The 72,089-nt window shown below is 41.5% G+C and overlaps 3 protein-coding genes and 1 long non-coding RNA gene across 4 annotated transcripts; 2 read left to right on the top strand and 2 right to left on the bottom strand.

Annotated features, from left to right (window-relative positions):
• The first annotated feature begins 8,281 nt into the window (after positions 1 to 8,281).
• LOC118937274 lies at positions 8,282 to 9,750 on the top strand. Its single transcript, XR_005034525.1, has 3 exons — positions 8,282 to 8,543; positions 8,617 to 9,366; positions 9,579 to 9,750. It is a non-coding gene; the product is annotated as an uncharacterized LOC118937274 (long non-coding RNA).
• Positions 9,751 to 11,861: 2,111 nt separating this feature from the next.
• plscr3a (phospholipid scramblase 3a) lies at positions 11,862 to 14,704 on the top strand. Its single transcript, XM_021564378.2, has 7 exons — positions 11,862 to 11,987; positions 12,407 to 12,486; positions 12,652 to 12,694; positions 12,796 to 13,016; positions 13,437 to 13,598; positions 13,816 to 13,977; positions 14,465 to 14,704. Exons 2-7 carry the CDS (start codon positions 12,430 to 12,432, stop codon positions 14,522 to 14,524), a joined length of 705 nt encoding a protein of 234 aa, XP_021420053.2. The 5' UTR covers positions 11,862 to 11,987; positions 12,407 to 12,429; the 3' UTR covers positions 14,525 to 14,704.
• A 23,936-nt stretch (positions 14,705 to 38,640) lies between these two features.
• Positions 38,641 to 40,878, bottom strand: LOC110491026 (transcription factor Sox-19a-like). The gene is made up of 2 exons (XM_021564376.2): positions 39,906 to 40,878; positions 38,641 to 39,617 (listed from the first exon to the last, which is right to left on the bottom strand). Exons 1-2 carry the CDS (start codon positions 40,559 to 40,561, stop codon positions 39,338 to 39,340), a joined length of 936 nt encoding a protein of 311 aa, XP_021420051.1. The 5' UTR covers positions 40,562 to 40,878; the 3' UTR covers positions 38,641 to 39,337.
• Positions 40,879 to 45,954: 5,076 nt separating this feature from the next.
• On the bottom strand, positions 45,955 to 71,056 carry LOC110491010 (eukaryotic initiation factor 4A-I). Its single transcript, XM_036949980.1, has 11 exons — positions 70,887 to 71,056; positions 69,501 to 69,558; positions 69,108 to 69,240; positions 68,492 to 68,631; positions 63,591 to 63,759; positions 63,331 to 63,440; positions 54,307 to 54,450; positions 53,254 to 53,391; positions 47,779 to 47,868; positions 47,309 to 47,388; positions 45,955 to 47,008 (listed from the first exon to the last, which is right to left on the bottom strand). Exons 1-11 carry the CDS (start codon positions 70,907 to 70,909, stop codon positions 46,864 to 46,866), a joined length of 1,230 nt encoding a protein of 409 aa, XP_036805875.1. The 5' UTR covers positions 70,910 to 71,056; the 3' UTR covers positions 45,955 to 46,863.
• Positions 71,057 to 72,089: the final 1,033 nt, after the last annotated feature.

Raw genomic sequence — 72,089 nt, 5'->3', positions numbered from 1 at the left:
ATAACAAGTAATCTAACCAACAATTCCAAAACTACTGTCTTGTACACAGTGTAAGGGGATAAAGAATATGTACATAAGGATATATGAATGAGTGATGGTACAGAGCAGCATAGGCAAGATACAGTAGATGGTATCGAGTACAGTATATACATATGAGATGAGTATGTAAACAAAGTGGCATAGTTAAAGTGGCTAGTGATACATGTATTACATAAGGATACAGTCGATGATATAGAGTACAGTATATACGTATGCATATGAGATGAATAATGTAGGGAAAGTAACATTATATAAGGTAGCATTGTTTAAAGTGGCTAGTGATATATTTACATAATTTCCCATCAATTCCCATTATTAAAGTGGCTGGAGTTGAGTCAGTGTCAGTGTGTTGGCAGCAGCCACTCAATGTTAGTGGTGGCTGTTTAACAGTCTGATGGCCTTGAGATAGAAGCTGTTTTTCAGTCTCTCGGTCCCAGCTTTGATGCACCTGTACTGACCTCGCCTTCTGGATGATAGCGGGGTGAACAGGCAGTGGCTCGGGTGGTTGATGTCCTTGATGATCTTTATGGCCTTCCTGTGACATTGGGTGGTATAGGTGTCCTGGAGGGCAGGTAGTTTGCCCCCGGTGATGCGTTGTACAGACCTCACTACCCTCTGGAGAGCCTTACGGTTGAGGGCGGAGCAGTTGCCGTACCAGGCGGTGATACAGCCCGCCAGGATGCTCTCGATTGTGCATCTGTAGAAGTTTGTGAGTGCTTTTGGTGACAAGCCGAATTTCTTCAGCCTCCTGAGGTTGAAGAGGCGCTGCTGCGCCTTCTTCACAATGCTGTCTGTGTGAGTGGACCAATTCAGTTTGTCTGTGATGTGTATGCCGAGGAACGTAAAACTTGCTACCCCCTCCACTACTGTTCCATCGATGTGGATAGGGGGGTGTTCCCTCTGCTGTTTCCTGAAGTCCACAATCATCTCCTTAGTTTTGTTGACGTTGAGTGTGAGGTTATTTTCCTGACACCACACTCCGAGGGCCCTCACCTCCTCCCTGTAGGCCGTCTCGTCGTTGTTGGTAATCAAGCCTACCACTGTTGTGTCGTCCGCAAACTTGATGATTGAGTTGGAGGCGTGCGTGGCCACGCAGTCGTGGGTGAACAGGGAGTACAGGAGAGGGCTCAGAACGTACCCTTGTGGGGCCCCAGTGTTGAGGATCAGCGGGGAGGAGATGTTGTTGCCTACCCTCACCACCTGGGGGCGGCCCGTCAGGAAGTCCAGTACCCAGTTGCACAGGGCGGGGTCGAGACCCAGGGTCTCGAGCTTGATGACGAGCTTGGAGGGTACTATGGTGTTGAATGCCGAGCTGTAGTCGATGAACAGCATTCTCACATAGGTATTCCTCTTGTAGACATCAAAACTATGAAATAAAAATAATACACATGGAATCATGTAGTAACCCAAAAAGTGTTAAACAAATCAAAATATATTTTATATTTGAGTTTCTTCAAAGTAACAACCCTTTGCCTTGACAGCTTTGCTGAGCATGGATATAGGAAGCACTGAATGGAGTGATGTGTGTTATCATTTGTGTAAATACACAGTGAAATCACCAGTGTTAAATTCACTGTTAAAAGCGATCGACTCCCATAGTTGTTTTAGCAACAGGCAGTGCCAAATGACCCCTAGCATCAGTGCTGATAACTGGTGCTAATTGCTAAGGTATACAATTTTACTCTATTAGTGTAGATCTTTACTCAGTAAATGTAAACCTCATCACAACCCCGCCCCATACATTCAGTTTCCGCATGAAAATGTCCTCTTTTCTCGACGCCATTGTTGAATAAACAAAATCCTAATTTGTTCCACGCAAAGGTGAGTTTTAAACAATTATTTTGCTGATATTATTTAGCTATTTTAATTTAAATACTTGACACTTTCAGTGTTTCAGTGTAACATAAAAAGCAACAGTTTTTATTGTGTTGAGTTGTCTATTTAGCCAAATTATAACTACATTTTTGACTTTAGGGTGATGCTTATAGATACATATTGTGACCATTGCATCGGCAGCTAGCTAGTCTAGCTAACTTCGTTTCCCACTCACGTTATCACCAGTTGATTTTGGCGGGCTTGTAAGACTGCTCCTAGAGCATGACAATATAATAGCTGCTCCAGCTGGAATTACGAGTGTATTTTACTGGCCTAATTAGGCTGTCCATATTTCAGGACAGTGAATATGAATTGAATAGTCTGTTTGTTGTAGTTTGGGACCTGCTTCAAGTAATATCAGTTGTGGTCATGAATATTAAGTTGTGGTCATGATCCAATATTTTCAGAATATACATTGAAATTAGCTTTGCTAAGTAAAGGGTTATTGGTGAAAACGTTTGTAGTCGTCCTGATATAATGTCATGATTGAAATACAAATGTAATGCCTTTTCATCCATTTTGGTCTTATCTCGTACCATTAACTGCTTTCAGACCTAGTCATGCTGATCAGGGTGAAATTCAATGGTGAACAAAAATATGTCAAGATCATTGACCTGATACTTGAAAACCTTTTGATTGGAGGTAAACTTTTCATTTGTGATTGGAAATAAATGTATTGTGGTCATACATTTACAAGTCAGTCTGATTACTCTTACCATTACGATTGTAATTGTAGGTTGTTTTAATGTTTTGTCATTTGAGATCCCACTTACTAGTTTATCAGAGGCAAAGCTATATGATGGGTCCAGAACTGAAGTTGATGGGGATGTTTGAGGAGGTGGTGAAATGGCCAGATCTTGGTGTTCTCAAGCTCACACTGAACAATGATGCTAAAGGTATGTATTGGTTACTTGTGGCATCACTTTCAATATAACCATACACGTGAAATGCCTGTAATGTCATCTTTGTGTATTTCAGAATCTTCCCTGATGAGACATGTCTCTGCCATTTCTGTGATGGGTGGTTCAGACCATTGCATCGGAATCCTACCGCAAGCTCTGAACCTTTTCACCAGATCATCGCAGCTAGCTAGCTGTAATCCGAGTGGCTACTCCCGGCTAACGTCCCGGTCCCAAAGCAAGCACCAGTTAGCCTGGAGCTAGGCCCATCTCCCGGCTAGCCAAAGAGGTACACCAGCCAATTCTTGGGCTACAATACCTCTTTTGCCAATTGGCCTGGACCATTTACTGCCGACCCGGAGCCCCTCCGATCCATCACTACTTGTCTGCCAACGTAACCGTCTGAGGGGGTTTCAACAGGCTCTTCCATTGCGATATTGCCGGAGGCCCATCTGCTTGCCCCGGCCCGTTAGCTGTCTGAATCGCTGTGTCTCCAGCTCGCCTAGCTTATTAGCGACTACTCAATCAGGTCTATTGCTACTCATTGGACCCTATGATCACTCGGCTACACATGCTGCTCCACAATGTCAATATGCCTTGTCTATTGCTTTTCTGGTTAGTGATTTTTTTCTTATTTCACTGTAGAGCCCCCAGCCCTGCCCAATATGCCTTAGATAGGCCTTTTTTTCCACCCTCCACACATGCGGTGACCTCACCTGGCTTAACTGGTGCCTCTAGAGACATAACCCCTCTCATCATCAATCAATGCCTAGGTTTACCTCCACTTTACTCACATTCTACCATACCCTTGTCTATACATTATGCCTTGAATCTATTCTTCCACGCCCAGAAATCTGTGCTCCTCTTACTCTCTGTTCCGAACGCACTAGACAACCAGTTCTTATAGCCTTTAGCTGTACCCTTATCCTACTCCTCCTCTGTTCCACTGGTGATGTAGAGGTTAACCCAGGCCCTGCAGCCCCAGCACCACTCCCATTCCCCAGACGCTCTCATTTGTTGACTTCTGTAACTGCAAAAACCTTGGTTTCATGCATGTTAACATTAGAAGCCTCCTCGCTAAGTTCGTCTGAATCCTGGCTTAGGAAGGCCACCAAAAATCCTGACATTTCCATCCCAACTACAACATGCAGAGTTCTGCAGAGTTCTGTCATTACTATCCAGGTCTGCCCAAACAGTTCGAGCTTCTACTTTTAAAAATGCACCTTCCCAGAAACAAGTCTCTCACCATTGCCGCTTGTTATAGACCCCCCTCAGCCCCCAGCTGTGCCATGGACACCATATGTGAACTGATTGCCCCCCATCTATCTTCAGAGTTCGTACTGTTAGGTGACCTAAACTTTGATATGCTTAAACCTAAACTCCGGACATCCTACAATCTAAGCTAGATGCCCTCAATCTCACAAATTATCAAGGAACCTACCAGGTACAACCCTAAATCCGTAACCATGGGCACCCTCTTAGATATCAAACTGACCAACTTCCCCTCTAAATACACCTCTGCTGTCTTCAACTAGGATCTCAGTAATCACTGCCTCATTGCCTGCGTCCGTAATGGGTGCGCGGTCAAACGACCACCCCTCATCACTGTCAAATGCTCCCTAAAACATTTCAGCCAGCAGGCCTTTCTAATCGACCTGGCCTGGGTGTCCTGGAAGGATATTGACATCATCCTGTCATTAGAGGATGCCTGGTTGCTCTTTAAACACGCTTTCCTCACCATCTTAAATAAGCATGCCCCATTCAAAAAACGTAGAACTAAGAACAGCCTTTGGTGCACTGTATTAGCATGGAATAGCCCCGCGATATGCAACTTTCAGTGAAGTCAGGAACCAACATACACAGTCAGTTAGGAAAGCTAAGGCTAGCTTTTTCAAACAGAAATTTGCATCCTGTAGCACTAATTCCAAAGGTTTTGGGACACTGTAAAGTCCATGGAGAATAAGAGCACCTCCTCCCAGCTGCCCAATGCACTGAGGATAGGAAACACTGTCACCACCAATAATTCTGCCATAATCGATCATTTCAAGAACCGTTTTTCTACGGCTGGCCATGCTTAGCACCTGTCTACCCCTACCCCGGCCAACAGCTCTGCACCCCCTGCAAAAACTTGCCCAAGCCCCCATCTCCCCGCTTCTCCTTCACCCAAATCCAGACAGCTGATGTTCTGAAAGAGCTGCAAAATCTGGATCCCTACAAATCAGCTGGGCTAGACAACCTGGCCCCTCTCTTTCTAAAATTATCCACCAAAATTGTTGCAACATGTATTGCCAGCCTGTTCAACCTCTCTTTCGTATCATCTGAGATCCACAAAGATTGGAAAGCTGCCGCGGTCATCCCCCTGTTCAAAGGGGGAGAAACTCTAGACCCAAACTGTTATAGACCTACAGTGCCTTGCGAAAGTATTCGGCCCCCTTGAACTTTGCGACCTTTTGCCACATTTCAGGCTTCAAACATAAAGATATAAAACTGTATCTTTTTGTGAAGAATCAACAACAAGTGGGACACAATCATGATGTGGAACGACATTTATTGGATATTTCAAACTTTTTTAACAAATCAAAAACGGAAAAATTGGGCGTGCAAAATTATTCAGCCCCCTTAAGTTAATACTTTGTAGCGCCACCTTTTGCTGCGATTACAGCTGTAAGTCGCTTGGGGTATGTCTCTATCAGTTTTGCACATCGAGAGACTGACATTTTTTCCCATTCCTCCTTGCAAAACAGCTCGAGCTCAGTGAGGTTGGATGGAGAGCATTTGTGAACAGCAGTTTTCAGTTCTTTCCACAGATTCTCGATTGGATTCAGGTCTGGACTTTGACTTGGCCATTCTAACACCTGGATATGTTTATTTTTGAAACATTCCATTGTAGATTTTGCTTTATGTTTTGGATCATTGTCTTGTTGGAAGACAAATCTCCGTCCCAGTCTCAGGTCTTTTGCAGACTCCATCAGGTTTCCTTCCAGAATGGTCCTGTATTTGGCTCCATCCATCTTCCCATCAATTTTAACCATCTTCCCTGTCCCTGCTGAAGAAAAGCAGGCCCAAACCATGATGCTGCCACCACCATGTTTGACAGTGGGGATGGTGTGTTCAGCTGTGTTGCTTTTACGCCAAACATAGCGTTTTGCATTGTTGCCAAAAAGTTCAATTTTGGTTTCATCTGACCAGAACACCTTCTTCCACATGTTTGGTGTGTCTCCCAGGTGGCTTGTGGCAAACTTTAAACAACACTTTTTATGGATATCTTTAAGAAATGGCTTTCTTCTTGCCACTCTTCCATAAAGGCCAGATTTGTGCAATATACAACTGATTGTTGTCCTATGGACAGAGTCTCCCACCTCAGCTGTAGATCTCTGCAGTTCATCCAGAGTGATCATGGGCCTCTTGGCTGCATCTCTGATCAGTCTTCTCCTTGTATGAGCTGAAAGTTTAGAAGGACGGCCAGGTCTTGGTAGATTTGCAGTGGTCTGATACTCCTTCCATTTCAATATTATCGCTTGCACAGTGCTCCTTGGGATGTTTAAAGCTTGGGAAATCTTTTTGTATCCAAATCCGGCTTTAAACTTCTTCACAACAGTATCTCGGACCTGCCTGGTGTGTTCCTTGTTCTTCATGATGCTCTCTGCGCTTTTAACGGACCTCTGAGACTATCACAGTGCAGGTGCATTTATACGGAGACTTGATTACACACAGGTGGATTGTATTCATCATCATTAGTCATTTAGGTCAACATTGGATCATTCAGAGATCCTCACTGAACTTCTGGAGAGAGTTTGCTGCACTGAAGGTAAAGGGGCTGAATAATTTTGCACGCCCAATTTTTCAGTTTTTGATTTGTTAAAAAAGTTTGAAATATCCAATAAATGTTGTTCCACTTCATGATTGTGTCCCACTTGTTGTTGATTCTTCACAAAAAAATACAGTTTTATATATTTATGTTTGAAGCCTGAAATGTGGCAAAAGGTCGCAAAGTTCAATGGGGCCGAATACTTTCGCAAGGCACTGTATATCTATCCTACCCTGCCCTTCTAAAATCTTCGAAAGCCATGTTAACAAACAGATCACCGACCATTTCGAATCCCACCATACCTTTTCCACGATATCGATATCATAACCGCCATCGTTAAAAGACAGTACTGGGAAGCTGTATTCATCGACCTGGCCAAGCCTTTCGACTCTGCCGATAAAAGAATGCGGTGATTGACAGACTCAGTAGCCTTGGTTTCTCAAATGACTGCCTCGCCTAGTTCACCAACTACTTCTCAGATAGAGTTCAGTGTGTCAAATCGGAGGGCCTGCTGTCCAGACCTATGGCAGTCTCTATGGGGGTGCTACAGGGCTCAATTCTCGGGCCGACTCTTTTCTCTGTATATATCAATGATGTCGCTCTTGCTGCTTGTGATTCTCTGATCCACCTCTACGCGGACAACACCATTCTTTATACATCTGACCCTTCTTTGGACACTGTTAACAAACTTCCAAACGAGCTTCAATGACATACAACTCTCCTACCGTGGCCTCCAACTGCTTTTAAATGCTAGTAAAACTACATGCATGCTCTTCAACAGATTGTTGCCCGCACCCGCCTGCCCGACTAGCATCACTACTCTGGACGGTTCTGACTTAGAATATGTGCACAACTTCACAAACCTAGGTATCTGGTTAGATTGTAAACTCTCCTTCCAGACTCACATTAGGCATCTCCAATCCAAAATGTAATATAGAATTGTCTTCCTATTTCGCAACAAAGCCTCCTTCACTCATGCTGCCAAACATACCCTTGTAAAACTGACTATCCTACCGATCCTTGACTTCGGCGGTGTCATTTACAAAATTGCCCCCAACACTCTACTCAGCAAACTGGATGTAGTCTATCATAGTGCCATCCGTTTTGTCACCAAAGCCCCATATAGTACCCACCACTGTGACCTGTATGCTCTTGTTGGCTGGCCCTCGCTACATATTCGTCGCCAAACCCACTGGCTCCAGGTTATCTATAAATCTTTGCTAGATAAAGCCCCACCTTATCTCAGCTCACTGGTCACCATAGCAACACCCACCCGTAGCACGTGCTCCAGCAGTTATATTTCACTGGTCCTCCCAAAATCCAACACTTTGGGGATGACTTTCCTTCCAGTTCTCTGCTGCCAATGACTGGAATGAATTGCAAAAATCACTGAAGCTGGAGTCTTATATCTCCCTCTAACTTTAAGCATCAGCTGTCAGAGCAGCTGACCGATCACTGTACCTGTCACTGTACCTGTACACAGCCAATCTGTAAATAGCACACTCAACTACCATATTGTTATTTATCTTCTTGCTCTTTTGCACCCCAGTATCTCTACTTGCACATCATCATCTGCACATCTATCACTCCAGTGTTAATGCTAAATTGTAATTGTTTTGCCTCTATGGCCTATTTATTGCCTTACCTCCCTACTCTTCTCCATTTGCACACACTGTTCATAGATTTTTCTATTGTGTTATTGACTCTACGTTTGTTTGTAACTCTTTTGTTTTTGTCGCACTGCTTTGCTTTATCTTGGCCAGGTCGCAGTTGTAAATGAGAACTTGTTCTCAACTGGCCTACCTGGTTAAATAAAGGTGAAATAAAAAAATGAAGACCATCAGTCGGTTGATGCAGTCATTTTGAGCGAGGATGGAAGCCCCTCACGAAAGCATCAAAGATCTGATGACGAGGCAAACAATGTAAGTTTGTAATTCATTCTTCAATTCACCTGCCATCAAATGGATTTTTCACTGCTGTTTTTTTTTTTTACAGCTAATAGAGAGAATAATTAAGGAAAAGCCTGGTGGAGAGGTTGTCATCAAGGAGTACTACAAAACTAAAAGCCTGATTGACTGCACCAGACGAAAGATGATCAATATTCTTGTTTCGGCGATGACAGACTCTCACGGGTAAGTTTAAAGTAAAGATGCATAATGAAAATTGTTGAGCATTACTAGCTCTCATATCTGCTCAATGTTAAAAATGACTTCTGTATCAGTATCTCAGTCACATAATTGGTTAGGCTAATGCTTACCATCCACTGCTATTGGTAGAAGATTTCTCTTGTATCAAATTCGATGGGCATGATACTGATTCAAAAATCACTCCTGATATTTAGCTTACTGGGGACCAAAGCAAATGGGATTTGGTTATTTGTTTTTTCTTTCAAGATTAGTAACCATGTTCATTTTCTTAAAGAACAATATTACGACCCTAATATTAAAGGGTACCTCGCGTATCGAATGAAAACCGTTCAGAGGTATTTGGCTTCATCTGAGAAACGGCCCACTCAACTATAATATGGAGGGCCAGCTGCTGAGAGGGAGTCCAGTTCATCCACTTTGGCTACCCTGAGTGAAGACCGGTGCAGAGATGCCATTCCTCTTATGAAGCATTGTTCTGATGAAAGTCAAACAGAAGATGAGATTGACCTTTGAGTACAGGAAGAAGATGACCCACGACCCGAGTAAATGCTCCACCATCCTAACCGAATTTCCACGCTTTCTGGATGTGAAGGGCTTGGTAAGACTTGTATTGTGTTTAATCTCTAGATGCCAAATTCAGGTTGGCCAGTAAATTTAAACAAAAACAACACTTCCGTAATAGTAGTTAAATTAATGTGTAGGCTGGTGATTTACTCAAACTCTGTTTTGGAGGTTAAAATTGAAACTTTTGAGATAAATAAATTGACTTGCACAAAACTAATGTTTTGTTCTTTGTCTTATTTGTTTCAGATTGAACAGTGTTTTGTGCTGCTGTTTGGAGAGGGAACATCAAGTTTTTGGAGAGGTGACCAACTATATTCAAGCAAAAGATCATCATGATAAGCAAGGCCACTCAGGGAGCTGAACTTCAGGAGCTGATCCAGATGGCAGATTCTGCAGTTAATGAGGGAGCTGACATGAATGCTGACGGTTAGATTATCATAATTTATCATTTATATTTCAAATAACTCTGAAATGTTAATGTCACTGATGGAATTGACTATTTTAAATCAGGATATTTTATTTGTTTAGGATGGGACGATAACATTTCCTTCATCCTTCTCCTGCTCCATTTGATTCCTCCTTCATCACAAGGCCGCAAAAGACCAGGCAAGATGTCTGCATCCCAAGCTGAACAGCATCTTGTGATATTGCAAAAGGTTTGTATTGACATTCTTATTCTTGGACAGTGCTGCAGCCGTTATGATGAACTAATGAGGGTGTTCGTTTTTATCGTCTTCAGGCAAGAACCAGTATCCAAGAGCACCTTGATGCGATTGACCAGAGCCGCCAACCATATCTTCTTGCAGTCGGCACCAGGAAGAGCAGCATCCATACATACAGTGCCTTGCGAAAGTATTCGGCCCCCTTGAACTTTGCGACCTTTTGCCACATTTCAGGCTTCAAACATAAAGATATAAAACTGTATTTTTTTGTGAAGAATCAACAAGTGGGACACAATCATGAAGTGGAACGACATTTATTGGATATTTCAAACTTTTTTAACAAATCAAAAACAGAAAAATTGGGCGTGCAAAATTATTCAGCCCCCTTAAGTTAATACTTTGTAGCGCCACCTTTTGCTGCGATTACAGCTGTAAGTCGCTTGGGGTATGTCTCTATCAGTTTTGCACATCGAGAGACTGAAATTTTTTCCCATTCCTCCTTGCAAAACAGCTCGAGCTCAGTGAGGTTGGATGGAGAGCATTTGTGAACAGCAGTTTTCAGTTCTTTCCACAGATTCTCGATTGGATTCAGGTCTGGACTTGGCCATTCTAACACCTGGATATGTTTATTTTTGAAACATTCCATTGTAGATTTTGCTTTATGTTTTGGATCATTGTCTTGTTGGAAGACAAATCTCCGTCCCAGTCTCAGGTCTTTTGCAGACTCCATCAGGTTTTCTTCCAGAATGGTCCTGTATTTGGCTCCATCCATCTTCCCATCAATTTTAACCATCTTCCCTGTCCCTGCTGAAGAAAAGCAGGCCCAAACCATGATGCTGCCACCACCATGTTTGACAGTGGGGATGGTGTGTTCAGCTGTGTTGCTTTTACGCCAAACATAGCGTTTTGCATTGTTGCCAAAAAGTTCAATTTTGGTTTCATCTGACCAGAACACCTTCTTCCACATGTTTGGTGTGTCTCCCAGGTGGCTTGTGGCAAACTTTAAACAACACTTTTTATGGATATCTTTAAGAAATGGCTTTCTTCTTGCCACTCTTCCATAAAGGCCAGATTTGTGCAATATACAACTGATTGTTGTCCTATGGACAGAGTCTCCCACCTCAGCTGTAGATCTCTGCAGTTCATCCAGAGTGATCATGGGCCTCTTGGCTGCATCTCTGATCAGTCTTCTCCTTGTATGAGCTGAAAGTTTAGAAGGACGGCCAGGTCTTGGTAGATTTGCAGTGGTCTGATACTCCTTCCATTTCAATATTATCGCTTGCACAGTGCTCCTTGGGATGTTTAAAGCTTGGGAAATCTTTTTGTATCCAAATCCGGCTTTAAACTTCTTCACAACAGTATCTCGGACCTGCCTGGTGTGTTCCTTGTTCTTCATGATGCTCTCTGCGCTTTTAACGGACCTCTGAGACTATCACAGTGCAGGTGCATTTATACGGAGACTTGGTTACACACAGGTGGATTGTATTTATCCTCATTAGTCATTTAGGTCAACATTGGATCATTCAGAGATCCTCACTGAACTTCTGGAGAGAGTTTGCTGCACTGAAAGTAAAGGGGCTGAATAATTTTGCACGCCCAATTTTTCAGTTTTTGATTTGTTAAAAAAGTTTGAAATATCCAATAAATGTCGTTCCACTTCATGATTGTGTCCCACTTGTTGTTGATTCTTCACAAAAAAATACAGTTTTATATCTTTATGTTTGAAGTCTGAAATGTGGCAAAAGGTCGCAAAGTTCAAGGGGGCCGAATACTTTCGCAAGGCACTGTATATGTGTGTGTAAATCAAAGAGGGAAAAAGAGCTTTCAATGTGAAAATACTTTTTCCATCTCTCACAGTCATGTCAATAAAACACACCTTACACGCCTGAATCACTTCTGATTGCGTCGATTACTTAGCACATACAGAGAACAACACCAACACAGAGAGCAACACCGTCAGAAGCTCTGGCAACAGATAGCAAGGAATTTGTATGTAAGTTGATTCTCAGTACCGCACAGATATGTGTTCATTGGTATTCTAAAATTGTTGTTCCATTGTAAGTTCTTACAATATATATAGTACTATTATATGCTGCATGTATTACTTTGAGCAGAGCTCTGTAAAATTGCCATGACACCAAAAAAGTGGATGTAAGATCAGGGATATCTTAGCTCTAAGAGTCCATCTTCCAATATTGTTTGTTTTGGTATAGCATTTACGTAAAATATAAGGAATAGTACACATGAATTGGAAAGCAACTTTGAATGGTGCTATTGACTGAGTAGTGTAATGATTAACCAGGTAGCTCAGTCCTATGGTTGTAAACTGAGCTTGTAAACCACATTTCACCTAACTTTATTATCCATCCATCCACCATGGTCAATTTGTCTGATTAATGTGGGTGTGCTCAGGCTGCTACTGATCCTACCACGCCATGGAAAATAGCTTTCGATCAACAGGAGTGCCCCCTGGCCTGGAGTACCTAACACAGGTAAGACAGTGAAGTCAATCGTCTTATATTTTGTTTATGGAACTGTGACCTCAAAAAAGTCCAATGTTAACTTTTATGGGATAAGATAATTGGTTAGGAGACGGGAGAGAGCTGGCCACGGTAGGGAACTCTGTACCCAATCCCACCTTTATCTGTTTGCTACAGATCGATCAAATCTTGATCCATCAGAAAATGGAACTGCTGGAGGGTAAGTCATGTTATACACAGCATGCCATTAATTACTCCGACGCGATCTCTCACCTTCACCCACATCCCCCGTGACCCCTTTCTTCCTATGCTCCTCTCTAGCCATCACTTCCTTTGAGACTAAAAACCGGTACGTAATCAAGAACAGTTTGGGACAGGAAATCTACACGGCCAAGGAGGATAGTGACTGCTGCACCCGGAACTGCTGCGGTCCCAACCGCATGTTTGAGATGAAGATCAAAGACCACAGTGGCCAGGAGGTCATGCACCTGGTCAAGCCCTTCCGCTGCACCTCCTGCTTCTGGCCCTGCTGCCTGCAAGAGGTATTATAACTGTTCATAACACACATATTAACATCTTATAAAACATCTTATAACACCCTTACAACAGACACCTCCTGCTACTTCCTCTGCTGTCTGTAAGATGTATTTGAACTGCTTATAATGCAGCTTATAACCTCAATCACATCACATGTATAACAGACACCTGCTACTTTCTTAGATGCCTGAAATCGCTTATAATATACATATTATAACAGACACCTCCTGCTACTTCCCCTATTGCTCGCAAGTGGCCACTTATAACACAGCTTCTAAATTACACAATTATAACACACTTATAACAGAGACTGGCTGCTCAATTTTATCATTGCAAGATACTGTTTCAAGGATACTCTAACGTCTGAATTTATTTTTCTCCCTTGACCATTTTCCTCTGTATCTGTGAATGCTTGTCTGTCATAGATGGAGGTCCAATCCCCTCCTAGCACCACCATAGGTTATGTGGTTCAGAACTGGCATCCCTTCAAGCCAAAACTGTCCATCCTAGGAGCTGCCAAAGAGACTCTCCTGACGATTGAAGGTCCTTTCTGTGCCTGTAGCTGCTGTGGAGATGTTGATTTTGAGGTGAGGCTGTTAGGGAGAGGACTGTGGTCTATCTCTATTTGTGAGTGTTCAAGTTGCCCTGAGTCTGTTAAACCCTAGGTTGTCCTCATTAGGGCACACTGTAGCAAAACGGGGGGGAATGGAGTCCAGGTAACCCCTCACTATTTCAATTTGTTTTCTTCCATTTGCTGCCTAATAAACATCACCCTGATTAGAGTCCTTTGTGTTTCTATAACAGGTGATGGGTAAGGACAGTGACCAGCCCATTGGGAGAATAAGTAAGCAGTGGAGTGGGCTGATAAAGGAGGCCTTCACTGACTCAGACAACTTTGGGATCCAGTTCCCCATGGACCTGGATGTCAAGATGAAGGCTGTGCTGATGGGGGCCTGCATCCTTATTGTAAGTGTTGTCACACGCTGCGACTTACCCAGGCAACCCAATTATGATCTGTGGCCCCATTATTGGCAAAAGATCCGAATTGGGCTGCCTGTGTAAACCCAGCCATATCTATAGAGCTAGGTCAGATTCAAGTTCATTTGGCATTTGTAGTTATTAAGAAGACATAGCCTACATTGGAATTCTTTGTAGGAGCTCTCTTATATAGTACATTACACACATATACAGTACATAGGCTATAATCCATAAGCGAATTTCTCAATCATTGTGTCAGTGACCTAGTGAAGCAGCCATTGCTGAAAATTTACCGGCAAACCAATCAATTAGTCAGTACTGATACTCCTATTGTAGTGCATCAATATAAAGCCATTATAAATCCTGTCTATTAAGATTAATCAAACAATTACGTATTTATGATAGTGTGATGATCTCCATCATGCCTATTCATTGTGTATCCATTTCTCTTTCTTTATTCTTTGTCTCCAAACAGGATTTCATGTTCTTTGAAAGGAGTGGTGACAGTGATCAACGGTGTTCTGTATTTGGATAAGAGATTGAGTTTTTGATCATGTACAAATTACATGATACTATAGTTGATAATGACATGGCTATTGGATGCATATGAATCACATAACATGACATTTAAGACAAAACAAATATGTGTTCTTTATTAATTCAATATATTCATCTGTATTTTGGATGTCTGAATACAATATTCAAACATTTGTAACACTGTGTGTGCTTTTTCTTTTGAAAATATTGAAATGTCATGTAATAATATTAGGTATCTCATGTAAAGGATGAAGCACATTCTCAAATATAGCTGCGAGCAGCAATGAATGGGGTTCACTGGATGACAGAAAGGACACAAGATCAGTTGAATAACAAAGCAAGCACTCTATCATGTATGAATTATCATAATTTATGTGCAATCAGTAAAAGCATTACCATGTTTATCTCTCAATACCACAGGGATGATAACATAATAATACAAATATTTTACATTTGTAAAAATCTGTTTCTGTAAATGATTTAAATCTCAGTTGGTACCCTCCACATTAGCTTTCCAACGTACTTCAACACACTCTCACAGCAGTAATACGCTGACTGCGCAAATGGCAGTTTCAAACGTTCCCAAATAAACACATTTTACCATCTTTTCACTATATTTCTCAATGCCTTCAGAAGGTTGTCACTCCACTACTTTTTCCACATTTTGTTGTGCTACAAACTGTGATTGAAATTTTTGGTCAACAATTTACACAAAATACTCTGTAATGTTAACGTGGATTTTTTTTAAAATATTTGTAAAAAGAAATATCAAAAATAAAACATTAATATATTTTTATAGATACACTGAACAAAAATATAAATGCAATAGACAAAGATTTTACTGAGTTACAGTTCATATAAGGAAATCAGTCAACTGAAAAGAAATCTATGGATTTCACATGACTGGGAATACAGATATGCATCTGTTGATCACAGATACAGTACATGACCAAAGGCATGTGGACACCTGCTTGTTGAACATCTCATTCCAAAATCATGGGCATTAGTATGAAGTTGGTTCCCCCTTTGCTGCTATAACAGCCTCCAGTCTTATGGGAAGGTTTTCCATTAGATGTTGGAACATTGCTGTGGGAACTTTCTTCCATTCAGTCACAAGAGCATTCGTGAGGTCGGGCACTGATGTTGGGCTATTAGACTTGGCTCACTGTCGGTGTTCCAATTCATCCCAAAGGCGTTCAATGAGGTTGAGGTTAGGGCTCTGTGCAGGCCAGTCAAGTTCTTCCACACCAAACTTGACAAATCATTTCTGTATGAACTTCGCTTTGTGCTTGGGAGCATTGCCATGCTGAAATAGGAAAGGGCCTTCCCCAAACTGTTGTCACAAAGTTGGAAGAACAGAATAGTCTAGAATGGCATTGCATGCTCTAGGGTTAAGATTTCCCTTCACTGGAACTAAGGGGCCGAGCCCGAACCACAACAAAAAACATTACGAGCTATGCGCTTGCCGGTCCCGAGCTTGTGTGACCACTTTTCGGCTGAGCCGTTGTTGCTTCTAGACGTTTCCACTTCACAATAACAGCACTTTCAGTTGACCAGAGTAGCTCTAGCAGGGCAAAAATGTGACAAACTGATGACTTGTTGTAAAGGTGGCATCCTATGACGGTGCCCTGTTGAAAGTTACTGAGCTCTTCAGTAAAGCCATTCTCCTGCCAATGTTTGTCTATGGGGATTGCATGGCTGTGTACTCAATTTTATACACCTGTCAGCAACGGGTGTAGCTGAAATAGCCAAATGCACTAATTTGAAGGGGTGTCAACATACTTTTTTATTTGTACTGTATATTGTACCTTAAAACCAAAAGGAAGGGTGTGAATCAAAAAAGCAGTCAGAATCTGGTGTGACCACCATTTGCCTCATATAGTGCAACACATCACCTTCGCATAGAGTTGATGAGGCTGTTGATTGTGGCCTGTGGAATGATGTATCACTCCTCATCAATGTATATAAGAAGTTGCTGGATCTTGGCGGGAACTGGAACACACTGTCGTACATGTCAATCCAGAACATCCCAAACATGCTCAATTGATATTTGGTGTTTTATTAGTATCCCCCTTAGCTGTTGCGAAAGCAGCAGCTACTCTTCCTGGGGTCCACACAAAACATGAAACATGACATAATACAGAACAATAATAGACAAGAACAGAACTACGTACATTTTAAAAAGGCACATGTAATCTACATGTCAATACATACACACAAACTATCAAATAGGGGAGAGGCATTGTGCCATAAATGATTGCTTTATATGTTTTTTTAAACCAGGTTCGACATGTCTGATGAGTATGCAGGCCATGGAAGAACTGGGACATTTTCATCTGTGGCATTGTGCTGTGTGACAAAACTGCACATATTAGAGTGGCCTTTTGTTGTCCCCAGCACAAGGTGCACTTGTGTAATTATCATGATGTTAAATCAGGTTCTTGATATGTCACACGTGTCAGGTAGATGGATTATCTTGGCAAAGGAGAAATGCTCACTAACAGGGATGTAAACAAATGTGCACAACATTTGAGAGATATAAGCTTTATGTCTAACAGAACAAAGGGTGTTCTTTAATGGAAACCTCTCAAACATAATCCAGGTAGAAGCAGGAATTCCCCAGGGTAGTTGTTTAGGCCCCTTGCTTTTTCAATCATTACTAACGACATGCCACTGGCTTTGAGTAAGGCCAGTGTGTCCATGTATGCGGATGACTCAATACTATGCACATCAGCTACTACAGCGACTGAAATGACTTAACAAAGAGCTGCACTTAACAAACACTTAACAAAGAGCTGCAGTTAGTTTCAGAATGGGTAGCAAGGAATAAGTTAGTCCTAAATATTTCCAAAACTTAAAAAATTGTATTTGGGACAAATCATTCACTAAACCCTAAACCTCAACTACATCTCACAATGAATAATGTGGACATTGAGCTAGTTGAGGTGACTAAACTGCTTAGAGTAACCCTGGATTGTATACCTCCATGGTCAAAACATATTGATACAACAGTAGCTAAGATGGGGAGAAATCTGTCCATAATAAAGCACTGCTCTGCCTTCTTCTTAACAACACTATCAACAAGGCAGGTCCTACAGACCCTGGTTTTGTCGCACCTGGACTACTGTTCAGGACTACTGTTCAGTCAAGTGCCACAAAGAGGAACTTGGGGAAATTGCAGGTGGCTCAGAACAGGGCAGCACGGCTAGCCCTTAAAAGTACACGGAGAGCTAACATTAATGAAGTGCATGTCAATCTCTCATGACTCAAAGTGGAAAAGAGATTGACTTCCTCATTATTTGTCTTTGTAAAAGCTGAAGGTACCGAGCTGTCTTTTTAAAATACTAGCACACAGCTCGGACACCCATGCATAGTCCCCAAGTCCAGACTTTGGGAGGTGCACAGTACTACATTGAGCCATGACTACATGTAACTCTATTTCAGAACAGGTAACTGATGCACGCAGTGAAATCAGATTTAAAAAGCAGGTAAAAATACACCTCATGGAACAGCGGGGACTGTGAAGTAACACAAACATAGGCACAGACACATGCATACACACACATGATAACATACACACTATACACACACGTACACATGGATTTTGCGTTGTAGATATGTGGTTATGATGGGATAATGGGCCTGAGGGCACACACGTAGTGTGTTGAGAATTCTGTAACACATGTGTTGTAATGTTTTCATAAATTTAATACATTTCTGCAAAGAAACCACTACAAAAGGACACCAATAATAAGAAGAGACTTGCTTGGGCCAAGAAACATGCAATGGGCATTAGAAATCTGTCCTTTGGTCTGATGAGCCCAAATTAGAGATTTGTGGCTCCAACCGTCGTGTCTTTGTGAGACGCAGAGTAGGTGAATGGATGATCTCCAATGTGTGGTTCCCACCATGAAGCATGGAGGAGGAGGTGTGATGGTGTGGGGGTGCTTTTTGCTGGTAACAATGTCTGTGATTAATTTAGAATTCAAGGCACACTTAACCAGCATGGCTACCACAGCATTCTGCAGCGATACGCCATCCCATCTGATTTGCGCTTAGTGGGGCTTTCATTTGTTTTTCAACGGGACAATGATCCAACACACCTAAATGTTGTGTAATGGATATTTAACTAAGAAGGAGAGTGATGGAGTGCTGCATCAGATGATCTGACCTCCACAATCACCCGACCTCAACCGAATTGAGATGGTTTGGGATGAGTTGGACCGCAGAGTGAAGGAAAAGCAGCCAACAAGTGCTCAGCATATGTGGGAACTCCTTCAAGACTTTTGGAAAAGCATTCCAGGTGAAGCTGGTTGAGAGAATCCTAAGAGTGTGCAAAGCTGTCATCAAGGAAAAGGGTGGCTACTTTGAAGAATCTCAAATATATTTAGATTTGTTTAACACTTTTTTGGTTACTACATGATTCTATATGAGTAATTTCATAGTTTTGATGTCTTCACTATTATTCTACAATGTAGAAAATTGTGAAAATAAGAAAAACCCTTGAATGAGTAGGTGTTTTAAAACTTTTGACCGGTAGTGTGTGTGTATATATATATATATATATATATATATATATATATATATATATATATATATATATAGATATATAGATATATATATATATATATATATATATATATATATATATATATATATATATATATATATATATATAGATATATAGATATATATATACAGTGGGGCAAAAAAGTATTTAGTCAGCCACCAATTGTGCAAGGTCTCCCACTTAAAAAGATGAGAGAGTCCTGTAATTTTTTTCATAGGTACACTTCAACTATGACAGACAAAATGAGGAAAAAAATCACATTGTAGGATTTTTAATGAATTTATTTGCAAATTATGGTGGAAAATAAGTATTTGGTCACCTACAAACAAGCAAGACCTGTAACTTCTTCTTTAAGAGGCTCCTCTGTCCTCCACTCGTTACCTGTATTAATGGCACCTGTTTGAACTTGTTATCTGTATAAAAGACACCTGTCCACAATCTTCAAACAGTCACACTCCAAACTCCACTATGGCCAAGACCAAAGAGCTGTCAAAGGACACCAGAAGCAAAATTGTAGCTCTGCACCAGGCTGGGAAGACTGAATCTGCAATAGGTAAGCAGCTTGGTTTGAAGAAATCAACTGTGGGAGCAATTATTAGGAAATGGAAGACATACAAGACCACTGATAATCTCCCTCGATCTGGGGCTCCACACAAGATCTCACCCCGTGGGGTCAAAATGATCACAAGAACGGTGAGCAAAAATCCTAGAACCACACGGGGGGACCTAGTGAATGACCTGCAGAGAGCTGGGACCAAAGTAACAAAGCCTACCATCAGTAACACACTACGCCGCCAGGGACTCAAATCCTGCTGTGCCAGACGTGTCCCCCTGCTTAAGCCAGTACATGTCCAGTCCCGTCTGAAGTTTGCTAGAGAGCATTTGGATGATCCAGAAGAAGATTGGGAGAATGTCATATAGTCAGATGAAACCAAAATATAACTTTTTGGTAAAAACTCAACTCGTTGTGTTTGGAGGACAAAGAATGCTGAGTTGCAGCCAAAGAACACAATACCTACTGTGAAGCATGGGGGTGGAAACATCATGCTTTGGGGCTGTTTTTCTGCAAAGGGACCAGGACGACTGATCCGTGTAAAGGAAACACTGAATGGGGCCATGTATCGTGAGATTTTGACTGAAAACCTTCCATCAGCAAGGGCATTGAAGATGAAACGTGGCTGGGTCTTTCAGCATGACAATGATCCCAAACACACCGCCCGGGCAACGAAGGAGTGGCTTCGTAAGAAGCATTTCAAGGTCCTGGAGTGGCCTAGCCAACCCCATAGAAAATCTTTGGAGGGAGTTGAAAGTCCGTGTTGCCCAGCAACAGCCCCAAAACATCACTGCTCTAGAGAAGATCTGCATGGAGGAATGGGCCAAAATACCAGCAACAGTGTGTGAAAACCTTGTGAAGACTTACAGAAAACGTTTGACCTCTGTCATTGCCAACAAAGGGTATATAACAAAGTATTGAAATAAACTTTGTTATTGACCAAATACTTATTTTCCACCATAATTTTCAAATGAATTCATTAAAAATCCTACAATGTGATTTTCTGGAATTTTTTTTCTCATTTTGTCTGTCATAGTTGAAGTGTACCTATGATGAAAATTACAGGCCTCTCTCATCTTTTTAAGTTGGAGAACTTGCACAATTGGTGGCTGACTAAATACTTTTTTGCCCCACTGTATATAGATATATATTTGTATTTGATACACTGCCGATTTTGCAGGTTTTCCTACTTACAAAGCATGTAGAGGTCTGTCATTTTTTATCATAGGTACACTTCAACTGTGAGAGACGGAATCTAAAACAAAAATCCAGAAAATCACATTGTATGATTTTTAAGTAATTCATTTGCATTTTATTGGTATCTGGAGAGTGAGCTGTGTTCGGGGGATCTATGTGTTTGAGAGTGTGAGTTGGAAGTAGACTTTACAGTTCTCACTGAGTGACTGACAGTCAGAGCATGATAATGCGCATTTGACTTGTGAATTGGCACCAAATTAGCTCAGCTAATCATAAAACTGGACCGGCCCATCTCAGCTAAATGATCAATATATATTATTATGACAGAGAAATTGTGCAACAGTCATTAAAGTAACAGGCCCATGGACTGCCGGCTGTGTCAATTTCGACCAGCCCACCCCAGTAGAAGATGGTCTGGTCCTTCTGGCATTTGCCACAATTGCCAGATGGCCAATCCGTCCATGTTTGGAAGACTCGATTGTTATTGCACAGATGGTGGAGGACACATTGGGAAAGGTGGAGTCAGCCAGAGTTACCAGAAGTGGTATGGTGTTGATTTTGTGTATCAGATTAACAAAAGGAACATGCATTGTGGCTCTGAAAATTATGGGAGTATGAAGTGGAATGTTTTGACTTTCTAAGCAGGGTTCTGTTAAAAGGTGTCATCTATGGCGTCTCGATGGAAATTGAGGCTCAATGTCTTAAACGCGACGTACCAGGAGTATTGGAGGCACATCACTTGAATCGTATGGTGGATGGTAGGAAGAAGAAAAGCCTATCTATGTTATTGCTATTTGATGAAGAGTTTCTCTCGACACATGTCAAGCTGGGTTACACAGGATATGTGGTGAGAGCTTTTGAGAAGAGGCCGTTGCAATGTCGTAATTGCAAAAAGTTTTGCCACGTGGCAAGTGTGTGCAAACGTAGTATATATATATACTATATGTTGTTGAAGGGTCAGTGCATACACAGTGCTGCAATTGTGGTGGGCAGTTAAGTACTTTACATAAGTAAAAATAATTTAAAGTATTTATACTTTACTATTCAGATTTTACAACTTTTTCTTTTACTTCTCTACATTCCTAAAGAAAAGAATGTACTTTTTACTCCGTATATTTTCCCTGACATCCAAAAGTACTCGTTGCAGTTGAATGCTTAGCTGGACAGGAAAATCGTCCAATTCATTCAATTATCAAGAGAACAACCCTGGTCTCCCTCTGCCTGATCTGACAGACTTACTAACTTGTACATTATGTTTCAGTTTTGGATTGTTCCTCTGGCTACCCATAAAAAATACAGTCTAATAATTTATCTGTAGAGCTAAAATCCTCTGGTTACACAGAAATGAAATGAAAAGTTGTGTATCGTCTGTGTAGCAGTGAAAATCTATGCTGTGCTTTCTGATACACTGCCAAGGGGTAACATACAGTACCAGTCAAAAGTTAGGACACACCTACTCATTCAAGGGTTTTTCTTTATTTTTTTTACTACTTTCTACATTGTAGAATAATAGCAAAGACATCCAAACTCTGAATTAACACATATGGAATCATGTAGTAACCAAAAAAGTGTTAAACAAATCAAAATATATTTTATATTTGAGATGCTTCAAAGGAGACACCCTTTGCCTTGATGACAGCTTTGCTCACTCTTGGCATTCTCTCAACCAGCTTCATGAGTTAGTCACCTGGAATGCTTTTCCAAAAGTCTTGAAGGAGTTCCCACATATGCTGAGTTCCCACATATTCTGTATGCACCTCCCCACCTTGTCACAACACAACTGATTAGCTCAAATACATTAATAAATAAATAAATAAACTTTTAACAAGGCACACCTGTTAATTAAAATGCATTCCAGGTGACTACCTCATGAAGCTGGATGAGACAGTGCCAAAAGTGTGCAAAGCTGTCATGAAAGCCAAGGGTGGTTGATTTGTTAAACACTTTTTTTGGTTTACATTTTTTCACTATTATTCTACAATGTAGAAAATAGTAAATATTTTTTTTAAACTCGATTGACTAGATTTGTCCAAACTTTTGACTGGTACTGTATATAAACTGAAAAGTACCAGACCCCAAATCAAACCTTGTGGAACAACACATGGTATGTCTTTTCTCTGAGTTATGTTCACCAATGACGACAAAAAACTCTTGACCTATTAAATAGGTCCTAAGCCCATTTAGAACTGGAATGGAGAGGCCAACCCACCTCTCCAATCTATCCAGAAGGACATCATGGTCACCAGTGTCAAATGCAGCACTTAAATCTAAGATTACAAGGACAGAGACCTGATTGGCATCTGTGTTGGCTCTAAAATCACTCGCCACTTTAACTAAGGCGGTCTCTGTGCTGTGTTGGACATGAAAACCAGATTGGAATTTTTCTAAAATATAGTTGGCACTTTAGCTGTCTGATCACCAGTTTCTCCAGAATTTTGCTTAAGCATCGAAGGTTGGAGATTGGATGAAAATTGCTAAGAGTTGAATAATCTAAATTACTGTTCCTCAGAAGGTGTTTCACCATAGCAGTTTTTAGTGCAGTGGGGAAAGTGCCTGTGAACATTGAGTGATTAACAATAGCTTGCACTTCTTCAGATGTGCCATTAAAAACAGTTTTGAAGAAGGTGGTGGGGATAAGATCAAGAAGGCAGGTAGACGGTTTAAGATGTGATATCCCTATCCTGGGTATGTCTGTGTCAACCAGGGAGAATGTAAATCCATATGCCTTTGCACAGGCTAGGGCAAATATCATCAAACTTCTCATCTGGTCTTCCATGACTGATACCCAGCCTGATGTCTGTTATCTTATCTCTGAAATATGCCACAAACTTATCACATTTAGATGTGGAGGAAAGTTCACATAGGTGAACATGCTGGAGTAGGATTTATCAGGACATCATCAATGATCGAGAAGAGCACTCAAATTATTCTGATTATTGGTGATCAAGTTAGAAAAATGAACCCGTCTGGCATTTTTAATTGTCTTGTTTTATAAGCCAAGTTGCTCTCTCAGATATCATAATGGACCTGCAACTTTGACTTTCTCCACTTCCGCTCTGCCTTTCTGTAATTTCTCTTTAATTGATTAGTTTCCTCACTCATCCAAGGGGCTTTTAGGTGTGGCCTTTTTCAACTTTACTGGAGCTATGGCATCAATGGTTGCCCTTAATTTGCTCCTAAAGTTATCAACTAAATTCTCACAAGCGGGAGGCAGAATAGGTGGTGAATAAAAATAAAATCTGTAAAATCTGTAGCAAATTCAGAGGTAAGATAGCGTTTCTTATGTGTTCAGTATTACCCTGTGCTGTGGGCAGCAAGGTAGTATAACATCCACAGTGGTGATCAGATAAAGCAACATCATCAATAGAGGATAGAAAGCCCCTTGGTAATAACCAGGTCCAGAGCACGGCTGTGGGTATGGGTGGGCCCAGTATAACGCCCCTTGGTAATAACCAGGTCCAGAGTATGGCTGTGGTTATGGGTGGGCCCAGTAGAAAGCCCCTTGGTAATAACCAGGTCCAGAGTATGGCTGCGGTTATGGGTGGGCCCAGTAACATTTTGGATAAAGTCCATAGTTCTCAAAAGATTCATAATTTCAATGGCCTTGGAGTCAGTCTCTTTGTCAACATGAATATTAAAATCTCCCAACACAATGATTTTACCATAGTTCTCAAGGACAATAGATAAAAGTTCATAGAAGTTAGTAAAGAAAGTGGGTCAGTGGTTTGGTGGCCTATACAGGGTTATGGCCAGCACTGGTGACTGACATTTAAACAGTATAGCATAACAGATGCCCAATGTCGCCAAACAAAATGTCCTTACAGCTTTCCTTACAGGTTTTTTACTTGTGATTGCTCTAACATTTAAAAGTGACATATTCAATGTCTGTGGGCATCTGCCTCGAGGTAACCAATGGAATAACAACCAAATTCTTAACGTTACAACCACGTTTTCTGACCGTCTCCAATCTATCAGAATGGTAAGAGAACAGTTTGTATAATTTCTTGCAACAAAAGTCTTTAAAGATATTTTCACCCTCCGGTTGGTATTGTCATCGGAACAAATTAGTCCTTTTTGAACAGACTACGGGTGATTTTTCTATTTGACACACATTCTGTACAATATAAATAAGGGACAGATAGCAATTTCCATGTGGTTAATTTTATTATAAACTGGGTGGTACTAGCCCTGAATGCTGATTGGCTGACCACCGTGGTATATCAGACCATATACCATGGGTATGACAAAACATTTATTTTTACTGCTTTAATTATGTTGGTAACCAGTTTATAATACCAAAAAGGTACCTCAGGGGGTTGTATTCTGGGGTTTGTATTCAGTATTCAGACCCCTTGACTTTTTCCAAATTCGTGAGCTGTTTCAGGAAACTAGACACTACTTCACAGGAGAGCCATTTGAACCTAAACTTTTTTTTAAATGCGTTTTTTTTTTTGTTGCCCCTACTGAACTAGCAAGCAAATACATCAGGATGCATTACAGCTTTGATTTTGGCTCAACAAGTAAGATAGATAGATAGATAGATAGATAGATAGATAGATAGATAGATAGATAGATAGATAGATAGATATATTTTTCTATATGGAAGGCAGGCAATTGCCTTTCACTGAGCTGTGTAAAGACAGACTGACAGGGGTGAGACATTTTAATTTATCTTAATGTTCACAAATGTACTATCCTTCTGACCATATGCAGCCAGGTCCCATCTACTTTTTAACTCCTCACGTGTGGCTTGTTTGGTATCTGCTGTGAAGGAATACCACAACAAGTCAACTACTTGATTGATGAAGGCAAGTCATCCAGCAAAGGCAGTTGCTCCTTTGCACCCCAGTATCTCAGGCTGCTGCCACAGTACCAGCACTTCAGGTGAATATCATTTTCATTGAATTGTACGAGGTTATTCTTCTTATCTAAACTTGGGGGATGAATTGATGTTGTGCAAGGTTGTAATGTCTTCTCAAATGTTTTTGTTATTTCGATGCTCTGGAGCCTGTTGTTGTTGTTGCCAAGGAGCGTTCGCACTGTCGGGACCAGGTTTCAGCTGCTGCGCATCGCTGACATTAACCTCCCATAGATGGTCTGCCTGAACAAGCACCACCTGGACTGGACACAGCTAGACAAACTTATGTTTTTGAGAAGATCAAGGGGTTTTGCGACGAAGAGCCTATGGACATCACATGCCCTGCACCAAAGTCAAGGGCAGGACAGAAACAGGCTCTCCGAATATAGATTATCTTGATCATGCGTGGTTCAGACGAACCAGTCATCAGCACCATCTGCAGTGCCTCTATTCAAATGACTCTCTGCTAACACACACACCATACATTGCTGTTACTATGTATTTGTTTATCCTGCTGCTCAGCCACTTTACCCCTGATTGAATGCATGTACCTCATCTATCACTGATCACTTATTGACATTGTTCTTGTACATACTGGATATTATTTTATATATATATTTCTGTTATTGCTACTATGCAAGTAACTATTTCGCTGTAGCGTTTACACCTTCTGTCGAGACCCATCCACTTAGCAAGATGTGGCTGGGGGTTATGGCATTTCTTTCACATGACCCATCAATTTAGTGTGTCTGGGTAAACGTCATCTAATATTGATCAAATATTTTAATCTGGACACTTTCTCTTTACCTGGAATTCTTCCTTATTGTAGGCTACTACTTTTATCACTTTTAGTCTTAATCTTTACTACACAACTCACTGTTTTGTACATGACCTTACATTAAAGAGATGGTGGGTGGAGAGGGTGGTGGGTGTGGACAAAGGAGAGCCCTCCAGTAGTAGTACCATTCAAAGGAGAGCCCTCCAGTAGTAGTACCATTCAAAGGAGAGCACTCCAGTAGTAGTACCATTCAAAGGAGAGCCCTCCAGTAGTAGTACCATTCAAAGGAGAGCACTCCAGTAGTAGTACAATTCAAAGGAGAGCCCTCCAGTAGTAGTACCATTCAAAGGAGAGCACTCCAGTAGTAGTACCATTCAAAGGAGAGCCCTCCAGTAGTAGTACCATTCAAAGGAGAGCCCTCCAGTAGTAGTACCATTCAAAGGAGAGCCCTCCAGTAGTAGTACCATTCAAAGGAGCCCTTCAGTAGTAGTACCATTCAAAGGAGAGCCCTCCAGTAGTAGTACCATTCAAAGGAGAGCCCTCCAGTAGTAGTACCATTCAAAGGAGAGCCCTCCAGTAGTAGTACCATTCAAAGGAGAGCCCTCCAGTAGTAGTACCATTCAAAGGAGAGCCCTCCAGTAGTAGTACCATTCAAAGAAGAGCCCTCCAGAAGTAGTACCATTCAAAGGAGAACCCTCCAGTAGTAGTACCAAAACATTCCAAGGCCATTTTGTCAAAATTTAGTTTACAAGTTTATCAACTTTCAATGCAGAATTACTTTTCCATTTTCCTCAAAAATAGTATGATATACCACTTTGTAGCTCTGTGTCTCTGCTTTCATCCGATGTAAAAAACAGAATTTCATATTTTGCTACATAAGTCTGAATAAAGGCTGTCGGTCACATTTTGCCACGTTGCAGACTCTTTCTAAAATTGATTAAATAAATAAATATCTTAAGCAAGTTTCACACAATACCCCATAATGACAAAGCGAACACCGGTTTTTGGAAATGTTTGCAAATTTAGCAAAAATAAAAAATTCTTTACAAAAGCATTCAGACCCTTTGCTATGAAACTCAAAATTGAGTTCAGGTGCATCCTGTTTCCCTTGATCACCCTTGAGATGTTTCTACAACTTGATTGGAGTCCAGCTATGGTAAATTCAATTAATTGGACAGGATTTGGAAAGGCACACAACTGTCTATAAAAGGTCCCACAGTTGACAATCAATGTCAGAGCAAAAACCAAAGCCATGAGGTCGAAGGAATTGTCTGTAGAGCTCCGAGACAGGATTGTGTCGAGGCACAGATCTTTGGAAGGGCACTAAAACATTTATGCAGCATTGAAGGTCCCCAATAACACAGTGCCCTCCATCATTCTTAAATGGAATAGATCTGGAACCACAGAGACTCTTCCTAGAGCTGGCCACCCAGCCAAACTGAGCAATCGGGGGAGAAGGGCCTTGGTCTGGAAGGTTAACAAGAACCCGATGATCACTCTGACAGAGCTCTAGAGATCCTCTGTGGAGATTGGAGAACTTTCCAGAATGATAACCATCTCTGCAGCACTCCACCAATCAGGCCTATAATTGTAGTGGCCAGATGGAAGCCACTCCTCAGTAAAAGTCACATGACAGCCCGCTTGGAGTTTGCCAAAAGTCACCTCAAGACTCTCAGACCATGAGAAACAAGATTATCTGGTCTGATGAAACCAAGATTGAACCCTTTGGCCTGAATGCCAAGTGTCACATCTTTAGGAAACCTGGCACCATCCCTACTAGGAAGCATGTTGGTGGCAGCATCATGCTGTGGGGATGTTTTTCAGTGGCAGGGACTGAGAGACAAGTCAGGATCAAGGCAAAGGGTAGCCTAGTGGTTAGAGCATTGGACTAGTAACCGAAAGGTTGCAAGTTCAAATCCCCGAGCTGACAAGGTACAAAATCTGTCGTTCTGCCCTTGAACAGGCAGCCATTGTTCCTAGGCCGTCATTGAAAATAATAATTTGTTCTTAACTGACTTGCCTAGTTAAATAAAGGTCAAATAAAAAAAAAAGATGAACAGAGCTAAGTACAGAGAGTTGTCATTGCAGGCACTGAGCGTTACAGGGAAGACATCATCCTCCCTCATGTGGTACCCTTCCTGCAGGCTCATCCTGACATGACCCTCCAGCATGACAATGCCACCAGCCATACTGCTTGTTCTGTGCGTGATTTCCTGCAAGACAGGAATGTCAGTGTTCTGCCATGGCCAGCGAAGAGCCCGGGATCTCAATCCCATTGAGCACGCCTGGGACCTGTTAGATCAGAGGGTGAGGGCTAAGGCCATTACCCCCAGAAATGTCTGGGAACTTGGTGGAATGTTAAATATTTGTATGAACATAACATTTAACAACTGGGAAATAAACTGACATGTGACTAACAGAAATGGAATAATGTGTCCCTGAACAAAGGGGGGGTCAAAATCATAAATAACAGTCAGTATCTGGTGTGGCCACCAGCTGCAGTGCATTTCCTCCGCATGGACTGCACCAGATTTTCCAGTTCTTGCTGTGAGATGTTACTCACTCAGGGTATAGGAGTGAGAGCTTCGCAGCCACGTGCGTAGCCTATTAGATTTGTGTGTGACAAACAGGTGCTGTTAGACTACAATATTATTTATGCCTGTTTGGAACAGTGTAAACAACACTACATGAATTATAAGTAACACCAGAGACTGTTCTAAAACATTGTAAGGCCTTTATTACAGCATAGCAAATATTAAAAACAGACAAGATTGTGAAATTGCTTTATCTGACATGTTGCATGAGGCTAAGATATAAAGGAATCAGTAAGCCATTAAACAAACTCTCAAATAGGCAACAGTTTGATTTATAATGCCAGGTACAGCTATTGAATATAAACCTAATTAAGTTGGTTTCCTCTTTCCTCACTTTTCCTGTTTTCTCATCTCCTCACTCCGCTGCTGCCGCCTCCACATTGTTCTCAACACCAATATGCTGTGTAAGAACCGACGCTGGAGTAGAGAAGCAGGTACGGAGACTGAACATTTAATTTTGCACAGACATGGAACAGGACAGGAACAGCGTCAGAACCAGGTAACAAAACGACAAACAATTAATGCTGAAGGGGGGAACAAACAGATACAGGGGAAGTAATGACACAGGTGATTAAGTCCAGGTGAGTGCAATAAATCGCTGATGCGTGTGACGAGGGAAGCAGGTGTGCGTAATGATAGTACCCCCCGGCGTCCCACCTGGACGAGCATGACAGGCCGGCCGAGGCATTGGCGGTGAACCAGCCGGCAGGGGGCGTAGTAGCCCAACGAACCGGCAGAAGCGCCTGACGATCCGGCTGAGGCCTGACGTGGGATGGGCGCCCGTCAAGCCAACCGGGGCAAGGAAACCTCTCGAGCCAGCTAGGGCTTTGAAGCCCGAGGAGCCAGCTAAGGCACCCCCGGTTCCATCGGCGGCGGCCCACGGAGCCGACGTCACCACCAACCGAAAAGCCAACACCCTCTGATGCTTCAAATGATTATGCTAACATAATTGCAAAAGGGTTTTCTAATGAGCAATTAGCCTTTAAAATGATAAACTTGGATTAACTAACACAACGTGCCATTGGAACACAGGAGTGATGGTTGCTGATAATGGGCTTCTGTACGCCTATCTAGATACTCCACAAAAAAAATCTGCCGTTTCCAACTACCAGTCATTTACAACGTTAATGTCTACACTGTATTTCTGATCAATTTAATGTTATTTTAATGGACAAAAAAAGTGCTTTTCTTTCAAAAACAAGGACATTTCTAAGTGACAGCAAGCTTTTGAACACACATATGTATATGTGTGTGTATTATAATCTGCACAACTGGATAACTATTGCATGTCACTGAAGGGTTTACTGGGGAATTCTGAAATCACACCAATCCGTTATTTTCTGTTACTTTACAAGTAAAAAAAAACACATTCTACATTTGCATCCAGCTTTACACACAAATGCTAATTTGATTTGCAACAAATATTTATCCTTCTGATCCTGACTGTTCTCTGTTGGTCCATACCAGAGTGGAACGTATGGTAAGTGAGAACCATATGTCAAACTGCAAACATATCAAACTACTTTTTTTAAGGAAAGTTTTACTTGCAATTGCTTTGATATGTGGTTGTATTACCTGCTTCCGTTGAATGCACTGACTGTAACTGACTCTGAATAAGAGAGTCGGTTAAATGACTTAAATGTAAATCTAGAAGGGCATGTCATATTGAAAAAAACTAAGAAGTGTGTGTATCACATTACAAACAAATTGACCTACAGTAAGTGAGAAGGGTGTGTTTAGAGGTAGGTGAAGGAGTCAGGCGTAGGAGAGCAGAGATGCCCATTAAAATTATGCATCTCGGACAAGTCCACCAACATATAGGTAATGTCGTATGGAGGAAACCAAAGCGCAGGGTGATTAGAATACATACTTTTTAATGAAGACGAAGAACACTTAAACTATACAAAAACAACAAATCGAACGAGACGCTATATAAAAACTAGTGCAGACACAGGCAACTAGAAATAGATAACCCACGAAATACCCAAAGAAGATGGCTGCCTAAATATGGTTCCCAATCAGAGACAACAATAAACACCTGCCTCTAATTGAGAACCAATCTAGGCAACCATAGACATATATAAACACCTAGATGAAAATCAACCCCATAAACCTACAAAACACATACATCACCTATGTCACACCCTGACCTAACCAAAACAATAAAGAAAACAAAGAATACTCACTCGAGACAGGTAAGGTACAATCACAAAATCAAACGCCCTCGACTACAGAGAAACCCTTTACTCACGAAAGGAGGAACAAACACAGCTCCTAATATTACCAATCTGTTTTTCGGGCCCACCACAGCACAGAGGCAGCCTTAGTTAAAGTGGTAAATTATTTTAGAGCCAACACAGATGCCAAACAGCTCTCTGTCCTTGTTCTTTTGGATTAAACCTTTTCATACGTGATTTCCAAATGTCTCTAATGGTTGCCCCAGTGTGAGTTGTTTTATGCACGTGATGTCAGAATGCAGTCACTGTTCCAAAATGTGATTATTACGCACAGGACAGTTAACACGTAGGCTATGTTTCAATTTGTCAATTTCAAATGATTTTCTAACAGCACTTTGATTTGAGGTGTGCTGCACCTCCTCATTAATTCACATAGAAGTAGCCCAATTCAGCGCTGCGGACAATTTATGTTTGTGAATAAAGGGAAGTGAATGATCGTAGCTGACACACCCCCTCCAACAGACCAAACTCATCTTGTCTCCTCTTATTATCTTTGGGTGACGGGAAAAATAAACATGACGGCGCAAATTCCTACCCATCGTCCGATTACTTTCGATTTCTAGAAAGTGTTTTACTCAATTATTTCGATCAATGTTGAGCTCACCCGTGATGTGATTAATTATAAATAGTCATTGCTATTAGCTAATTCATATTGTGGTTTCTGTCAGCCTAGAGTTATCTAAATATGACCGCTTGTGTTACGTCAATCTTTCCTCAGCGCTAGGACTAATGAACAGTATCTACATTTTCCGGTATGGATGATTGTGTATGCTGTTGCTACTTCTCTGAATGTCTGAACATTTGCATCCAAAAATGAACTGGTCACATTCAGGACATAACTTTGTATGGACTGTATTTGTGCAAAAGGTTTATGTGAAAAAACAGTGTGGCTAGCTGAAATGCTGACTCTTGCGTCAATCGAAAATGGACGTTTGAAATAGGCATTCTAATCAAACCAGTTTGAATTTACGCTGCAGGGACCACTGTAGAATGATCACACCGGTTTGTTGGTATGTATGAAAAGGTTAAGTGCTGCATTCGACACTGTTGGCCATGATGTCCTTCTGGACAGACTGGAAAGGTGGGTTGGACTCTCAGGTCCAGTTCTAAATTGGTTTAAGACTTATATAACCTGTCGAGTTTGTCACCCTTGGTGAACATAACTCAGAGAAAATACATCTGTTCCACAAGTTTCAATTTTGGGTCCAATACTGTTAAGTTTATATATGTTAGCCCTTGGCAACGTGATCAGAAAGCACAGCATTTGTTGTTGGTTACATTTTGTGTCACCAGAGGATTTATCTATACGGATAAATTATTAGATTCTATTAGTGATTTAAATACTTAGATGGCTCATGCTAAATCAAGACAATACTGAGGTACTTATTTTTGGAGTCAAACCATAGAGAGAGAATCTGGCCGCACATTTTAATTCATAGGTAATAAAGATAAACACCAGGTAAAAAAACAAGGTAAAATTTTAGATTCTAACGCAATTTCGAGTCACATATTAGGAATGTGACCAAAATAGCTTTTTATTCTGAGGAACATTGCTAAGGTGCAGCCGTTGTGGTCAGTCTTTGTGTGGTCAGTAGTTGTGTGGTTGTTGACAGTGGTTCTGGTCTGTCGTTATTTGGTCTGTCGTTTTGGTCAGTCGTTGTGTCCTTTGGACCCTACATTCTGGACGTGGTCATTCGTTGTGGTCAGTAATCCAGATCAGTAGTTGTGTGGTTCAGGAGTTGTGTAGTTGTGTGGTCAATAGTTGTGATCAGTAGTGTTGGACAGTAGTGCTCAGTGTCTGTGTGGTTAAGTAGGTGTGTGGTTAAGTACACAGCTGTACATTTCAATGAAACATGGTGAAGCCCCAAAATTGCCTACCCTGGAAGCCTGTGTTTCATACTTAAGGAAGTGGATGGTGGCAAATGTTCTACTTTTAAAGTTCTAGGTCCAAAGAAACAAAGAGATCTTCTGTTGAATCTGACAATTCATCTTGATGGTTGTACAGTGGTCTCAAAAATAAAGCTGTGAAGGACCTCGGCGTTACTCTGGACCCTGATCTCTCTTTTGACGAACATATCAAGACTATTTCAAGGACAGTAACATTGCAAAAATCTGAAACTTTCTGTCCAAAAATGATGCAGAAAAATGTATCCATGCTTTTGTCACTTCTATGTTAGACTACTGCAATGCTCTACTGTCCGGCTACCCGGATAAAGCAATAAATAAACTTCAGTTAGTGCTAAAGACGGCTGCTAGAATCTTGACTAGAACCCCAAAATTTGATCAGATTACTCCAGTGCTAGCCTCTCTACACCGGCTTCCTGTTAAGGTTAAGGCTAGGGCTGATTTCAAGATTTTACTGCTAACCTACAAAGCACTACATAGGCTTGCTCAAATCAAAGTTTATTTGTCACGTGCGCCGAATACAACAGGTGTAGACCTTACAGTGAAATGCTTACTTACAGGCTCTAACCAATAGTGCAAAAAAGGTGTTAGGTGAACAATAGGTAAGTAAATAAATAAAACAACAGTAAAAAGACAGGCTATAAAAGTAGCTAGGCTACATACAGACACCGGTTAATCAGGCTGATTGAGGTAGTATGTACATGTAGATATGGTTAAAGTGACTATGCATATATGATGAACAGAGATTAGCAGTAGCTCCTACCTATCTCTCCGATTTGGTCCTGCCGTCAATATCTACACGTACGCTATGGTCACAAGATGCAGGCCTCCTTATTGTCTTTAGAATTTCTAAGCAAACAGCTGGAGGCAGGGCTTTCTCCTATAGAGCTCAATTTTTATGGAATGGTCTGCCTACCCATGTGAAAGAAGTAGACTCGGTCTCAATCTTTAAGTCTTTATTGAAGACTCATCTCTTCTGTAGGTTCTATGATTGAGTGTAGTCTGGCCCAGGAGTGTGAAGGTGAAAGGAAAGGCAATGAAGCAACGAACCGCCCTTGCTGTCTCTGCCTGCCCGGTTTCCCTCTCTCCACTGGGATTCTCTGCCTCTAACCCTATTACAGGGGCTGAGTCACTGGCTTACTGGTGCTCTTTCATGCCATCCCTAGGAGGGGTGCGTCACTTGAGTGGGTTGAGTCACTGATGTGATCTTCCTGTCTGGGTTGGCGCCTCCCCTTGGGTTATGCCGTGGCGGAGATCTCCGTGGGCTATAATCGACCTTGTCTCAGGATGGTAAGTTGGTGGTTGAAGATATCCCTCTAGCGGTGTGGGGTCTATGCTTTGGCAAAGTGGGTGGGGTTATATCCTGCCTGTTTGGTCCTGTCCGGGGGTATCGTCAGACGGGGCCACAGTGTCTCCCTACCCCTCCTGTCTCAGCCTCCAGTATTTATGCTGCGATAGTTTATGTGTCGGGTGGCTAGGGTCAGTCTGTTATACAGTATCTGGAGTATTTATCCTGTCTTATCTGGTGTCCTGTGTGAATTTAAGTATGTTCTCTCTAATTCTCTTTTTTTTCTCTTTTTTCTTTCTCTCTCTTCTTTCTTTCTTTCTCTCTCTCGTTCCCTCTCTCGGAGGACCTGAGCCCTAGGACCATGCCTCAGGACTATCTGGCCTGATGACTCCTTGCTGTCCCCAGTCCACCTGGTCATGCTGCTGCTCCAGTCTCAACAGTTCTGCCTGCGGCTATGGAACCCTGACCTGTTCACCGGACGTGCCACCTGTCCCAGACCTGCTGATTTCAACTCTCTAGAGACAGCTGGAATGGTAGAGATACTCTGTCTGATCGGCTATGAAAAGCCAACTGACATTTACTCCTGAGGTGCTGGCCTGTTGCACCCTCTACAATCACTGTGATTATTATTATTTGACCCTGCTGGTCATCTATGAACATTTGAACATCTTGGCCATGTTCTGTTATAATCTCCACCCGGCACAGCCCGAAGAGGACTGGCCACCCTTCATAGCCTGGTTCCTATCTAGGTTTCTTTCTAGGTTCTGGCCTTTCTAGGGAGTTTTTCCTATCCACATTGCTTCAACACCTGCATTGCTTGCTGTTTGGGTTTTAGGCTGGGTTTCTGTACAGCACTTTGAGATATCAGCTGATGTCAGTAGGGCTTTATAAATACATTTGATTGAAATTTGATTGAAGTAGTTGTGTGGTCAGTAGTTGTGTGTGGTTCAGTAGTTTTGTGTGGTTCAGTAGGTTTGCGGTTCAGTAGTTGTGTGGTTCTGTTGCTACTTTTCTGGGCTCTACAGTATGGACATGGTCAGTGGTTGTGGTCCGTATTTGGTTGGTTCTGATGCTACTTTTCTGGGCCCTACAGTATGGACATGGTCAGTAGTTGTGGTCCGTATTTGTTTGGTTCTGATGCTACTTTTCTGGGCCCTACAGTATGGACATGGTCAGTGGTTGTGGTCAGTAGTTGTGTGGTTTTGGTCAGTAGTTGTGTGGTTGTGGTTCAGTAGTTGTGTGGTTCAGTATTTGTGTGGTTGTGGTTCAGTAGTTGTGTGGTTGTGGTCAGTATTTGGGTGGTTCTGATGCTACTTTTCTGGGCCCTACATTATGGACATGGTCAGTAGTTGTGGTTAGTAGATGTGGTTGTGGGCAGTAGTTGTGTAGTTGTGGGCAGTAGTTGTGTAGTTGTGGGCAGTAGTTGTGTGGTTGTGGGCAGTAGTTGTGTGGTTGTGGGCAGTAGTTCTGTATTTAAATAGTTTTGTTGACAGTATTTGTGTGGTTCAGCAGTTGCGTTGTTCAGTAGTTGCGTGGCTATTGTCAGTAAACAAGCACACCATTCCAGACCGGTCTGCCTGTTTTACAGTTTGAATTGCTCTTCTAGCTAAAATGGTTGAAGACTTGTAGTGACCAGAATTTTCCCATTCTAGTCTTTGGCTCCTGAAATGCATTGGGATTCATGCAAATATCGTAATAGTGTGAAAAGTATTATTAGTAGTATCAAAAAACATTTAAGCACACTGGCCAGTGGTGGTCTGGACATTTGACAGTTGTTTTGGTGTTGGTAACTTTTGCGGTTTTGGCAGCAGAATAATATTATTATTAAGTATGAACAGTTCGTAATGTTGTGCTTTGCTTTAAGCAAGCACACCTAATTATTTCAGGCCACTAATTCAGCTGATTGGCAAGGTGAGCATCAACAAGCCCAAGTTGGAGATGTGCTGCGACAAGTAGGATCCAAAACTGGTGGCTGACTTGTTGGTGGCCCTTCTGCCGAGAACTGTGCTGGCGAGCAGCAACCAACCATTCAGCATAAGGCTATGTGTGTAAGGAGAAGCTGGACGATTACATTGTGGAGGCCGTCCCCGGTAACATTTTCACTAATTTTACCTCATGTTACCAGTTTCATGTACAGCTTCTATATGCGTTCTCATTGTGCTGGAATATTATTATTTATTGGAAAGTCCCTACTCATCAGCCACTATTAATGGTCATAAATGTTATTTTTTTCTTCTCTCTTCCTTTCACGGCTCCTTTCTTCTGTCTTTTATCTCTATCTCTAGCCTATCATTTTCTTTTTATCCTCATGTTCCCTTTTTTCTCAACATTTCTCTCTTTTCCCCTTGCTCTCCTCTCTGTCTTTATCCTCTCACTTTCCCCTCTGTCCTACTTTCTGTCCATCCATTTTCTACATTTTTATATTTTTCTCTTTCTTTTTCATCCTCTTTTTGTATTGTTTCTCCTCTCTCGCTTTACCTTTCTCTCTATCCTTCTCTCAATTTCTTCATCTCTCTTTCCCCCTTCTTTCTTGTCTCTCATTCCCCTCTACCTCCATTCTCTTTATCCTATTTCTAACTTTCTCTATTCTCTCGCCTTCTCTTTTAATACCCATTTCTTCAGCAATTCCACACCTTTTTTTCAGGGAATATACCTTTTCCATTTATTTATTTTTTTTCATATGCACGGCAGCTTTTGATTAAGTTTTTGGGGTATGTTTTGTGTGCGCACAGGCTTGCTTAAGTTTGTGTGATTCTTGAGATTGTTGAAGCTTGAGCTTTTTATTGATCTAATACAATGTTGCATTATGTCAGTACCATAAAGCATTAGTTTTTTGGTCAGTTCAACCCAAAAAAGAGGGGACAAAGACCATAGTATCATGGTAATAATACATTGTAAACAACTACCATGCTTTCCTGTTTACATGCTGCTAGTACTAAAACACATGCAGTCACTCCACCTGTGGTAGTACAATCAACAAAATACATGGCTTTTGGGTCACTAGCATGGCAGGAACATACTATGGTATTTGCACCATGAACCATGAAAAATATGAAAGGTCCATGGTATTCTTTTCCATTGTACTAACATGGTACATGTTTGTAAGGGCTGTCTAGTTCTTAACCGTACATCCCACACACACATTAGGTTGTGCTTTAGCATCAGTTTGAGAGGCTCACAGATCAATGCTAAGCTATCAATTGCCTATAATAAAATTGTTGAATTGTGCTGTGTAGGCCTCTATTTGACATCTACAAAAGACTGTTGGGTGGGATGAAGGTGTTTTGTTGAGATGCAAGAAGACAGTGTCTTAGTCATTTAACTGGAGGGGGTAGTTAGTTTGACAGGGGTATCCCTTGGCAACAACAACATGTGGAAGACAGCCTTTTGCTAAGAGATTTCTTCAACCAGAAAAGTGGACCCCCCCCTTCCTTCCTCCTAAGGAGATTATAGCTTGCAAATGCAGGTACTCTCACTCTATCCGTTAGTTTACATGTTCCGACTTGCCCTAATCAGAAAAGACCCCACCTCAAAAACAATATGAACTTTGTGAAATAGTTTCGGTAGAAACGTTTGTTGAGTTCCGTAAATATCCATCCATGGCCTGCCCTATGACATTCCCTAGCCTAGCTTGACTAGTCAGTCAGTGATAGCAGACCTTATTTCCATGAGAATGGCGAGGGGCAGGGAAAGGGTTAAGCCTGGACTGTGGGATAAGGAAGAATAGGCATTCAATGCAACGCTAATTTTCTGCCCCGTGGGACACACCAAGAAAAGAGGACAAAGCCCAGCATAAGACATGCTGAGAACCACGGTATACTGTGTGCACCTGCATGCTCTAAAGCAGTGAGGGAACAATGAGATTTACCGAAACAGGCAATTATGCTCTGAAGTCCACTCTCCTTTTCTGTTGGCAAAGAAGCGGGCAAAGGTCTGGAGAAAGTGAGATATTATCGGTGGATGTAGACCTATATAGGACTTTTACTTATGCCAGATTTTCTCAAGCTACAAATAAATCAAAGAAATGTATATGAAAATCTGTCTCAATGTTAATCCTAAAGCCTAGCTACATTTTATGTAAATGGTGTTTGTTTAGGAATTTGTCATAGAAAAATTGTGAAGGTAGAAAATAGAAAAATTATAAAACAAATCTTTATTTCTTTTGTTTTTACATTATTACCGTCAAGTGACTTGAAATAACAATACCCTTACTATAAGGGCATTAATAAAAACATTATTCAATACATTTCACAACTCTAAATAAGGCCTGAACCTTAGAAAGCAGCATTGATTTAAACTAAACAATAACAAAATCCTCAAACATTTGTTCAGTTTTGTTTCAAAACGTTGTGAAATAAAAAACCAACTGCTGTTAACTTGAATATAAATCAAAGTGTATAGACCCATTTAGATGTACATTCGCTTTCTAAACAGACAGAATAGGCAGTCTGAGAGAAAAACTTGGGATTGTCAGCGTCGAAGCCATTTTGTTCAGAATTCATCAAGATAAAGTCCACTTCAACTTTTTGAGATCCCATTTCAGTCCTAAAAACTATTTTCATATGAGGGGGTTTAGAGAAAGGCCAGAATGGGACAATATCTGGGGTTTGCAATAACTCATGACCATTGAGGCGTTCCAACTGAAATGTACACTGAAACCAATCAATGACATCATCTTGCCACAAAATAGTGTTTGTGTCAGTGACTGATCGCATCTTTGTATTAAAATTAAATTTCTTTCTTCAGTCCCTACACATTTACTAACCACATCTGTCTACCACCAGTCAATCCCAGCAGACCAAGTGAGATCAGGTTGTGGGTAAGAGTGAATTCAAAGGTGGGTGAGTGGAGCTGACCCTCCCAGGTAATGCTGCTGGATGTTAGCTGCCGAGGCAGAGTACCCCCTCTGGGCATCTGAAGCATCTCCCCCAGGCATGTACATGCTGATCATGTCTCTGAGATGGTCCCCCTGGACCTGGGGACCACGCTGGACCTGGTGGTGGTTGTGGGTCCCCGTAGGGGAGGGGGACATGCTGTGGCCATCAGACTGCTGCTTCACCATAGACATCACTGGGCTGACCTGCTGGGGGCTGCTGCTGTAGGACATGGGGCTGGATGACAGAGATTGGAGAGTGAGTTACTAATCAATTGAGGCAAATAAATGAGAGGAACTATTGGACTTGGAAAAAGTCACAAAATAACAGGAAACAAACATACAACCTACATTAACTAGGTGGGAATAGGCTACCAACATCCTTAAAACAACCTGGCCATTGGTTTGGTTGTTCCAACATATCAATGACTGTTGATTAGCAACAGTTTAGGCCTGTAGCTCCCATTGGAAAGGAAATATAGAATACACAGCAATTCCATTCACTGACAAAACCATCTAAATTCACCTGTATGCGTTGGCACCATTCATGTAGGCCTGCGCCTGGGCCACGCTGGACTGATACTGAAGTGCTGACAGGTCATAGCGGTGAAGTTGCTGGCTGTAGCCGAGCGCCTCGCTCTGCATCGCCGCTGTGTAGCCCCCGGTGTGGCCCCAGCCATAACTGTCGATTCTGGGGTTTCCACCTTGTCCCTGAGCCGTGGACGCACTCAGCAGGTGGTTACCAGCCGACATCTGATACTGCGCGGCTAGAGTATTGTTCTTCGGCATTAGTTTGGTTTTACGACGGGGTTTGTATTTATAGTCTGGATAATCCTTCATGTGCACCGCGCGGAGGCGCTTGGCCTCGTCAATGAAGGGCCTTTTCTCTGCGTCTGTCAGAGATTTCCACGCGACACCCAGTCGTTTGGATATCTCAGAATTGTGCATTTTGGGATTCTCCTGGGCCATTTTCCGTCGCTCACCGCGAGACCATACCATGAAGGCATTCATGGGCCGCTTGACTTTGTCCATCGGGTCGGGTTGGATTGCCGGTGGTTTGGATCCTGTGTGGCCGCCCCCGTGCCCCCCTCCTCCATTGGCAGGTGGCATCCCTGTTCCATGATGATGCGAGGGACCAGAGGACTTGAGTTGGTGCTCCATAATGTTATACATATTTACCATAAACGAAATATACAATTTGTGAACAAAGTTTTAAAAGTACGCCTGCTGTCCTCGCAGTGGTTGACCAAACTTCCTTGGTAAAAAGTCGGTGAAAATGTCAACCAAGCATCCCAAGCATTAGTTGAAAACTATACAATTAAAATGTCAGAGATGTAAATAAAGTCGTAGCAAAAACATCCTGCTACCAACTCACTATTCAGATGCAGACCTTTAGGCTACTCTGAGAATTGAGATCAAGAGATACTGCTGTAGAGTTCCTTCTTGAAATCAAAACTCCCTCTCCCACTGGTAGCTTGGTGATTATAAAACGTATTCTCCAGTAAATCCGCTCTTAACTTCCCTCCCTTCCTCCACCCTACTAATTTACATCACTATAGAAGGGGTGCGGTGAATTTGGAATGCACTTGAGTGAATATGAAAAGAGGAGGAATCGCTGAGGGAGGGGGGCAGGGGGGATCCCTCACCCACCTCTCTCTTTCCAATAGCAAAGACAAACTTTAGTTTGTTACATGTATTATATAGTTCATGTTTATTTCCATAACATTGGCCACCACAGAGACATGTTTAAGGCAAGGGAGGTAGGAAGGAAGGAGGTGGAAGGGGTTCATCTCACCCAGTCTCTCTCCAATAAAAACTTTTAAACTATTTTAAATGTTCAGATTCATTATTTTTATTTACTGAAGATATAGAATCGTTTGGTTTCCGATTTTTTTTGGCGTAATATTGACCACCAAACTAATGACACTTGTTGACAATAATCCAAGTTTAGGCTTTTCAAATAAATGTCATATAAGAATGAAATCTGTAGTGTTTTTGAATGACCTAATATATGACAATATACATTCCATTGCATTCCATTGTCGAGTGCATGGTAGACCTATGTTTTCAGAGAGAAAGGATGTCAACAAAACAGGATCCATTTCCCAATATAGCCCATGATCCATGCTCCCTCTACCCAGTAGCAGCTCCCTGCTGTTCTAAAATCAGGCTAGGTGTGATATTACTCGTAGCTACCCATTGACACCCTTTTCTAGATTACATGGTCATCACTTTACACCTCCATTGTTGGTTAGGTGTTCACCCATAGCCATCCATCAGTAAATAACAAGACTACTGGGCCGGCATCATAACCGAGTGCTAACTGGCACCTAGTTAGCACTCATCATAACAGAGTGCTAACTAGCACCTAGTTAGCACTCATCATAACTGAGTGCTAACTGGCACCTAGTTCACTTCAAACTGAGTAGAGTGATACAGGCAAATAGGTTGATTACAATAGCTAAAAATAGACAACAATGTGCACAATAATCCCAGTCCCCCTCAGCTACGGGGAGATTTGGTTGGTTGAGAGGTCAATCTGTTGATTTGGACTTGTCTAAAAGTCCACAGTAATAGACACGTTATTTTCCTAGCCACCGTGCTTCTACATCTGCATTGCTTGCTGTTTGGGGTTTTAAGCTGGGTTTCTGTATAGCACTTTCAGCTGATGTAAAAAGGGCGTTATAAATCAATTTGATTGATTTGGAATAGGAATAGTTCCAATCGCCACAGTAATACAGCGATTATGCAATTTATTTGGACTGATTCCAATGACCAAGACAATACAGCCATTATCCAATTCATTTGACTTTATTTGTACTTATGGAGTGAGTGTTCGTCTCCTATTGTGCCAGGGTCATTCTTATTGTGAGCATAATATAGGGGAAGTAGAGGAAACACATTTATGTCTCCTGGTGTTGTGATGGTGACAATCAATTCAGCATTAAAGTGGACAAATAAAAGACAGACAGGGAGGTTTGAAAGCCTCAAGCATTATATACATAAGAAAAAAAATGATTGGCAATGACAGATTTGAGGCAATGAGGCAAAGGAAAATGAAGTGAAGAGGTTGAGGAGAAGAAAGAGGGAAGAAAGAGAGGGAGGCAAAAAAACAGAGTTGCACAAAGAAAGGGTTGGTGATGGGGGGTTGGTGGTAAGGAGAGAAAGTCCTCAGAGACAAGCAGATTGAAAGCCGCTCTATTCATCGCTCTCTCCTCCGGCTCTTCTCATGTAAATGGCCCTGCAGTCTCCCAGCTATCCGTCACAGGGCAGGGGAACCCAGGCAGTGCCCTTTACGAGCCTCCCGCACACACAATTGCCCTGCCAACAATTGGGGTGCCAGTGGGGGGTGGGCGGTCACGGTTGGGAGGCCAATCCTAGTGAGAGAAATACTGGAGGATGGATACCGGAGGGGAGAGAAATTAGAGGAATGGCCACCGACATTGAGCCAGAGAAGCATACATTGGTTTAGGTTGATTGTGTTAAATAACATAAGGAAAAGCAATGAAATTACAAGAGAAACAGTGTGAGAAATACAAGAGGCTGCTTGACGTCATTCTCAAGTGTAAAAAAAAAACGTTTTGGGTGAAGATTTGTTTCTTATTGAGAAAGAAATAGGACACCGACATGCTTTTAATTCCTAATAACTGATTAATTTAAGACTTGCTCAATTGACACGCAGAGATCTTTAGAGGGGGCTACCAGTCTTGGGTGCCTTCCATGCAGTGGTGCTGCTTGACTCAGCAATCCTACACTAGACATTTATATTTAAAGAAATACACATCACTTTTTGTTTAAATGCACCCACAAGAGTTAGAAGATAACTCAAAGTCTTGAACTCAAGTGTCATATTGATAAACCAACCAATTTTTGTACAATGTATACATTGTTTTACTCGTTACTGTGGAGTCATGAAGTGGATCAAGTGAAAAATAATCCCATGTAATCATGTTTTTCCAGATATGCTATTGGAGTACATTTCAGTCATTTATATCATCTTTGTGTGTGTCTTTATGTTTAGTTTATTAGGATCCCCATTAGCTGTTGCACATGCAGCAGCTACTTTTCCTGTGTCCTGAAACAACTACTCTTTAGGCTATAGCCCCCTCTAAAGATCTCTGTGTGTCAATTGAGCAAGTCTTAAATGATTCAGTTATTAGGAAATAAAAGCATCTCGGCGTCCTAGCATTTAAACAAAAAGTGATCTGTATTTCTTTAAATATAAATGTCTAGTGTAGGATTGCTGAGTCAAGCAGCACCACTGCATGGAAGGCACCCAAGACCGGAAAGTATTTGGAATCCATCTGGTGGTAGATAATGGTATAACAACCCAGCCATTATGTAATATATTCATTTTTCCTCTGACAGGAAATGTCAAACTAACATTCTACTCCTAAAATGGGACTGGTCAAGCGTAATGCATTTGCCAAATCTCAACAATAAATGTTCAATTTACACAAAATGTGATTAGTACTCTGTACTATGCTCAACTCTAATTCCAATCAACTGCAGATATCCAAAGTTGTATTTCCAAGAAGCAGTCAGACATTAAATCAAAGACATCCAGACTTAGAGAGCAGCATCCAATGTATAAAAGCTTACATTGTTTATGTTAAAACATACGGACACAAATTTCAGCTAGTCTACAACGTCAATGTTTAATTATGCTTGAGCAGCAGACAACTGTTTGCATGATAAAGTTGCTCACAGTATACATACAGTACATTGGTAAAGTATTCAGACCCTTTGACTTTACCACATTTTGTTACATTACAGCCTCATTCTAAAATAACATTTCATTTATCTATCTACAAACAATACCCAATCATGACAAAGCAAAAACAGGTTTTTAGAAATTGCAAATGTATAAAAAAAAACAAAAAAAACTGAAACACCTTATTTACATAAGTATTCAGACTCTTTGCTATGAGACTCACAACTGAGCTCAGGTGCATCCGGTTTCCAATGATCATCCTTGAGATGTTTCTACAACTTGGTGTCCAGCTGTGGTAAATTCAATTGATTGGACATGATTTGGAAAGGCACACACCTGAGAGTGCATGTCAGAGCAAAAACCAAGCCATGAGATCGAAGGAATTGTACGTAGAGTTCCGAGACAGGATTGTGGCAAGGTACAGATTTGGTTTAGGGTACCAAAACATTTCTGCAGCATTGAAGGTTCCCCAAAACATAGTGGCCTCCATCATTCTTAAATGGAAGTAGTTTTGTTACCACCAAGACTCTTCCTAGAGCTGGCCGCCCGGTCAAATGGGGGAGAAGGGCCTTGGTCAGGGAGGTGACCAAGAACCCAATGGTCACGCTAACAGAGCTAACAGACTTCCTCCTTGGAAATGTTAGAACCTTCCAGAAGGACAACCATCTCTGCAATACTCCACCAATCAGGCCTTTATGGTAGAGTGGCCAGACAGCCCGCTTGGAGATGGCCAAAAGGCATCTAAAGGACTCAGACAATGATTCTCTGGTCTGATGAAACCAAGATTTAACTTTTTGGCCTGAATGCTAAGCATCACGTCTGGAGAAAACCTGGCACCATCCCTACGGTGAAGCACGGTGGTGCCACCATCATGTTGTGGGGATGTTTTTCAGCAGCAGGGACTGGGAGACTAGTCAGGAGAGGGAAAGCTGAACGGAGCAAAGTACAAAGATCCTGTTCAGGACCTCAGACGGGGGCGAAGGTTGACCTTACAACAGGATAACGACCCTAAGCACACAGCCAAGACAATGCATGAGCGGCTTCGGGACAAGCCTCAATGTCCTTGAGCGGCCCAGTCAGAGCCCGGACTTGAACCCAATCAAACATTTCTGGAGACCTGAAAATAGCTGTGCAGCGACACTCCCCATCCAACCTGACAGAGCTTGAGAGGATATGCAGAGAAGAACGAGAAACTCCCCAAATACAGGTGGGCCTGGCTTGTAGCATCATACCCAAGAAGACTTAAGGCTGTAATCACTGCCAAAGGTGCTTCAACAAAGTACTGGAGTAAAGGGTCTGAATATTTATGCAAGTGGCTTTTTTTGTAATACATTTGCAGAAATTTCTGAACCTGTTTTTGCTGTCATGGGATAGTGTGTAGATTGAGGGGAAAAAATATTTAATCAATTTTAGCATAAGCCTGTAACGTAACAATGTGGAAAAGGGGTCTGAATACTTTCCCAACGCACTGTATACATTTGTCTAGTCCTAGAGACAATCCAAGAATTCATATGAGAACTACATTTACGGGCTAATACAAGACAAGCATGCAATCCTTTCATGGTCCTACTATGAATGCATTGAAACCCCCTGCAGGACCACTGGGGTGTTCCAGAAAACAGGATCATTATGTCGATCTGGTTCATTTAGAAAGCTGAACTTGAATATGGGTTTTGGTTGTCAAGTAACCCATACCATGCACTTTTTACACATCTGTATTGCTCAAAAATATGAAAATCATTTCAGGGTCATCTGGCCAACTCAATGATCTTGCATTCTGAAACAGACAGACCACATACCAACTCAGCAATGATGAGAAACACTGAGTACAATAGGAGAGAAATAACTGGCAAAACAAATGCAGGATTTTATTTGGTAACTTTATTGAAGTCATCCCCCTCCCCCAATTTGTAAAATGAAACCAAACTAATGAATAAAAAAGGGGTGGAAAATAAATAGTTTGTACTGGATTTTGATTTGCCTATAGGGTTTGTCGAGTCCAAATATCTTTGCAAAAAAAAAAAAAAAACTCCCAATACCCCCCTCTGTACACCGTCATGCTCTCCCCCAAAAATGTCAATGAACGTTTAGAACAAGGGTTCAATGTCAACCCGTGTGAAATGTCAATTATACACACTAGAAATATCTACCAACATGTTTGGAACACCACTAAGTGTATTCAAATAATTGCTATACTTCCAAGGGGGTACTTCCAAGGGGGCATATGGAACAAAAAAAACAATCAAACAGATTAACAATGTCATCCCTTGTTTCTGTTTAAAAACACTCCTGCAGAAAAACTACTGCATATCAGCAATGGATAGTGATTGAATATAACTTCGATGCAAATAAAGAATGGAACTGAATGATGCAATCCCCATCCCCCAAGAAGTCACCATTTCCTATTGAAATGGAGTCGCAAGGGTCCTTGTAGACCACAAGGATATCAAGTCTGCTGCTAATACAAACATAGCAAATCTCATCTGTAGCCAAGTAAAATACAATTCTTGATTTTTATGAAGCAAGGCGATCCATAGAAAAACAAATGAGTGGGGCTGAGCTGAGGGACCGCAGAGGGCATGGAAGAGGAGGAAAACAGGAGTTCCCCTAACCCATTTAAGAGCGCAAAATTGGGATACGTGGGAGGCTTGGTTAGGTGGGTGATAGGTAGGAAACGGGAGATGTTAGAGAATTGGGGGGGGGGGTAGTGGGATGATGATGGTCTGTAGAGTGTTAAGGTATCACCAGCAGGCAGGGTGCCAGGGGTAGTCTAGATCAGGTCAGCCACATTCATGGGCATCTCTTCTACTGTGGTGTTGTAGAACGTCTCAATGTCCCGGAGTGTGCGCTTGTCCTCTTCAGTCACCATGTTGATGGCAACACCCTTCCTGCCGAAACGGCCTCCTCGCCCGATCCTGGCACACAACAATTAAAGACCAGATTAATACGAACCCTGCCGATCGGAATTTAGAATCAAAACGGTAGCGAAATAAATACGATTTGAATGAACAAACCAGGAGGAACGAGACCAGGACATTATAGAACAAGTCAGAAAAAGTAGGATATTGGTTTGTGGTTAGCTAGTTACATTTCAAAGATGTATGAAATGGAGGATGTCAGAAAAGCAGAAAATTCACACCCCAATATAAACCATGTTGATTGCCATAATAAAAACAGTGACATAAGTTATTCCTATGGAGCTTTGTTTTTAATACCTGTGAATGTAGTTCTCACGATTGGTTGGCAGGTCATAGTTGATAACCAGAGACACCTGTTGGACATCAATTCCTCGGGCCTGAAAGCAACAACATGATCAGCACCCCTGCACTGACCTCTAGCTGCCATTGCTTTATTACCCTGAACCCTGGTGCAGGCTAGCTTGGTTCCATGTGAATCCGCTGGTAAACGTGTAGCACTAGCAACGCCAAAGGTTATGGGTTCGATTCCAGAGATAACATACAAAAAATGTGCCACTTGACTAAAACTTTGGCATTACTGAGAATAGGCTAATTCAATAGATCATAGAGCTCACTTACACATTTAATATCACTGAATAAAAGGGTTTGCCAAGTTGATTAACATAAGAAGAATGTAATAAATATCATTTAACGAATGAAAAGATTCAGGCCACAGTGTGCTCTGCCCAGGTAGTAGGGTGCTGCTTCGTCCCCTGAACTCAACTCACCAGCAGATCTGTGGTGATGAGGACACGGCTGGAGCCAGAGCGGAACTCCCTCATGATTAGGTCCCTCTCCTTCTGGTCCATGTCACCGTGCTGGGGAGGAAGGAAGGTGTCACATTTTACATTTAGTAGACTCTTATGCAGACCCACTTATAGTCAAACAAGACAGTCAGCCTGGATCTGTGAACACCACAAGCACTTCATTTCACATTACGGAAATCAAAAACCAAGAAATGCTGATCTAACCAGATCGACAGTATGTTTTCCACACAAATAGAGGCACTAAGAAACAATGGAGAAACTTAAGATTCTGCAGATAATGTAAATTAATGCTGCCACCCCAATTCAATTTATAACCTCTACGGGATCGGTGACACCCCCCACGGGACAGTTGAGCTAATGTGCGCTAATGTGATTTGCATGAGGTTGTAAGTAACAAGAACATTTCCCAGGACATAGAGACATCTGATATGGTCAGAAAGCTTAAATTCGTGTTAACCTAACTACACTGTCCAATTTATGGTAGCTATTACAGTAAAGAATACCATGCTATTGTTTGAGAGCACAGTTATGAACTTAAAATTTATCAATAAATTAGGACATTTTTTAAAAAGCTAGCCTTAGCTTTCCTGACTGAGTATATTGGTTACAGACTTTCCTGAAAAGTTGCATATCGCAGTGGCTATTCGATGTGAATGCAGAACGCCACAGGATGTTTTTGTGCTGGTCAAGGGCAGTCAGGTCTGGAGAGGTTCTACATTTTTTGAACGGGGCATGTTTATTTAACCTGTTTGGGTTAGGGGGTAGCATTTTCACTTTTGAATAAATAGCGTGCCAAACTGAACTGCCTCCTACTCTGTCCCAGATCCTAATATATGCATATTATTATTAGTATTTGATAGAAAACACTGAAGTTTCTAAAACTGTTTGAATAAATGTCTGAGTATAACAGAACTTATTTAGCAGGCGAAACCCAGAGGACAAACCATTCACATTTTTTTTTTTTTTTAAGTCAGTCTTTTCAATATGTTTTCATGGGGAATCCAGAATTCTAATCGACTTTCCTGCAGTTCCTACCGCTTCCACTGGATGTCACCAGTTTGTAGAAATTGGTTGAGGTTTTTCCTTTGTGTAATGAAGTACCATAGCTCAGAACGAACGTCACTTCATGTGTACCTTTTGATAGAGGCGCGTAACCAGAAAAGTAGCGTCAGTTTGTTTTGCTCCTGACTTGAACACAGATCCAGTCTTCAATTTGATCGATTATTTACGTTTAGAAATACCTAAAGTTGTATTACAAAAGTAGTTTGAAGTGTTTTGGCAAAGTTGACAGGTAACTTTTGCGATATTTTGTAGCGACGTTGTGTAAGTTGTTAGCGGTGTTTTTCTGGATCAAACGCGCCAAATAAATGGACATTTTGGATATATATATCTCGATGGAATTAATCGAACAAAATAACCATGTGTGATGTTTATGGGACATATAGGGGTGCCATCAAAAGAAGCTCATGAAAGGTTAGGAATTATTTATATTTTATTTCTGCGTTTTGTGTCGCGCCTGCAGAGTTGACATATACTACTCTCATTGTTTACTGTTGTGCTATCATCAGATAATAGCATCTTATGCTTTCGCCGAAAATACTTTTTGAAATCTGACATGTAGGCTGGATTCACAACGAGTGTAGCTTTAATTTTCTATCTTGCATGTGTAATTTAATGAAAGTTAGATTTTTATAGAAATATATTTGAATTTGGCGCTCTGCAGTTTCCCTGGCTATTGGCCATGTGGGACGCAAGCGTCCCGCCTACCCAGAGAGGTTAAGATAGCGAGGAAAGCACTTTTAAAGAGCAACCAGGCATCCTCTACTGATGGGATGAGGTCAATATCCTTCCAGGATACCCGGGCCAGGTTGATTAGAAAGGCCTGCTCACTGAAGTGTTTTAGGGAGCGTTTGACAGTGATGAGGGGTGGTCGTTTTACCGCGGGCACGCAGGCAATGAGGCAGTGATCGCTGAGATCCTGGTTGAAGACAGCAGTGTATTTAGAGGGCAAGGTGGTCAGGATGATATCTAAGGGGGTGCCCATGGTTACAGATTTAGGGTTGTACCTGGTAGGTTCCTTGATCATTTGTGTGAGATTGAGGGCATCTAGCTTAGATTGTAGGAGTGATAAGCATGTCCCAGTTTAGGTCACCTAACAGTACGAACTCTGAAGATAGATGGGGGGGCAATCAATTCACATATGGTGTCCAGGGAACACCTGGGGGCTGAGGGGGGTCTATAATAACAAGCGGCAATGGTGAGAGACTTGTTTCTGGAAAGGTGGATTTTTAAAAGTAGAAGCTCGAATTGTTTGGGCACAGACCTGGACAGTACGACAGAACACTGCAGGCCATCTCTGCAGTAGATGTCAACGCCACACCTTTTGGCAGTTCTATCTTGTCGGAAAATGTTATAGTTAGGGATGGAATACAGTGTAATCTGTATGTGTGCAGCGCACGCATGTCTACGACTATAACCGTTAGCTATGCTAAGGATAAGACTTCTGGTTGACGGAGAAAGGCTTTCCCAAAAACCTTCATTAACTAGAAAAATGTGCAGTCTTGCCACAAAACACAACGTGCAACTGGCATGCTGACTGCCGGGATGTCCACCAGAGCTGTTGGCAGAGAATGTAATGTTCATTTCTTTACCATAAGCCGCTCCAACGTAGTTTGGTGGGGGGGGGTTATTGTATGGGCAGGCATAAGCTACAGACAAATTGCATTTTATCGATTGGCAATTTGAATGCACAAAAATACCATGAGATCCTGAGGCACATTTTTTTTAAAGGTATCTGTAACCTAATCCATATATTAGGGCCTAATGAATATATTTCAATTGACTGATTTCCTCATATGAATTATAACTCGGTAAAATCTTAAATTGTTGCATGTTGCGTTTATATTTTTGTTAAGTATATAAAGGACACACATTTTGGTCAATTTTGCCTGAAACTAACCAACATTGAACACGCAACTCCTGTAATGAAGCAGCTACTAAAACGCAATTTTCAGACATTTGCCCAAATGCAATTAGCTGAAAACAGTTCTAAACGGCCTACCTAATGTGAGCATTTCCATTCATATGTGACCGAGATTTAAATCTGTTAGAAACTTAAAGGGAATCTAGTAGCAACTACTATGATGGGTTTCTAATATGACTAGGATTGTGCTTTTGGCTTCTGGACAATTAAATAATGTTGATATGAAAACCAATAGAACCAGGGTTGCAAACTGGTGAGGGCCCAAAAAGGTGACACTTTTTTTTGCACTGAAACAAAACATATCTCTGCTAGGGGGGATAAAAATAAATTATCAGCTTTAAAATCCTAATTTCTAGTGATTTAGGCTGGATCCCTTCTTGAAATGCAGGTTTGTACCTTATTAAACAACAAAGAATACAATCTACATGATCAGTCTGGGTAAAATAAGTGGTTAATGTGAACCTAACTTACAGCCAAAAAATGTAAAGAAAGAAAAATAATGTAAACGTTTCCAATGTTATTTGTTGCCTAGACTTTACTGCAAATGACACTCTTGAGAAAGTCTTTAAAAAATGACACTAATATATTGCAGTTAACCATGACAGCCTTTATAATAGAATGCCTGTGACCACACACACACACATCTAAATATTGCACTTGGGAAAAAATACTCATAAAGGAGAAACATAATTAAACAGACTTATAGTTAGTGGCCACTATAGTAGACATTGATCAAGTGCACAAGGCTAAATAACATTCACTGAGTAAAACATTAAATAATCCCCCCTTACTCACGTGTTACTGTCAAGTTCAACACAACAAAAACAATATCTTTGGCCTACACTGCACATTATTACATTGTTAGTTCATTAGCTACTTAAAATTTCTCACAGATTGCAAGGGTCCACTAAACAACTAACGTTATAACTTGACCTGCAAGAAGTCATATAACAGTTATTATTATAGCGAATTGGTTGGGTTACTAATGTTATCGCATCTGATGTTGTAAGCTAGCGTTAGCTGTCTGACTTTATGAGCAAGCTAATTTTCACGCCATAAACTCAATTCTTTGATCAGATAAGTTGGCTAATGTTGCTTAACATTTCTCTGGCTAGCTAACGTAGAAGTCGATGCAGATAGCAAGATACTTAACGCTAGCAATTCTTGTTGCGCCACACTTGCACCCTCATCTCAAACTTTACAAATGCCAGTTGTTTATCGGTTACAGTTTATGAATAAGGCTTCATCACGTTCCCACCCGTCTCCATCGTCAGGCGTCTCACCTACCTCTTCGTTATCGTTCAGGGGACGCGCTGCTGTAACTGGCAAACTGCCTTTCCACTCTTCCGTTGTCTAGCCTTTGCGTGCTGCATTCTCACATCAGCTGATATCTCAAAGTGCTGTACAGAAACCCAGCCAAAAAACCCAAACAGCAAGCAATGCAGGTGTAGAAGCACAGTGGCTAGGAAAAACTCCCTAGAAAGGCCAAAACCTAGGAAGAAACCTAGAGAGGAACCATGCTCTGATTGGTGGCCAGTCCTCTTCTGGCTGTGCCGGGTGGAGATTATAACAGAACATGGCCAAGATGTTCAAATGTTCATAGATGACCAGCAGGGTCAAATAATAATCACAGTGGTTGTAGAGGGTGCAACAGGCCAGCACCTCAGGAGTAAATGTCAGTTGGCTTTTCATAGCCGATCATTCTGTTATGTGAACGATTGGCTGAGCCTTGGATACAGCCAGTATTGCTCCAAACGCGCATCACTCATTCACATAACCAGTTGTGACCTCTTGGTCGGATCTATATTGAATCACGTAGGTTACTTATTTTGTATTCAAAACTAATTGTTAATTCAAAGTTAATTGCACGAGGAAGTATTTATAAAATCTTTGCAATTTTCTTTTCTATGGTTGAATTTTTGCAAGGCTACTTTAAAGCAAAATAAGATATCATTATTTGAAGTAAAACATTCAGGTTTTAAACAATTATAGTGCCTCAAGCTCCCAAAGTGGTGGGACACTGAAGGTCAACAGTAGGCAGGCTATAGTCTACGCAGCCGAATGGAAGGCGCGCTTTACAAGTTGAGAAATAAAAAGAGCTCCTTTCTAAATTGTGGCCACTAAAGTGAACACGTGATTGCGGAACAAATAACAATTCTAAACACAATGACTGGGCTTACAAAAGCAGGTTTCACTCCAGTAGCCTACAGGCTTTTCGAGGACCTAGTCTTGACAGATGGTAGGTAGGCTATTCCGCTTCTCAAACTAGGCTCTGTATGCTGTGCATGCCGACTAACAAAAATACACGGGACAATTGAATTCCACAAAATTATGCAAATTAACAGACATGCATGACTGGTCAACTGTATTTTCGGCGGATAACCAATTAGCATCTATCGGTATGACAACACTGTAGGACATGGACAGCGAGCTGGAAGTGCAGGAGCTCTTACCAGGGCAGAGACTGTGAAGTCCCTGGCGTGCATCTTCTCAGTCAGCCAGTCCACCTTTCGGCGGGTGTTGATGAAGATCACAGCTTGGGTGATGGTCAGGGTCTCATACAGATCACACAAGGTGTCCAGCTTCCACTCCTAACAAAGGAAAGCGGGTTGAATTGAGTCTGAAGACATGGGAAAACTTCAAGCCTAAGACCTGGTCAAGAACACCTATTTCAAGCTATCGTGCCAACCCATATTACACTATCCATGCTATGATATTTTGTTTTGATATTTTCCTTATCCAGCACAGTTCCAGGCTAGTAACCTGGCTAGTGCAGTAAATATTGTCTCAGCTCAGTAGTGTGAAAGGGGTATCTACACAAAAGGTTGATATTACAGTATTAGCAAACGTCTAAATTATGAAGAGGTTGCTTTTAAGTTAAAGCTGTGGAGAGGGACAAAGACGCCAGCCATAGTGGAGAGCAGTCGACTTCCTCTGCCAAAGAACATTGTTCCTCCAACAGCTTGGGAGACGCCATAAAGAGGCCAAGTGGGAGGATTCACTCTAGCCTACATCTGTCCAAAATAAGCCCAATGTGTTTCTATGGGCTTATTTTGGACCTAAGCCTGTCGCCCGCCTTCGGGACAACTCCCATTGTTACGGTGGAGACATGAGCATCTCTTAGTTATATACAGATCTGGAGACACAGAGGGAACTTGGGACCCAAACAACATTTCCAAAGTGCTCAAGAGGATATAGCTAAACTCATCATTAGAATCACTGTAGCAAGCTCTTTCATACAAAATCAACCATCTTCATAATGAAATACTACAATTTTAAGAAAGGAAAGGCCATTTCTAAATGTCTCATTGATTATCATTCCATGTTAACAGGACAGTTACTGTATTGTATTGACCAAATGAGGCTACTTCATGACTTGACTTATTCCTGTTAGTAGAGCAAAGGGCCTCACAAGATTGTAATAACGAGCATATAAAAATAGCAATATATTCATTATACGGGTGCACACACAAATGCACTATAACATGCATCCATTACAGCAATACCTCTTTCTCCACGTTGATGTAGAACTGGCGGATACCCTCCAGGGTGAGCTCTTCCTTCTTCACCAAGATACGGATGGGTTCACGCATGAACTTCTTGGTGACCTCCAGCACATCCTGAGGCATAGTGGCAGACAGGAGAACCACCTGGAAAACAGGGTTGAGAAAAGGTATTAGCTCTATAAAGCAATCACTTGACAAAGGAATACATGGATCATTGAAGATTACTATGGTGTGCTCAGCTGTTCATCTCCCTCTTGCTAGCTCTTTCTCTAGGAGCACTACCAGGGAGGAGGGTTGGGACAAGTACTAGCTAACATTGAGAAAAGCACAGTACATTCTACTTGACAAAAAAAATAGATTCTATATTCCCAGAGATTATGCTTAATTGACCCTTTGCTATGCCCCGCCCAAGAATGTGGGGAACCAATGGCAACGCTCCAATGGATAGCAACTGCCGTCGAGTCCGACACCTGGGACAAGATCACGTTTAAGTCTCATGAAAGCCAGCGGCAAAAATAGTAAAAAAAAATGTATTGTTTAAATGGCTAAATAATTGAACTGTGTAGCAGAAGCACTTGCTACTGTGATTCCTGAAAGCCAGAGCATGTTGGGCAGGTAGGAGCGCTGGGCCAGTAACCCGAAAGGTTGGATCAAATCCCCGAGCTGGTAAAAATCTGTCGTCCTGCCCCCGAGCAAGGCAGTTAACCCATTGTTCCCCGGGCACCGATGACATTGATGTCGATTAAGGCAGCCCCCCTGCACCTCTCTGATTCAGAGGGTTGGGTTAAATGCGGAAGACATTTCAGTTGAATCCATTGTCGTTCAACTGATTAGGTATTCCCCTTTCCCTTTCTCTAATCCAAAATTAAAAACTTGTTACAATATTTGCTATCTCAGCTGTTTAGACAGTCTCATTAAACACCAAACGTTGCTAACGCTAGCTAGGCACGTAATACAACTTCTTCTCGAAATGTGTTAGCTAGCTAAGTTAGGAAAATAACTCCCATCTGCTGTACACATCCGGATACGATGAGAGCACTAGTGAATTCAGAGTATTTCAGTGGCTAGCTACACTGCAAAGCAATTGCAATGACAGTTCACAACATACCCAAGAGTTTCCTGATTAGCATGGGGTAGTCTGTAGGGATGTGCATCTTTCCCTTTCAAGACGATTCGATACGCATCTATACTGAACAAAAATATAAACGCAACATGTAAAGTGTTAGTCCCATGTTTTAAGCTGAAATAAAATATCCCAGAAATGCTTCATACGCACAAAAATCAATTCTCTCAAATTTTGTGCACAAAATTAAAACAGTATGATCATTACACAACTTGTGCTGGGGACAATAAAAAAGCACTCTAAAATGTGTAGTTTTGTCACACAAGACAATGACACAGATGTTTCAAGTTGAGGGAATGTGCAATTGGCATGCTGACCGCAGGAAGGTCCACCAAAGCGGTTGCCAGAAAATGTAAATGTTAATTTGGCAGTATGTCCAACTCCCCATTGGGTGGGCCTGCAGCGCCCCTGCCTAGTCATGTGAAATCCAGAGATTAGGGCTTAATGAATTGATTTAAATTGACTTGATTTCCTTATATGAACTGTAATTCAGCAAAATCGTTTAATGTTGCCTTCATATTTGTGTTCAGTGTGGATACATGGGATCCAATATGTTTTCACTTTAAAACTACTCCGTTTCATTAGAGCAGGGATCTGGCGGCCCCGGATCAATCTCTTTATTTTTATACTCAGTCAGGTCTGAACTTACTGTTGAGCGTTAGAATAGTAGAATACACAATGTGAAATGTAGTTTTTATTTCATTTGCAAATTAGTCTAATGGGCAGTTATCTAAAATTGTAAACATTGTTGAATTACCAACTGGTGAGCCCCTGTCTATTTTGATAGTCACTCTCACTCAGATACCATATTAAAAAAAGGATTACATTTTCTCTGCACCCTGTAGGTCTACAGACCTGCATGCCATTGCGGACTCAAGAGTTCAGATTGTGGCCCCCACCCCATCAAAGTTGCCCATCCCTGGATTAGAGGAATGAATTGATGCACTAACATTTGCTGTAGATCTGACCCCATTTTGACGACTGGTCAGTCAATAGGCGGTTGGTCGACCGAGATGTCTTTAGGCGCCTGTCTGAGTGGACTGATCCATTGTGGAGGCCATGTGGATGGAACAGTCCATCATTAAGACACGTGCTATTGAAAGTGTATATGGTTATAGTACATAAAGAACAATGGGGCGCTTTCTCCCTCGTTGGATGGCGGTCGCTGTCCGTGGTTCTGAAACATCAGTGAACTGTTGAATTGGCGCCTTTTCCTAGACCATGTTGCTATGTGCATAACAGCAAAAGTTAATCAGCATATTGGTGTTGAGAACGATACGGAACGATTAGGAGACGAGAAAATAGCTCGCCTTAATTGTCCAAGAAAAGTGAGGAGGAAACCAACTTAATTAGGTCAATAATCAATGGCCTAATTTCTAAAATGTGCCTGGCTTTATAAATCATCCATATATATCTACAGAAATAAGACCGATCCTGCTTGTTGCCTGTTTGTTTAATTGCCTGATTCCGTGAGCATCTAGCCTCACGCAACCACACGATCTCCAGATTGCTCCCGAGTGGCACAGTATCTCAAGGCTAGCGGTGTCACCTTAGACCTTGGTTCGATCCCGGGCTGTACTACAACTGGTTGTGATCGGGAGTCTCAGAGCGGCACACAATGAGGGTTTGGCCGGGGTAGCACGTAAAATAGAACAGCCAATATGGTATTAGAATGTATTTAAGTGTCGTTTACACTGTTCCAAATTGTCAGAAACATATTAGCTGTTGATCTCCTTGTTAATTACTATTATGATCATCATTATAATATGTAATGTCATCATTAGTAGGCTTAGTATAATAGCCTTCATTAACCGTGACTTACTCAGGATTATATAGGCTACTGTTTCATTCAATAATTTGTTAATGTCATCACACAGCATACAAGTCATTCATGATTGGAAACCCAAATCAAGCATTTTAGTTTGATAATAAAATAAAGCAAACCTTGAATAATTAGCTTACACTAAAACCGTCCCATTTCGAAAATTGCATTCAGCAATGAACGCAAATGTTTAGTCTGAGGTAACAAAGGCTTTACAAAAAAATGTTAAGACTCCGGAACGCTTAATTTATTTAGTGGTTTACATTGTTCCAAACGGTCAGAAAAATTATATTGTAAACTATCAGCAACAGTTTTGCAACACATTTATTTTCCATTCTATACCGAACAAAAATATAAAACAACTTCAAAGACTACTGAATAGCACTTCATATAGGGAAATCAGTCACCTGAAATAAAATTCCTTAAGCCCTAATCTATGGATTTCACATGACTGGGCAGGGGGAGCAGCCAGGGGTGGGCATAGGCCCCTTGGCAGCCAGGCCCAGCCAATCAGAATAAGTTTGTCCCCACAAAAGGGCTTTATTAGACAGAAATACTCAATGACCTCATAGGTGAAGAAGCTGGAAGTGGAAGTCCTGGGCTGGCGTGGCCACATGAGGTCTGCAGTCGGAAGTACTGCCAAATTCTCTAAAACAACGTTGGATATAGCTTATGGTCGAGAAATGAACATTACATTTTGCTCCTTACCTTTTTCTTGATCTCCAGTGTTTTCCACAATGAGTCAAATTTATTCCACACATCTGAATTCTCCTTTACCTCCTGAGCAACCAGTAAACATTCCCATTTTGAGTTCATCCATCATGTCCTCTGCATCCACTTAGCTGTCACGTATGCAGTGTTTGTTATAACCAAGTTATTGATGTGATGATATGCTACAAGTCAGACCCCATCGGTCATGTGCATGAGACGCATATACGCGTTACGCAAAGAGTGTAAGGGTTGAGAGAGTATCCCAATTGCACACTCCCTCAACTTGAGACATCTGTGGCATTTGACAAAACTGCACATTTTAAAGTGGCCTTTTGTCCCCAGCAGAAGGTGTGTAATGATCATGCTTTTTGATTTAACCCCCCCCCCCCCGATTGATGAGGAATTGAAAAATTGTATGGTTCAAATGGGATGAGGAAAAAGGAATGGCAAATAAGTTTGGCTGCAAAACCGATTGGCAAACATACTCTAAATTGAGAAATAATGTGACTAAACTGAATAAAATAAGAAACTACACTATGAAAATAAAATGTAATTTATGGTGCTCCAGTATAATTTTGGGGCAAGAAGGCAAACTCGATCATTCATTGAATCAGATGTCTCATTCATTACATAACCCACTGATATTGTGAATTACTTTAATGATAGTTTGCTAATCTTGCCAATGAAAAAAAGGCATGAGGTGCCAGCAAAAAACACTGACACTACACATCCAAGTATATGTGACCAAATGAGTTAAGACAAGCATTGTAATTTTGAATTCTGTAACACGAGTGTGGAAGAGGTGACTAAATTGTTGTCTATCAACAATGACAAGCCACCGGGGTCTGATAATCTGGATGAAAAATATACTGTGGATAATAGCGGACATTATTGCCACATCTTCAATTTCAGCCTACTAGAAAGTATGGGCACTCAGGCCTGGAGGGAAGCTAAAGTAATGCCGACACCCAAGAATAGTAAAGCCCGCTTTACTGACTCAAAGAGCAGACCAATCAGTCTGTTACCAATACTGTGTAAACTTTGGGGGAAAAAAAATAGTGTTTGACCAGATACAAAGCTATTTTATTGTAAACAAATTGACTTTCAGCACGCTTATAGGGAAGGACATTCAACAAGGACGGCACTTACACAAATGACTGATTGGCTGAGAGAAATGGATGATTACGAGATTGAGGGAGCTGTTTTTTTTAGACTTCAGTGCAGTTTTTGACCTTATCGATCAGTCTGCTGCTGGAAAGACTTGTGGTAAGGCTTTACACCCCTGCGATATGGTGGATAAAGCATTACCTGTCTAACAGAACAGAGGGTGTTATTTAATGGAAGCCTCTCCAACATAATGCAGGTGGAATTAGGAATTCCCCAGGGCAGCTGTCTAGGCCCCTTTTTTCAATCTTTACTAACGACATGCCACTGGCTTTGAGTAAAGCTCGCGTGTATGTATATATGCAGATGACTCAACACGATACGCATCAGCTACTACAGTGAGCAAAATCACTGCAACACTCAAAGAGCTGCAGTTAGTTTCAGAATGGGTGGCAAGGAATACGTTTGTCCTAAATATTCCAAAAACTAAAAGCTTGGTATTAGGGAGAAATCATTCACGAAACCTCAACTAAATCTTGTCATAAATAATGTGGAAACTGAGCAAGTTGCAGTGACTAAACTGCTAGAGTAGACCTGGATTGTAAACTCACTGTCAAAACATGTTGATACAACAGTAGCTAAGATGGGGAGAAGTCTGTCGATAATAAAAAGGTCCTCTGCCTAATTAACACTATCAACGAGGCAGGTTCTACAGGCCCTAGTTGTCGCACCTAGCCTACTTTTCAGTCGTGTGGTCAGGTGCCACAAAAAGGGACCTCTGAAAATTACAATTGGCTCAAAACAGGGCAGCACAACTGGCCCTAAAATGTACATGAGAGATAACAATAATATGCATGTAAATCTCATGGCTCAAAGCTGAAGAGACCGACTTACACACTACTTGTTTTGTAAGAAGTGTTGACATGCTGAACGCACCGAGGTGTCCGTTTAAACGACTAGGACACAGCTGACACCCATACAAAACCCACAAGACATAAGAGGTCTCTTCACAATCCCCAAATCAAGAACAGAATATGGGAGGCACACAGTACTACGTAGAGCCATGGAAACATGGAACTCTATTCCACATAAGGTAACTGATGCAAGCAGTAGAATCTGATTTAAAAACGACTGATAAGAATACACCTTATGGAACAGCAGGGACTGAAGAGACACATACTTACACGTGGATTTTGTGTTGTACATATGTGGTAGGGAGTATTGGCCTGGAGGAACACAATGTGCTAGGAAATGTAATCTCTTAAATTGTACTACCGTAATGTTGCTGGACACAGCTAAAAGGGATCCTTAATTACAAAAACAAACGTGACTGGGGAACTATGCAAACTTCATAATGTAAAATAATGTGACCGGTGAAATTAAAATACAATCTGCTTTATCTGCACAGGTTGGCTGCAGGTAATTCCTTAAATAGCTACAAATATTAAAATGTATTGAAAAACAGATATTTAACGTTATTGAAAAACCATCCCGTGGCCATTTCCAAATACCCCGGTACATACAGTATACCGCCCAAACCTAGTGGTAAGCCTAGCTAACTCTGGAAAGTGGTTTAATCTTTGAAACAGAAATTTGTAGTGCTTTTAATAACCATTTTGCTTCAGCTGGCCACATGCTTGAAAGAAGTCTCTGAAAATTAATCTCATTCCACTGGTGGGAGTCCTTTAGTCACCTCAGAACAGATTGTAGAGAATTATGCTCTAACAGACGCAAATACCTTATTTGAATTTCAACCATTTGATGTCTCCGATGTATTAAGTGCCTTGCTAAAGATCTGGGGCTGATTCACTTGACCTCTTCTTACTACAGCTATCTGCCCCACTGTTGAACCTTTAAAACTTCTTAGAGCTAGGGTCTATTTTCCTGACTGACGTGCCCAAAGTAAACTGCCTGTTGCTCAGGCCCAGAAGCCAGGATATGCATATAACTGGTAGCATTGGATAGAAACAAGTTTTTGAAGTTTCTAGAAATGTTAAAATAATGTCTGAGACTATAACACAATTCATAGGGCAGGCAAAAGTCCAAAGAAAAACCAACCTGATTTTTTGTGTGTTTTGTTTTTTAGCTCCCAGGCTCTTAATGGAAGGAAAGCTTTGGGTTCTATGTAATTCCAGCTCCCAGATTGCAATTCATATGGCTTCCACTAGATGTCAGTCTGTTCATTGTTTCAGGCTTGTCTCTGCAAAAACAAGCAAGAATTTTGAGATTTTGTACAGACTCCCAGTTCAAAATATGTCTGTTGGCGCGCGGTGAAAGAGGACACGGGCTTACCAATTTTACTTTTCTATTGAACATACTTCTTTCCGTATGAAATATTATAGTTGATTTACATTTTAGGATACCTGAGGATTATATAGAAACGTAGTTTGACTTGTTTGAACAAAGTTTAGCGGTAGCTTTTTGGACATGTTGAACGAGCGGATTACTGAAATCGATGGAGCCAACTAAACTGACTTCTTGGGATATAAAGAATGATTTTATCTAACAAAACGACCATTCATGTTGTAGCTGGAACCCTTGGGATTGCAAACAGAGGAAGATTTTCAAAAGTAAGTGATTAATTTCAATCGCTATTTGAGATTTTTATGAAGCCTGTGCTGGTTGAAAAATATGTGGGGCGCAGTCCTCAAACAATCGCATGGTATGCTTTCGCTGTAAAGCCTATTGTAAATCTGGCAATGCTGTTAGATTAAGAATTTAAGCTTTTAAATAAATTATACTTATTATTTATTTGAATTACGCGCCCTCCAATTTCACCGGATGTTGTCGACTGGTGTCCCGCTGACGGGATGCCTATCCCTAAGAAGTTTAACCTGTATTTTTAACTTGACAATTGCTACCGGTGTTATCCCTAAGAATTGGGAAGTTGCACGTCCTCCCCCTACATAGGGAGGGATCTTTCTGACTTCGATAATTACCACCCAATCTCCAAGTTAAAGCATGTTGCCTAGCCAAGGTATTAGAATCCTTGACAAACTCCCAGCTAAGGTTTTCAACTTCTCACTAATATAAATATGGACCAGTTTGATTTTAGATATGGACATCATACGGTTTCAGCCACTATTCTTGTTTTAGACGTGCCACTCATTTAAAAACGGTCTGAAACAGGCATGGACAAGGAGTCTTGTGGCTGAATGGCTGAAGAGCCATCTGACCGACAGGACACAATGTATGCCTTCTGATGCTGTCTAGTTTCCTGGATATTACGAAAGGTGTACTGCAGAAGTTGGTATTGAGACCTGTTCTCTTTACGGTTTATATAAATAATATTTGTCTATCTATTAAATCCTGTAATTTCATCTGTATACAATACGTTTTGTATGCTATTGCTCTGACTTAACAAAGCTATGTTAGAGCTGCAATCTGATTTTGTTGCATTACAGAAAGCCCTGGATTTAAAACTTGTAGTTAATGCAGGCAAAACTAAATACATGTTCTCTAACTAACTAACTGGGCTAGTCTTTCATTGGATAGCTCTCATTGAGCGGGTTCCTGCCTATAAATATCTGTCCGTTTGGATTGATAAAGATCTAACGAACAAAATATACTGATGACCTAGTTAAAAAGATTTAAAGAGGGCTTTAAAAAAAAAAAGATCTTGCCTCTCCATTAACAGCAGGAAACAGATTGTGCAGTCAACTTTCCTGACTATGGTGACACCATTTACCAGAATGCAGCAGCCACTACTCTCAAACCATCGGATGCAGTCTACCATAGCGTCCTATGGTTAATTACAGGTGACAGTTTTAATATTCATCACTGCATCCGAAGGTCAGCTGGACCTCACTAAAGTTCTGTAGACCACTTCATTACTCCCACAAGCTTCCAACATAACTCACTTCACTGTTGAAATACAAAAATATGAGCTACCACACTCATTCACAGGGTTTGTTAACTCAAGTTCCCACTTGTCTCCACAAACTTAGGTAAATCCGTATTTAGTTTTAACGCGCCAGTTATGGAATACCTTACAAAACAAATTACACCTGGATTCCCTGGTGCCGATGGGGTAGTTTAAAACTGTTTAATGAAGTGTGCAATTATTTCAATTGACGATTCTAACTTGTAATAACCTGATGTAATGTATTTATAGCTGTCTTGTAGTTTATATTTTTGTTGCAAATGAGACATGACAATGGTCTCAATTGGGCTACATCGAATAAATAAAAGTAATTAAAATTGCAAAGGCTTCAGGTAGAGCATAACTTCCTAACGTACTGTTAGACACAATCGGTCTTCATACCTGTGTGCTAGTGCCAAGCTTCTGGAAAATCTCGTAGATCTGGTCTTTGAAACCCCGGCTCAACATTTCATCAGCTTCGTCAAGGACAAACATCTTGATGTACTTAGCAGCTGAGGGGGGAAGATGAGCACTTGGTTTAGACAAAACTTGAACACAAAATGAAATGTCAATACTCTTCAGTAAACAAAAACATACAGCTGTAAACAATGTTGAGAAAAGTTTGACAAACGGTTGGTAACAAAAAGACGGACATCACTCACAGAGGAACTTGCGGTTCAACATGTCGAACACGCGGCCTGGTGTTCCAACCACTATGTTGGGAGCCTCAGCCTGGAGCTTTGTCACCTCGTTGCGGACGTTGGTTCCGCCAATACAGGCATGGCACGAGGCTCCCATGTAGTCGCCGAGGGCCAGGATCACCTTCTGGATCTGTTGAAGAGGGGGAAGTCAATCAAACTCAAAGCCAGCAGTTGTCACAAAGTACTTTTACAGTAACACAGCCTAGACTAGGGAGCAAGCAGAAGCACAGTGGCCAAGGAAAGCTTCCTTTGGCATGCATTTGTTTACATGTCCATGGTCTCTTAGCAGGGCAAACCCATTTTGGTGATTTTTGGTATATCATTCAAATCAAATCACAGCGTGTTTTTGGACTCATTCAGCAGTTATTACCTTATTAAGAACAATACAAAATGTTGAAAGTTCAATTTATAAAACTAAGGTTGAAAATGATGCTGTCGCTGCTTTCTGATAAAACATTTCGATAAAATAGCCCAATGTCAAATCACAGCTTGAAAGTGTCCAAATCAATAACCAATATGCAGAAACAGTTTGTGATATTTGTATTTATTATGGATCCCCTGAATGAGTCCAAAAACATGCAGTGGTTGATTTTGATGACACCAGAAGTCACCAAATTGCGTTTGGCCTACCTACTAAGAGACCATGGACATGTAAACAAATATGTACCAATGGAAGCTTTCCTTGGCGACTGTGCTTCCGCTTGCTCCCTAGTCTATGGCTGTGTTACTGTAAAAGTACTTTGTGACAACGGCAAAATTATGGGGATCCATAATAAATACATCAAACTGTTTCCGCATATTAAGGCAGATATATATATATTTATATTTATATTTCACAACACATTAAGTGTGCCCCCTCAGGCCACTACTCTACTACCACACAAAATCCATATGAACATGTGTATAGAGCATATGTTGTCAAGCGTATGCATCTTCACAGTCCCCACTGTTCAATAAGGTGTGAAAAACTAAATGTACTATCTACACATACAGTGGGGAGAACAAGTATTTGATAACCTGCAAAATCGGCAGTGTTTCCTACTTACAAAGCATGTAGAGGTCTGTAATTTTTATCATAAGTATTTGATACATCAGAAAAGCAGAACTTAATATTTGGTACAGAAACCTTTGTTTGTAATTGGAGATCATACGTTTCCTGTAGTTTTTGACCAGGTTTGCACACACTGCAGCAGGGATTTTGGCCAACTCCTCCATACAGACCTTCTCCAGATCCTTCAGGTTTCGGGGCTGTCGCCGGGCAACACGGACTTTCAGCTCCCTCCAAAGATATTCTATTGGGTTCAGGTCTGGAGACTGGCTAGGCCACTCGAGATGCTTGAGATGCTTCTTACGGAGCCACCCCTTAGTTGCCCTGGCTGTGTGTTTCGGGTCATTGTCATGCTGGAAGACCCAGCCACGACCTATCTTCAATGCTCTTACTGAGGGAAGGAGGTTGTTGGCCAAGATCTCGCGATACATGGCCCCATCCATCCTCCCCTCAATACGGTGCAGTCGCCCTGTCCCCTTTGCGGAAAAGCATCCCCAAAGAATGATGTTTCCACCTCCACGCTTCACGGTTGGGATGGTGTTCTTGGGGTTGTACTCATCCTTCTTCTACATCCAAACACGGCGGGTGGACTTTAGACCAAAAAGCTATATTTGTCTCATCAGACCACATGACCTTCTCCCATTCCTCCTCTAGATCATCCAGATGGTCATTGGCAAACTTCAGACGGGCCTGGACATACGCTGGCTTGAGCAGGGGGACCTTGCGTGCGCTGCAGAATTTTAATCCATGACTGCATAGTGTGTAACTAATGGTTTTCTTTGAGACTGTGGTCCCAGCTCTCTTCAGGTCATTGACCAGGTCCTGCCGTGTAGTTCTGGGCTGATCCCTCACCTTACTCATGATGCCCCACGAGGTGAGATCTTGCATGGAGCCCCAGACCGAGGGTGATTGACCGTCATCTTGGGACTTCTTCCATTTTCTAATAATTGCGCCAACAGTTGTTGCCTTCTCACCAAGCTGCTTGCCTAATTGTCCTGTAGCCCATTCCAGCCTTGTGCAGGTCTACAATTTAACCCTGATGTCCTTACACAGCTCTCTGGTCTTGGCCATTACGGAGAGGTTGGAGTCTGTTTTATTGAGTGTGTGGACAGGTGTCTTTTATACAGGTAACGAGTAGAGAACAGGAGGGCTTCTTAAAGAAAAACTAACAGGTCTGTGAGAGCCGGAATTCTTACTGGTTGGTAGGTGATCAAATACTTATGTCATGCAATAAAATGCAAATGAATTACTTAAAAATCATTCAATGTGATTTTCTGGATTTTTGTTTTAGATTCCGTCTCTCACAGTTGAAGTGTACTTATGATAAAAATTACAGACCTCTACATGCTTTGTAGGTAGCAAAACCTGCAAAATCGGCAGTGTATCAAATACTTGTTCTCCCCACTGTACATGTGCAACAATAGTGATATTACTTGCATTTTTTTCTTCTTCTGATGAGCACTTTATAAAACTGCACACACAACAAAAACACTTGTTTTGACAAGTGGCAATAAATAACTAATCGATGAGGGAGGGGTATTTTCACATCACAGGTTGGAGGACAATCAGCAAAACATGGCTACATTGAGACGGGGTCACAGAAACAGAAAAGCAACACGGTCAATCACTCAAATAGATTATCATGTTGAAATCAATTGTGCTCGAGATGAGGTTACACATTCTGTTCAAACTAACAGGTCAAAAACCTGAGGAATTTGTTTAATTTAAACTATACCATTCAAAGGCCACGTGGAAACCTGGAATAATAACCTAGAAATGGTTGGTTAGATGAGAACTTGTAGAAGGCTTAAGATCTGCGTTTTGGAACGTTGGACGTTTATTTCAGGAGGCTGCCATCATGGAAAGGTAGCTTCAACTAATCACAACGCAGCATAGGATAGCAACACTTACAACTGTTGGCTGCTATTTAAAGCCAGGTGTATGCTACATGACTTTCAAAACCATAACACCGCTGAGCTTCTCACATTAAAAACTACCGTCTTTCCTGTAGTGTTTAGCCAACGTAGTGGTGCACACTAAATGACGTGGCACAGATGGGGGTCACACACTACAAGATTCTTGACATGGTTGTGAGAATTCTCGACACCACGTCGTCTCACGAAAACAATCATGGGATTAGATTTAACATAGCTACAACGAGCTGTGGCTCAAAGCAGACTCAAACGTTTTCATTCAGACATTCACGCGTCCCATACAGAGTTGAAATATCTAGCCAACATTGTCAATTGAACAACATTGCTTGTGAACTTCAGAGCTGTAACAATGACAATTTGGCTTTGGCTAAAGACAACTACAAATGCATACTAGTAGTAGTCATTGCACCTGCTCGAGAGTACACATTCCGGGTGACGCGAAACAACGTCAACTCGCTGACGAGCTCTCATTGGCTATTGCTGATGACCATTCTCAAAACGTGTCCTTGCACATCTCACACTAAAAGAGCATTGCAAATTGTGCCAATAAAAATCAAACATGTTTGGAAATATCAGGATGTCTGGGACTGCTCAAAGACTAGATCGGTAGCCCTCAGATTGTGTCTGACCTGTTCACATTAAACGAGCATCGGTGACAGCTGCACCCCCCAAGTAGGCAACGTCATGGGGATTTTGTTTCTCCAATCTCAAAAACTTCTGGGACAGCTAAATCGTGGCCAAAATCGTGTAATGTACACCCGGCTTAAGTGATCATTTCTGTCACATCTGTGTATTGGTGTGTGGCCAGTGACTTTTATAGAGAGAATGTCCTTAATTGTTTGTGTCTTATGAGAGTTTGAAAATGAACTCAGTTCCAAGTCCTGCACACCCCATTGGTTTTGTACAGTTGATTATGCGAAGTTAATGATCTGTTTTAAGCAATTGATCTTATGTCACCAATTGATCTTATGTCATTGTGATGACTAAAGTTTCATACCATCACCACCAATCTGAGCAAAAAAAGGATGTGGATTTCCACTACATTTTATGGGGTGAAAATACAAGCTTGTGTAAGGCAGTAAAATCTGTCCACATTAGGGAAATTAGCACAATATAAAGTAATTAAAATGTCAATTTCAGATGTTACATTGCCCACTCTATTGATCACAAATTGAACCATTCAGAGAGTTTAAAAGGACACTTCAAGAATTTTCTGAGTATTCTTTCTTCATACTGGATGCAGACGTAAAAATGGTATCCATGAGTTCATCCGACTCTGGGGAAGTAGATATAGCGCCTCACTGCCAAAATCCCAAAGTATCCCTTTGAAAATGCTCTCAAACAATTTAACCAGGCGCTCTAGAGTCTCCATAGTGTTAGTGCAGTAGGCCGAACATTTGACTGCCCTATTCTAAGTCACATTTTAAGTACTTCCATGTTCAAGATAATTTTAGCATACATGTTCATTAGTTTGCTAGTCATCATCGGACAGGCAACAGTACTTTTGTAACTCATGAGTTTGAGCCCTTAACATGTTGCTCACTGCACAGGCAGGCAGTTGGGAAGAATCTCTCTCATCCTGACAGACAAGACTCAGTCCCACTCAAACACACCGCCTTGCCCAGTGACAGGTGTGGCACATTACAGCGTCAAGCTACAGGGTTTGATTCACACTATAGAGCAGAGTGAAGCCAAGCTGTACTGTGCTGGCTATTCATCCACCATAGGTTGCTTGAACACTGCTGGAAAGGCACACGCGATATCAAAAATATCAGATCCAGCATGGTACGTTTGAGTTGGCACGACAGTGTGTAAAGGGTACAGAAGTTGCATTTAATGTGGACAGTTTTTAGAGCAATTTAAGTGTGTGTGTAACCTGCCTGCTGAGCCAGCTCTCGGGTGGGGGCGAGGACCAGGGCCTGGGTGCCCTTCAGCTCGATATCAATCTGCTGGAGGATGGAGATGGCGAACGTGGCGGTCTTCCCTGTGCCGGACTGGGCCTGTGCAATGACATCATAACCTGGTGGGGAATGAAGGGTGGTATTCATTAGTGGACACCATAACAAAACACTAATACCAAGTGTTTCTTATTGGACAAATTCAGACTGGTCCTTCCCAGTTTCATCCCAGTTGGTTTCTAGTGAATATGACCATGGATAAGTTTAATAGGCATTTGGTTCACTGTTTAGACTCATGATTGAGAAAGGCTCCAAACCTGACATGTAGGATACGATGGAATAAATAAAAGCCAGTGTACTATGATCAAGGAAACCTAATGTTCCACATAGGAATGAAGAGGATTAATTAACTATAGAAGCAACTTCCGTCAGCGACAACTTAGGCTAGATATTGACAGAAAAAGACCACAAAAATCAACACTATTGATATTGAAGTTATACCCATCTTCATAAGTTGATGGAAACGAACAAACATGCAGAGGTCTCCCACACACAATATACTGTGTGTGGGAGTTGATTTTAGGAAACTTGAACTTACCCTTGATACAAGGGAGGATGGCCCGCTGCTGAATGGCAGATGGTTTCTCAAAACCATAGGCATAGATTCCTCTCAGGAGAGTCTCACGCAGGGCCATCTCATCAAAGCTGTCCACAATCTCATTCCAGTTACTCTGTGGAGAGAGAAAAATACCAGACCACGGTTAGTGTATATAGTACCCAGATACTGTAGTCCTTACAGACTCCCAGTATTGTTTTAACTACCAGAGGAGAGATGGAAAACCAAGCAAGACCCTGATTGTGGGTGTGAGATGTACGCATCTTCACCTCCACCCCATTGGACTACATGCCTTTCAACTATTCAACAATTTAACTGGTCCTTCATCCAACTTTTGACAAACTTGCCTGACACAAACAAAACATTTAACTTTACCTCAATGATGCCATCTGGCTCCATGCCCTCAGGGCCATTGTCTCTGTTGGAGAGGTCTCTGGAGGAAAACGTCCACATGTCAATACTAGATGATGCATGTGTTTCACAACACATTAGCACATTCTAATGATATCACAAACAAAAACATTTCTAACCACAAATGTATCAGGGGTCTAATGCCAGAGTTTGTGATTGTAATGGGATGACATGCCTGAATTCATCTAGAAGGGGTTTGATGCCAGAGAGAGTGATTGTAATGGGCATGACATGAAGTGCCAATGACTGCATCGAGGCCCCCCCCCCCCCATGTATAATAAACTCGCATAAGATGGTGGTGCTGGCGACCAACGATGCAGAAGTTGGGGCACACACACACAACCAAGTTTGTGACGCCACTGAATTTAAAAATATATATATATATTTCATTAAGTCTTCCCAGTGCAGACGACTCGAACACGCCCATGCATTAACTTGCACTCAGAGAGATTTTGAATAATGGTGGACAACACATTGGTGGGGGTTCTCTGGCTGGTTAGTCCCGAGTGGAACTGTAAATGATTACACTACTAACCTTGGCTAACAAGCAAAACGACACATTCAACAGGGATAGCTAACCATACTAACTGGAAGGAGCAGTCACTCAACCGGATGGCCCATCTGATAGAAAATCCTTCACTGTTGCAATAAAGAAAAAAAATACAAATAACGCACCGCCACCAGGCCGAGCGACCCTTTACCCGAAAAGCATGTGGTCATAGCGCACAAGGTTAGCGGAAAGGGTTGCTCCACCAAAACAACAAGTGCCTACGCATAATATTCCGGATAAGAACTGTTGCTAGCGATGCTACTACACCAAAACAACAAGCGCCTACGCATAATATTCCGGATAAGAACTGTAGCTAGCGAGACACCAGCTACCGGGAGTTCGTAGTTAACGTCTGTTCGCTCAACGTGACCTGGGCACCATGGCGGGGCTCGCTGGTGAGACAGGCCACCATTTTCCCGCAACCCCTGTCTGGTGTTCGCCTGCCAAATAACTAGTTAGCCATCTTAGCCGATGTTAGCAGCTCGCCTTCACCCAGCATTACTCAAGTAACGTTCGTGGGCTGGCCAGCAAATCAGTGTTTACAATAACACAGGGCACAATAACGTGGAACATGTACTACGGGCTTGCAGTTAGACCTGGCCAGCTAGCTAGTGGCTCCAATACGGCCACCACTAGCTAGTTTACAGTTGCTAACGTTAGTTAGCACTAAAGCGACAGCACAAGGAAAACATTCATGTTTCATTTTATAAAGGAATTGCGGGGCTGACCGCGTTATTTCATCTAGCCATATGTGTAACTGGTTATAATAAAACAATGGAACAATTTGCAGGTTTCTTTACCTCTCTTCATAATCTGCCGACATTATCACAAAGGGCGAATACGCCGCGAAAAAGTGTTATATACCACAACGTGGTCTGGGAAGCTCAGGTTGTGATTGCTGAAGGGGACTATCATTCACGCTAGAGTCATATTGTTAACCCCATTGTGACATGTTATTGGCTATCTAAGAAGTCACTGAACGTATGGTCTCCGCCTTTATTTGACCATAATAGGAGCGACAAGGAGGACTCGACATTTGGTTCCTCCCCAGCAACAACACCATTGGAAGCAGAGACCCAAATAAATGAATAATTCTATGATTAGAACCAGCATAACGAACAAATGCCTTCATTGGATTTGTTGATTATGAGGCATAATACAACACACTATTTGAACTCCACTAGCCATTACCTTATAACAAGATAGACAATTAGAAACCATGTTTCATAAAATGTATACAAATAAATCCAGGAACGAAAATAAATTAATTTCTGCAAGACTGAAATGTATCTAGCCCTATAATGCACTAAAGGAGCCTGATGTTACTCCTTAGTCCAAGGACCTTACATGTTCTAAAGCTTCTTCGGGATCGGTGTCCCTTCCACCGGAAGGTTGAGCTAACGTAGGCTAATGCGATTAGCATGTGGTTGTAAGTAACAAGAACATTTCCCAGGACATAGACATATCTGATATTGGCAGAAAGCTTACATTCTTGTTAATCTAACTGCACAGTCCAATTTACAGTAGCTATTACAGTGAAATAATACCATGCTATTGTTTGAGGAGAGAGCACAATTTTTAACATTAAAAGTTATTAATAAACAAATTAGGCACATTTGGGCAGTCTTGACACAAAATTTTGAACAGAAATGCAATGGTTCATTGGATCAGTCTGAAACTTTGCACATACACTGATGCCATCTAGTGGCCAAAATCTAAATTGCACCCGGGCTGGAATAATACATTATGGCCTTTCTCTTGCATTTCAAAGATGATGGAACAAAAAAAATACAAAAGAACGGTTCTTTATTATCTTTTACCAGATCTATTGTTTAATATTCTACTACATTCCTTTAACATTTCCATAAACTTCAAAGTGTTTCCTTTCAAATGGAACCAAGAATATGCATATCCTTGCTTCAGGGCCTGAGCTACAGGCAGTTAGATTTGGGTATGTCATTTTAGGTGAAAATTGAAAAGTGGCTAATCCTTAAGAGTGCAAA

The sequence above is a fragment of the Oncorhynchus mykiss genome, chromosome 2 (genome assembly GCF_013265735.2).
Source record: "Oncorhynchus mykiss isolate Arlee chromosome 2, USDA_OmykA_1.1, whole genome shotgun sequence".
Taxonomy (NCBI): Eukaryota; Metazoa; Chordata; class Actinopteri; order Salmoniformes; family Salmonidae; genus Oncorhynchus; species Oncorhynchus mykiss.
Note: the sequence above shows the minus strand (reverse complement) of the source record. Positions and strands in the feature narration are given on the sequence as shown.

Bases quoted from the DNA above. Each gene is read 5' to 3' on its own strand.
- LOC110491026 (XM_021564376.2), bottom strand. From the start codon at position 40,561: ATGGTAAATATGTATAACATTATGGAGCACCAACTCAAGTCCTCTGGT. The intron at 39,618-39,905 runs GTGAATTTAGAT...TCTGTCATCCAG, and splicing joins AATGGTGCCAACGCATACAG to CCCCATGTCCTACAGCAGCA.
- plscr3a (XM_021564378.2), top strand. From the start codon at position 12,430: ATGGAAAATAGCTTTCGATCAACAGGAGTGCCCCCTGGCCTGGAGTAC. The intron at 12,695-12,795 runs GTAAGTCATGTT...GCTCCTCTCTAG, and splicing joins GAAAATGGAACTGCTGGAGG to CCATCACTTCCTTTGAGACT. The intron at 13,017-13,436 runs GTATTATAACTG...TGTCTGTCATAG, and splicing joins GGCCCTGCTGCCTGCAAGAG to ATGGAGGTCCAATCCCCTCC.
- LOC110491010 (XM_036949980.1), bottom strand. From the start codon at position 70,909: ATGTCGGCAGATTATGAAGAGAG. The intron at 63,760-68,491 runs GCAGGTTACACA...CCTCTTCAACAG, and splicing joins CCCGAGAGCTGGCTCAGCAG to ATCCAGAAGGTGATCCTGGC. The intron at 47,009-47,308 runs GTATTAAAAACA...GTTGTGTGCCAG, and splicing joins CGTGAGAACTACATTCACAG to GATCGGGCGAGGAGGCCGTT.